General features: G+C 23.1%; 1 non-coding gene across 1 annotated transcript; it reads right to left on the bottom strand.

Annotated features, from left to right (window-relative positions):
* Nucleotides 1-27795: 27795 nt before the first annotated feature.
* Nucleotides 27796-27868, bottom strand: Trnar-ccu (transfer RNA arginine (anticodon CCU)). The gene has a single exon. It is a non-coding gene; the product is annotated as a tRNA-Arg (tRNA).
* Nucleotides 27869-72089: the final 44221 nt, after the last annotated feature.

The raw sequence follows: 72089 nt of genomic DNA on the forward strand, positions 1-72089 counted from the left end.
AAGACTCTATATTTTTTTCTACGTTAACACTTATAAATTTTTATTAAATTTTTATGATATTTAATTTGAAAACTATTGGAAGTAAATAACACAGAGTGTATTTGAAAATTTTATGTGAAAAACGATATATCTTATTATAAATAAATTAAATTGTTTTGTATGATTTATTTTAAACGACTATTGTTTACCCTTTTAATATTAATCTTAGAATAAAGTTTTACAAAAGTGTTCATTTACATATCTTATTTTTTAGAAGTTAAATACTACTTTTAAGTTAAACTTAAAACTAATGGGCATCATATCAAAATTCTACCTCCGCTTTTATTTACTTTAGTCACGTATCATATGTCTGATGTTCATTTAAATACCAAGTATAAAAAATTGTAAAATTAAGCAATTAATTAAAGCAACTATTTCCAAACTACTCAAAAAAATGTCCGCTAATAATGGAGTAAAAAAATAAGAAAATCGATGGTTAAACACACTGATTTAAGTCTAAAGACTATTATTTTTTTCCTTTGTAAGGTATTAGAATAATTAACTTACTTTATATTAATTACAATGTATGTATTAATAATTATCAAACTGGTTTTTATTTTGATATTCTAGTTTACTAAGGAGCTTAAATGCAAGCTAAGCTTTTAATAAAAAATAGTAAAAACTAATAATAAATTTAAAAAGTTAGAACTTATAAATTAACTTTACTTCAAACATTTTTTAAAGATATCTTTATGTGTATTTGTATAAAAACTATTTCTTAGTAATAAAAAATTAGTGTTTTTATACATTTGAAATATGCTATATGTCACTATTTTTTTTTGTTTTTTCATGTTCCATTCTGTAATTATTAAATAAAAAAAAAATATTCATTTGTTTAAACTATTACATGTTTAATAATTTAGTTGTTTAAAAAATAATATTATAGATTTATGCTATTTTTTTAAGCATTTGATATATAATTTCTAATTATGTTAACTAAGACTTCATGTCGATATTTACTTTAAAATTTATTCAAAAATTATTGTAGTATTTCTAGCATTTATATAGAACTCGCAAGGCATTTAAATTGAATAAAAGAAGTGTTTACTTACAAACCTTATAACTGAATTGTTTAGATCGTTTAATAATGAAAACAACATTTATATAAAAAATGTTATAAGAACCCTCCTATTATAGGTTTGATCGTAAGAGAAACAGCTAAAGTTCTCTAGTTTGTAAAAGGAAGACGAAAATAGTTTTTATTTTGCTTAAACAGCTCGTCAGTGCCAACAATAAACTAAAACTTAAAAAAGAAAAATTAATTGAAAACAAGTTACAACTTGAGCAAATATTCAAAGTATTGAGAACAAAAAAACAGAGCTATACAGTACAAATCTAATTACTTAACTAGGAACTCTATGAAAACGAAAACTGTTATTGCTGTTAAACTTGAGCTTGTCTCACGGCATATGAAAGTTCAGGGTTCGGTTCTGTAGAATTTCGTGTTTTTGTTGATGTTATTGTTTAAAGAAATTAAAATTTTGAATGTAAAGGATACTGCTATATACGTTAAACTTTGACAAAATCGAAAAAAAAAATTCAATAGTTCTATAAGTTCAACAAAATTCGTATTTTAAATAAATGAAAATTTAGGAAAATGTATATTTTTTTTATATATACAAAGCATTATTTTTTGACTAAAAAAACAGTTTTACTGTTAATAAAATTAACTTTTAAACTATTGAACAACTTTTAAACCATATTTTATTACCAAAAGAAATTACAATACAAAAAATTATAAATATCAATAAAAGTATCACAATTAAAAGAGGCAAAGTGTAAATAATGAGGTCATGTTTCTGGTAAAAATTATAATTCTTACTAAAAACTTTTTTTATTTATTTAATGTGATAAATATTATAAATCAAAAATATTAACAAAAACTTTGGCGAAAGTCTACAAAACTGAAGCCTGGACTTTCAAATGCCGTGAGGCAAGCTTAAGTTTACAGGGTTTAATCGTCAGAATACAAGCTTTCGGTAGACTGAGACCGGTTTCGTATTGACTAGGACAGGCAGTCACAACCGAAAAACTAAGAGTCTTTAATCTACAAACGGTTTATATATGCAAGTATGAAGCAACCATTTGCTGACAATGATCAGTGCAATAACATTACCTTTTGCCCTGCAACGTTCAATACATTGTCCACTAGGCAAGGTATCTGGTACGCTCGTTTTGAATACGAAAAACAAAAACATTAGCAAAAGTTTACTAAACCGAAGCTTGGACTTTCATATGCCGTGAGACAAGCTCAAGACAAACTTGAGATTGTCTTACGGCATATGAAAGTCAAGGCTTAATGATTGTAGTAGAATGTAAAGGTTTTTTTAGTTAGTGTACTGTGTAACGTTAGTTTTAGAGTTACTGAACTAACTGTAGTTGGTTTGTGGTTGTTGAACTATCTGTAGTCATTTTTTATATTGTTGTTTAACTTTATGTTGTAAACGGTTTTGTATTAGTCTCAAAATAATCGTGTGTCGTGTTATTACTTAGTGAAGTAAATCATTTGCAGTTATTTCAAGATATTCTTGTGCTGTTTTATGAATTGATGTAATTAAACTTTCAGTAGTTGTCTCAAAATAATCTTAGGCTATTTTATAAATTTGTGTAGTTAAACTTTCAGTAGTTGTCTCAAAATAATTTTGTTTTGTTCTGTGAATTGGTGCAGAAAAAATTTCAGTAGTTGTTTCAATATAATATTGTGTTGTATGATGACTTGGTACAGTAAAACGTTTTCTAGTTGTCTCAATATTATCTTCAGTCGAGTCATGATTGGTGTAGTTAAACTTTTATTAAAAAACTCAAATTAATCTTGTGTCGGTTTATGACTTGGTGTAGCAAAACTTTCAAAAGTCCTCTCATTATAATCTTGTATTCTATTTTGACTCATTAAATTAAGTATTTTGTTGATGTCTCAATATAATCTGGTGTTGTGTTATGATTTGGCGCAGTAAAACTTTTTGGAGTTGTCTCAATTTAATCTTGTGTTGTGTTATGACTTGGTGTAGTTAAACTTTCTATGGTTGTCTCAACATAATTTTGTGTTGTTTTACGACTTGGTGCAGTAAAACGTTTGGTAGTTATTCCTATGTATTCTTGTGTTTTTTAATGAGCTATTTGAGCTTTGTTGATTTTATATTTCGAAAAAAAAATTGAAAATAAAATAGTTTTCTAAAATATTATAATTTAATCTGTTTATGAAAAGTTAAATTTTATTCATTTTTATCTCTTTGAAATACTTTTGAACTTATGTTTTGTCAAAGTACTTAAACATTAGATTTTTAGACACTAGTTTTTAAAAAGCATTCTTTCAAAAATAAGTTATTAACTTATGCAATTATTTTTAATTAGAATTTGGTTTTTTGACTACAATATGTAATAGATTTTACTGTAAATTATCAACATTAACAAAAGTAATGATAATATATTTTAAGAATTATAAAAGTCTAATACTACTAAATACTTAAAACACATTTATACATTATTAAATTAAAAAAACAGGCTCATAAGTCTGAATATTTTGTGTACGTGTTAACTTTTCTCTTATCGACTCGTACAACATTTGGATACATTTTTACGTCTTGTCTAGGACTTATTTAAGTAGTATTTAAAAAGCTTTGACAATATTTTTTGTAAAACGAATAGAAGTTTTGCTTAATTATTTTATAAACTTATAACAATCTTTTAGCTCAACTTTTTATATAAATTTTTGATAACTGTCTCTCAGTATCTTGAAACAAAACATTATTACATTTACTGTTTAGAAGTTTAAATAGACTTTATTTTGAAAACGTCTTTATTACAATATGTATTGTATGAAACCGATCTTTAAAAGTATTTGCAAAAAAATGATTTACTTAGAAAAATATCTAAAAAGTCTTATCTAGTTTACGTCACAAACTAATCATAAATTTATTTAAATAAGCGCTTTCATTCCTAGTAAATTGAGCATTCTTTATTAGGTAAGGCAAATAAGTGTCTACAAACTTTATTACAATCTTTTACCTCAAATTTTCAAAAAAATGTTTAATAACCGTCTATCAGTTTCTTGAATTAAAACATAATTACATTTACTGTTTATAAATTTAATTAGACTTTAATTACAAAACCTCTTAAAAACAGTATGTAATTTATAAGACTGATCTTAAACTGTATTTGTCAAAAACAATAATTATTTATAAAAATATCTAAATAGGCCTATCTAATTTATGTCATACACTAAGTACTTCGAGTAAAATTAAATTTAATGAAATATAAACTGTCCATTAGACTCAATAGTTTGTCTATCAAAGAATTAAATTTCCTGATTTGACTTTTCATCGTTAGTTAACTAAAGTTGAGTATCTACTTTTATAATTACTAAAAGATTTTTAGTTAAGTGTTATTTTAAGAAACTGCAAAATGACAATATTTTTTATAATTTTTTGTTGATGTTAGTAAAAAGTAAAATAAATGTATATAAAAAACTAATATTACAGTGATTTGTAAAATAAATAAGTATAACTTTTGTTACACCTTATAATAAACAATCAAACTTTGTACTAAAATATAAAAGGAAAGAATAAACTAATGGTTTTTTTTATTTAAAAAAGATTTAGAAAAAGCTGTTACTTTTTATTAACAATTCTTAAAGTTATCAACAGTGGAACTATGATTAGTAAAATAGTACACTCTATAGTCTTATTATGGTTTAAAAATAAACTATATGTACTTTTATTCGTAATCTATTAGTTTTATTCTTATTATCAACATTGTTTTTAAACTTAGGTTATAGTACTTATTTTTATACTTATTGTAGTTAATGTATATATATAATTATTATTGAAATTTTTATTTTTTTTTTGTCAAAATAATGAGACTACATTATATACTTGGTAGTAGACTTTTTTTTACTCTTTCTACAGCCTGTAAGTTATTTACAATATTTAAATAACATTTAGTCAAATTCCTAATTGTATAATTATTTTATTATATTTACATTTAATTTTAAATACAATATAAAACTGCTTAAAAAACGTTTAAATTGTTTTTGACTATGGTAATCTACTAGATTTCAGTAATAACCAATAGTGACTAAGATTCTTAGTTATGATTTGAAATTATTTTTAAATTTAATCTGTCTTAAATATTACCCATTATAATATTATTTTTAAAATTTTAACAGAAAATAGATTAGTAGTTATTATACAAACATTCTCAAATGACTTAGATAGCAACAAAACAAATTACAGTTTCATTAACTTTTTGTTTAAATTGTTAATAACTTAATACCAGTTTGCTGTTTTGTACGAAAAAAACTAAATAGTCAAAAAATAAACAAAAAAATTTAATCTAAGTAAGTAATTAATATTACAATACAATTAAATATCGTTATATATATACCAGAACTTCTTTGATTTATCGAATAAGAACAGAATTGACCGTAATTAGTCTCACACCACAGTTACTTCAGTAACATTTTCAGCAAAATCAACGTCTTCAATATCAAAAGGTCTTTTCTCATAATAAGATTTCTTGAAATCCTCGTAAACTCCCATTTCCAGTCCAACTAAATTTCTATTTTCTTCTAGTTTCTTTTTTAACTCAAATCTTTGCCTTCTTTTTGATCTCATGCAAGCGAAGTAGATAAGTAAGATTATAAAGAAAAACATAATAATACCACCTCCTAAGACATATCTATTCAGAGAAGTTGCAGTCGGAATTACATTTGTAGATATATCTTTAGATGCATCTGTAGTACTACTTGTTAGTTCAGTTGTTACGGGGTCTATATTTACATTAGAGACAACTGAAGTCACAGTAGGAGTAAGAGTTGGAGCATCAGTTGTGGCTTTAGTAGTAGTCATATCTGTTACTTCTCTGATATTGGAGTCAGGATAGATAGTTACATTCTTCTTAACTAAAGATAGTTCAAATGTTTGTGTTGTTGTAGATGAATTTTTAGTAAAATTTGTATTTTCATAAACAGTCGTAGCATCATTTGTATCTGTCTCGTATCTTACATCGTTGGTAACTGAAGATAACTTGTTTTTTTCGGTTGTAGTTTGGTTTTCAGTCGAATTTGTAATAGTATTTGTGAACGCAATGGAATCAACTGCGGTAAAACTTTTAGTAGTAGAGGATCCAGAAACAGAATCAGGATCCATTGTCACATCGTTGATAAGTGAATACAGCTTTTTTGTTTGTTTTGTAGTTGGAATCGAAGTATTCTCAATGATTACAGATTCTGACTCAGATGCTACATTATTGATAGTTGAAGTCTGTCTAGATGTTTGGTTACCAGTTGTTTCATTCGTTCCTTCACCTTCAGTTGAAATACTTTGAGTTGTTTGGTCAACTTTGGCATCTAAAGTATTTTCAGCTGTTTGGTTAACTTTATCAAATGATATACTATGACCATATTCATCAATTTGTTTTGTCGTTTCTTTATTGTTTTTGGTAGCATAACCTTCGTTCGACTTTGAGTCATAATCGTAAGTAGAAAGCTTTTTTACTTCTTTTTTTCCATGAGTTGAGTCAAATAGCGAATTTGGTTTATAAGTCTTGCCAATATCTTTACTTGGTATTTTTTGACTTTCTTTTGAGTCTTGAACTTTAGTTTTGCTTTTCATGGTGTTATTTACAATATTAAATTTCTTGAAAAAAAGAGAAAGTATACTGTTAAGATGATGACAAATTAAAAAAATTAAAACGACGAAAACTAATTTAAAAAATAAACAGTGTTAAAAAAAATAGGTTAATTTTTAATCATAGTTTTATTTATTTTTTCCGTATTAGAAGCAGTACTACAATTTCGGAAAATATATTTACAAAACCAAACCTAAGACTTATCAATAGGCTTTAAATTGTATAAGAGTACATAGTACTTTAAAATTTTGCGGATAACAACAAGAAGGTTGAAAACTAATTGACACTAAAAAAAAGTGTTAGCTTCTTTTAGTGTTGGATGTGTTTACAGAAAAAAAAAATTTTCATTGAAGAGTACAGTTAATTACCAACAAGTATTAAAATAAACATGTGTAAATTTTTTTTTGTTCTACTCATACTTAAATTATAGTTGTTTAAAACAAGTTAAAGAGTTGAAAAAATGTTAATTAAGACTTTTCATATTGATAAATCGGTAAAAAATAATTAAACAGATTGATATCTTTAGTTGAAGCATTAACGAATCAAAAGATACTTAGAAGTTTTAATGTTTATATTAAGTAATTTCACAGACAGGGGTTTTTTGCTTTAGGAAAAATTTTATAACAAGTTAAAAAACATTAAAGCTTTAGTGAATTCTTAAGAAAATAATTTGAAAATACGGTAACATTTCTCATTATTAAAACAGTATAAACAAACATAAAAATTAATTTAATTTTACGTAAAAAAAAGTAAGATAAAGGTGTTTTAAAACAAAACGTATATAAACATTTTGTAATAGAAATTAATAAATTTTTCCGAAACGTACAAGTAAAATTCTGAGTGGTTTTTCAAAAGATTTTATTAAATGTTGGTTTCTCTGCTTAACTAACAATATCGTAATTTTATCATTTAAAAATATGCAAAAGTAACAGTAGATGTAAATATAATTTAAAGTTTTTTAAATAAATACAATTAATGCACTTTACGGTCTGTGTTTTACTTTTAAATAAATATAAAGTACTTTTTTTGCTACCTCAAATAATTTAATTGTACAAAGTATGTAAACAAACTACATACAGTATTTTTTTAGCATGTGTATTTAAACAGGATAAACTGTAATTGAGTAATTTAAAATTTACTTACTACATTTACTTACTACAAGTTATTCCTAATAGTTATTAGAACTTTGTAAACTAAAAACAGACTTTTAAGTAATAAGCTTTTTACAATTGCTATTTGTTACTGTCTTACCAAAATGTTATAAACTGATAGTAGTTAAGCATTATCGTTTTTTGTGGCTTCATTATAAAACTTTTAAACCTTTTAATCTCCTTAAAGCTAAATTTTAAACTATTTAAACATTTTTTAAAACATTTTAATTATTAAAATCTACTGTACCTGTAAAATGTATGATAATATATAAAAACTATTTTATTGTATGTATACTATTTAAGTTTTAAGTATTTATAAATCTGTATTATTAAATTAAAAGTTCCTAGTACACTAAACACAAACATGCGAAAATTTAGTAGTAGTTTTTAACCATATTAGTAATAGTTAAGTTGTGTACATCTTTTTATTTATAACTAAACAATATTAATTAAGTATAGTTTAATATTTATCAAAATCTTTTACATTATAATTCTACTGATCATTTTTTAGAAAGATTTTTTACAAGCTATTAAGTGATTTAGTTATGCTTTTAAGCTTTTATCGAAAAAATAATTAAAATAGCTCCATTTATACTTAAGAAATATATTCTTATGTGTACTTTAACATCAGAAGTTCTACCAATTTAACCGTAAACCAGGTTTAAACAAGGTTTATACTTTTCATATCGTATTTGTAAAAAACATTTTTCTAACACATAGTTATAAAGTTTTATAGAACTTTAATAATTTAAAGTTTTTAGTTAGTTGGTTTAATATGTCTTAATTATTTTTTTTTAACAAAAATTCAGACGTTTAATGTACTAAGTATTAATTTTGTTCTCAGTATGCTTCTGAGATTATACAATTTAATGGGTGAGTTATTACTTAACCTTCTGTAAACTCTCAAACATTCATAAAACTTTCGTTTTTTAGATTTAATATTTCAAAGTATCTAACTTAAAGTAAACGCTTTTTATAAAATGTAACAAAAAAGTAGTTTCTGACTATGAATTAATATAGTTTTTATGCTCTTTGAGTAGTTAATGAACATTGTTTTATACATTTTTTTTATTAATAAAGTAATGAGTTCTCTTTTGATCTGCTTGTACAAATAAAACATTAATTACTCAAGACGTTAAATAATAACCAAAGTGATTGATATTTTAAGCATCCTCCTAGTTATACTGTAATACATATATATTATATATGTTATAAAATTATATACTAAGATGTACTTATATAACACGCCTAGTTAAGTCGATAAATTATGGTTGTTAACGGAAACAAAACATCTAATTTAATATGTGTAGTTGAGTTTAAACATTTAACTTTCTAAGAGTAAAATTTTAAATTTCAACTATTAGGTATTAAGTAATTTGCTTTAATTTACATCACTAACAAAGTAGCTTTATAATTTTTGAAAACTCTAAAACGGATAATTACATTCTTTATTACGCAGCCCACTCAGCAGTATTTATGAAATATTCTTTTGTTAAAATTTCCCTTCTATCTCATTACCCCTTTTCCTCATTTTATTAGTTGTTACCCCTATTGGCCAATTTTTTTTTCCATTTTACAAAATTAAGTAGAAGATAAACAAATATTGATTAATAGTTGTATAGCTAACAACTTTTTTTTTTTAAATGATACTATAATCTGGTTTAGTTAAACTTGTTAACGTTAAGTATACTATAAACTGTGTTGATAACTACCGCGGTACTTAAAACTTGAAAACCAAAAAAAGCAACTTTTTTCTGAAAAACGTACTAGTTTTTACAAACTAACTTCAGAAAGGTTTGTAAACCTTTTAAAGACTTGTTAAAATTAATAGATATTAATACAAACTCATATATATATATATTTTTTGTATCACAACTAGGATTTTTGTCAAAATTACTTTGAGGATACAAGTTGTTGACAACTTCAAAGTTTAGTTTGTAATGATGACCATAATGTTAAGTTTAACTTTCGTTAAAAACAAATTATCTAATGAAACTAAAGCCAACTTAATATTTTGCAAAAAAGAAAAGTTATTTTAGAAAAAAAGGTCAATTAATTTAAGTAAATATATTGCAATTGTTGCTTAAAAACTTTGTAACTAAGCACGTTTTAAAAATTTGCTAGATATAGCTTTTATAAAAAGATTTAAGTATAGTATAAAAGTGTTTTTATTTGCAACGAACAACAACTAATGATTTGCTGACATCATAACTTCCTCCATTGTCAAAATGACATGTTTCAAATTTATTATTTCAAAACTCATCTAAAAGTTCCATTTCAAAGAAAACTAAATTTTATCTACATTTTTCTCTCGTCCAGTTTCTACGTTGAGTTTTAGCTTCCTAAAAATTGTTTAACAATAGAAAAATAATAAAATGAAAACTAAAACGACTAGTACAATTGACATGACAATATTAAATGAAGAAACTATAGTGGAAACAGTTTTTGTTTTAGAAACAATACACCAAATTCTAGTTGTAGTAGTAAGATTAGTTTCAGAACTATAAACAGTTTTTATAGTGTTCAGTATACGAGTTACTGCTGTTGTACTATTCATTTCGTATTTGCTAATTATCACAGTAGTCTTGTGTTACTATCTAGGTTTATGCCTTCTAAACTAAAAAATCTACATTAATGATTTAAAGAAGAACATTTTGTTTAAAGTTTTAGCAGTATGTTAACTTTAAAAAAAAATTCTGAGAAAAAAAAGAATTTAAGATAAGAATTATTTTTAAATTATAAATAATAGTATCGTAAAAAGTAATTTTTATTAGAAGTAACTAAAAAAATATCTAAATAAATTTAATTCAAAGAATATTATAAAAATAATAAATAAAATTTAAATCGTAAACACTAGTTTTATATTATAGTAATAAAACTACTAAAATAAATTAAAAAACTATATTACCTGAAACTATGAAAATATAAATATCAAAAAACTTTACGTTGTTACACTTAAATTTTAAATTAAATAAAATTAAGTTTAAAATATTTAGATTACATAATACATTTAAAAATTTTTTGCGCTTAACGACAAAAGTTAGCCAATCAAAGAATGTGATTTTTGTTTCAATACTTACTAGTTATCGTTACAGTTTATTTAGTTATTAAAGTATATTTTTTACATAAATATTTGTTCTTTTATAAAATGTTACTTTAAATTTTTAATAGGTTTTACTTTATCTATACTAGAAGTGAGAAAAAGTTTTTAGTTTTTATTTTGATTTACAAGTTTCTTAACTATGTAAAAATAAATTTTAGGTCTTTCAATTTTTTTTTGTTTTGTTTTTAAAATAATTTTGCAAACTCTTTGACTACTTATGTTGTATATTTAAGAAAAATTAATCGAATTATAGCTAGTTAGTAACTAAGCTATTTAGATACAAAAAACTGTTATAACAGCATGTAGAACTCATTTTTGTTAAAGAGAAACAAAAAAAAAGATTTTTTTTTAATTTTGTTAATGTAAGTTGTTTTAATAAACAATCTATAAACCTTTTTATTGGTGTTTGATTTATTATTTTAACTATTAGTTTAATTTATATTTATACTTTATATTAATTTTTAGTTGTACACTAAGTTATTATATTAATTCAGATAGAGTTAAATAACTTTTAGATGGTATCAAAGACTTTGTCTAATAAGTTTTTAAACAAATTTGTTTGTATTTAAACTTAATCGGGCAGTCAAAAAATGTATTTTTTTAATTTATTTGACTTATAAGGTTTAACGTAGAAATAACTTATATTATTTCATTGAATACTAAATTCTTTTAAATGCTGAAACTTATATACACTTTACAAATACACAAGTCTGTAAAGATTTTATAGCTTAATGTTAAAAATGTAAGGTGGTCAAAAATGTTGATTATAAAATTATTATAAATTTATTTTTTTAGTGCTATGTTTTTGAAAGCTGAAAACTTTAAATTCATTTGGTTAAAAAGCTTATGCTACTTTTTCATTAAAAATTTAATCAGTTAGTTTTTTTAAACTGAAGTCTAAAGTTTTATAATTAAAATCAAATTTTTAATTTAGATTGTTATATCTTGTCGCATTCTTAAACTGTGTTTTAATTAAAAAGACATAAACATATATGTATAAACCACTAAAAAAGTATTTTTAATTTCATGTTTAGGTTTTAGTTTGTGAGAAGACAAACTTTTTAAAAATTTTCTTTTGTAAATCTTATTAAACAATATGTATTCCTCTAGTGTTAAATTATCTACAAAATAGTTACATACATAATCTACTATACAATTATAGGTAATCTTATTTAAAAAGTTGCGACAAAGATTTAATAATTTCATCGGTTCTTTTTTTCAGTTCTGATTGAGAACGACCTGTATTTAGTCTTAATTTGGAAAAACTACTCAGGCATTAAAATTTTTAAACCTTTTTTAAGAAACGGTTATAGTTTATTTGTTAAGTAAGAATTTTCCAACTATTTAACAAAAACTACATTTTTTAGTAAAATTTTTTCAAGTAAAACTAATTATAAATTGACTATAGTATTTTTACTTGTTCTTAATATTTAAATAAAAAAGTCCGCATGAAACCAAACTGATAATAACTTATATTTAAAAATAAAAAAATACATTTTGAGACAACTTTATCAATATAATATTAAAGACTAGGCATTTTTATGATAACTATTTAATTTTTTAAGTATATCCAGTTTTTTTTATGCCATAAGATTTTTATATTGTTGCCATATTCGTTTTTAAATATTTTTAAGAATAGTTAAAATCTATTTAACTATTTGCTTCAGTATTTCAAGTTTCTTAATACATTATTATTAACCAGACATATGATACGTGACTTAAATAAAAAAAGCGTAGGTTAAAATTTAAGAAATGCTCGTTATTTTTGTATTGAATTTAGAAACTATTATAAAATAATTATTTATACTACGCTACTGTAAGTTTTGTGAAATTTTATTTTTTAGATCAATTTAAAAAATAAACCGTTTTCGTTTAAACCATAACTTTTATAAACTGTTAAAGTTTGTATGGTTCAAATAAAATTGAAAATATTTAACAGCAAATGAAAAAGAAATAAAACAAACAACTTAAACTAATAAACAAGTATACTTGTTAAAGTTTATTAAACTACAATGTCTCATTGAAATTATTACAACTCGATGCTGATTTAATAATTTTTTTCGTATATTTTTAATATTATGCTAATATCACTTACTTAAAATGTATAGTAAATTTTGACTGCTTGAGTTGTAAAAAATACCAATGTAGCATTTGTTACTAGTTGTGTTGATTAAAAGTCAAAATAGATTTTAAACTTTTAAATACTTAAAAGTAATTATAAAACAGTGTTTAAATATTCGGTGTTAACGCTAAAATTAAGTTTTGCACCTCATTATTTCGATAGTTTTATATAATTATGAAATAAAATGTAGAAATGCTAGTATAAACTTAATTTTAAAAAGCTTCATTTAGAATGTATTTAAAAAAATATGCCTATCTTTCTAGTAAAATTATCCTTACAATATTATGTCATAAATTATTATATATTACATATAACTTTAAAGATACATAATTGAAAAACAAAAGTAAGTTAACTATTTATTTTTACAGATATTGTTTACTACAATCAATTTTTTTAACACTAATTTTATTGAACTAGCACTAACTTTTTTCATTTTAATTTTTACAAATTTAAGCCAAAGTACCTTAACTTGCAATGAGTTTACTAAGATAACGTAATATAGTACAAACATGTAAAATCATTAAAAAGCACAAGTTTTCATCTTATATACTTATCTAGATTTTCTTTAAAAACATAATAACCATATAAGTAATGATTTTGTTCTAAATTTTAGGTTAAAACCTTAAAATAAAAACGGTTTATCTCGTATCTCGTCTAAATTTATCACGTTATTGTGTTGAACTTACTTTTAGTTTATAATAAAGTAAATTTTAAATAAGTTACGTATTTCTTAAATAAAACACTTATTTTTTATAACTACCAAAAGTACGGGATAAAAATAATTAATTCTTTTTAACGATATCACAACTGTAGATTGTTCTTTTACTGTGTTTATAAAAAAATTGTTTGTTAACTTTGGATTATTAAAGTTGTTAAATACTTTTTTTTTACAGTGAAAACACTGAAAAAGACTCATTTTAATATAAATTTAGTTTCATTTAAATATACTATTTCATGTGTTCTAAATCATGAACTAATTATCTTCAACGCTAGTGGAAATTTAACTTAAAGAGTGAAAAACTGGACAACTTCTAGTTTATTTTTTAATTCTGCGTTCGACTTAAATAATTGAGTCTAACTTAATATTATATTAATATTAATGTACAATTATTTTAACAGCTAATGTTAAATAATAGTGAATGATAAGCATTATTTTTTTACTATTATAAAAAAGCTGTATACTTGTAATTATTTGATAAACATAAGTTTCTATTTAAACGTAAGCTTTTTAATATTTATTTTTAAATTATTAATGATCATAATGTATGACAACCCTTTAATAAGCAACAAATAATTTCATTTTGTTAAATAATAAGCAAAACAGCTTGCAACTTTGTAAAACATCAACTTAGTAAGCACTTTTTGTTTACAAATTTATTTAATTCCATTGTATTTCAGGTAGAATTATAAATCGAGAGTGGCATACACAAAAACGTCAAACGACTTTAAAATTTTTTACAATCTTAACCTTTTATTTGTTACAGCTCAGAACCAGGATTAGGCAGTATTAGCATGGTAAGTTATTTTAACTGGAAATATTATACTTTTAGTTGTAACTAGTCAGTGTAAATAGTTCCTCAATAAAAAAAAATAAATCTACAAAGTTAATCAATTTATAAGCAACTGTTGCTGTTTTCATAATTATTTTGTTAGAAGTGTTTGTAGTTACAATTTACTTTTTATAATATTTTTTTAATACATAAAGTTCTGAAAAAAAGTCCCTAGAATGAATCGTCGAAAACAGAAGTTTCCTACCCCTGGTTTTATTTAATCTTGAATCTAAATTAATTTAAATCAAATTAAAAACTTGACTCAGTGTCAATATAAATATTTACTTATTTTTTAATTTACCAATTAGGTTTACCTTACCTGTTGCTGATTTCTTTATCGAAATAACACTTACATACGAAACACAGACAATTGTAAAACAGTAAAAATGCCAAGATAATATTAAAAAAAATTTATACTAAGAAGCTATTATATGAATGAAACTTATAGAAAATAACGACATTTTACATCAGCTAGTTCTAAATTATATATGGTACTTAAATTTGTCTCTAGACCATTTTACTTTTTAAAATCTAAATAAAATCTATTTTATGTTATAAACTATGTAGCTATTGTATTTTATCATAAGGTTTGCTCTTATTAACGATTATATGAAAATAGATAATATTTAATATGCACAGATTAAATTAGGTCCCTAACACATTTTGTTACAATTTACGTATAAATTTTATCACCATATTATAGTGTTTTAAATAACATTTTCAATAAAATCAACATTTTCAATTTCGACAGGTTTTTTCTCATTTCCTTAGTTAAAAATATTGTAACTTTAATAATTATTAATAACCGAGTTTTTTTGCAATTATGTTTTAAACAACAATTTTTGTTTAACGTGTGTTATTTATCGGTTGATTAAGAGTTTATTTAAATTTTAATCAAATTATTTACTTTGCTTTTAAAAATGTTTATATAACTAAAATAAAATTTTTGAATACATTTTTAGGTTTTAGTTTGTGAGAAGACAAAACTTTTTGATAAATCTATTTTATGAAACGGATCTTAAAAAAATCGATCAAAAACTTTTTTAGCAATTCTAGTTAAAAATGTAATTGTTCAAGTGGTAAACGATCAAAATTGTATTTACATAGCTTACTAACTTTACACTGAAGTAATTAAAATTAAAACGTCGCTAAAAAGAATTAGTATTTTAATTTTTTTTTGTTTAGTTTTTACTAAGAATGTCCTACAATTAGTTTTAGGTTCAAAATAAATCAAGCGTTTTCTTTTTAATTTGTTAATTAACCTTTTGAAAAACGATTATATTTCTAAATATTTCAAATATTTTAACTTTTCCAAAAATTAAATTCAAAAAATATAATAATCTATAAGTACACTGTGTTTCTAGGACAAAATGAAAAAAGATAGTTTCAAGTTAAATATACGAAAAGTATAATAAAGTATAATTTAAATTACTAAGTAAACATAAATTACATCAACAAATATGAAATTAAGTTTTCAATATTCAACCCACGCTTTTTTTTACAATCACGTAATTTTAGTCTGGATTGTTTGTATGATTTATTTCGTGCTTAAGTTCATAATTAACTTAATAAGAAGTAATAAAAAAAATATATAAAATTTTTTAATATTACATAATCGGATTATATTTAGACTGAAAATATTAAATGCATTAAGTTTTTATTTATTACAGATAATTTTTAAATGATGTATATTTTTATTTGTTAAAACAATTTTTATACTCTACTGTGATAAGACATTTAATAAGAATTTTCAAGTGTACAACTGTAAAAGCAAATCGAATAAAACAATGATTTATGTTCTTTAACTCAAAAGTTTAGTTACATAATATGGTTTTTAGTTCCGAGATGGATATTTGAATGCATCGCAACTATCTTTTTAAAAAATTATTGAATATAATTAAACTAATGACATTTTTTTTTAGGTTTCAATATTTATTAATTACAGCAACATGAAGTTAAATTTTAAATAGTCGTCTTTACTTTTTTTTAAGCCTTATGAAATAATTTATTTTGATTTTTGCACGTTAAAATGTATTGTTTTATGCTTTAATATTAATTAACTGAATTAAAAAAAAAATAATAATTTATCTAAACGTATCTAAGTATTATACTGTGTAACTGTGAACATTAGTTAAATAATTTATGCTTAAACTGTTTTAAATAATTTTATTTTTCTATAGATACATCAGATTTTTAAATGGTAAAGAACTTTTAACTTATTCTATATTTGTTGCAGCAGTAACTTTTTTTTCAATGTTTAATATTTAAAGGTCAAAATAGTCCTTATATTCTACCCTTATAAGCTATTTAATGTATTTCAAAAGTGTATCAGCAGAACAAACAAAACCATAACCTAGCAATGTTCTAAAACTATAATTTTGTAGTTACATAAACTAGTTGTTGGTTTAAAAAAATATAACAATAAGTTTTCGTTTTTATAGCGTGCATTAAATATCTAAAATATTTTATGTATGGCTTACTGAAATACAATTTTTAAAAACTCTATTTGTTTACTAGTTCCAGTGTTAAAAATTTGTGATGAAAAATTTAAACTGATATGTAGTATGTGATTTATAATAAAGAAATCATTGTCAACTTTTTTTTTATACTTTAGTTACAAGAATATTTAAATCTATGTAGGAGTAATTTGAATACAAGAAAACTAAAAAACTGTTTTTTTTTTGTTACGAAGACCATAATTTATATAAATTATTTTTTAGGCTTCGTTTAGAATTTAAGAAAAAAAAAACTTTGTTATCGAGTCGCACACCATAAACACCTTTTAACGTCTTGCCTAGGACAAAAATTACACCAACCAAAAAGAAAATAATTTATAACATAAAAACTTTACCTGCAAAAATAAAATTCTAGTTATAATTTTACAAAATCTTCAATAAAAAATTTAAACGTAAGCGGTATAAGAAATAGTACTAATTATGAAAACCTTTAAAGTAAGCTATAACATTATTGAAAACTTTAAAATTAAAACCAAATACTACCCATGATACTTGAGTACTTACAATAAATAATAGATTGTACAATCTAATAAGTTTATGATAGTTCTAATAATAGAACTTATAAAACTATCCAGGTAAAACTAATTGAAAAAATTTTATGGACCTTAAAACTATAAAGTACATAAAGACAAAAGAAATTATTTAAAATTAGCATGCATACCATTTCTAGGCACTAGGTGTCTCATCTAAAAACAATAATTTGATGGATTATAACTAAATTATCGTGTGTAAATTTGTTTTGATTTTAAATAAAATTTAACCTTTTAATGTGTGGTATCATAGCTATAAGATTACAGTTTCAAATAAAAAATCAATCTTTAAATATCTTTTGTTTAAAAAATTTTTGAATCAAAAAATATTTTATAATAATAACTTGAAAAAATTAAGCTTGATTTACAAGTAAAATTAACTTGATTATAAGTACTTGTAAAAGCAATTATAGCATACTAAGTTACAGTTACTGACATACTTAAAAATAAAGCTTCGAAATAAATTAATAAAACTACATAATTATAGTGAAAATAGTTTTTTGCTAAAGTTAGTTGTAAAAAAGTTTAATTAAATAAAAACGTATAAACTATTTAATTGAAAATATTGTAAACTGACATTTTAGTTTATTTGCATTGATACTCGAATAAGATATGTAAAGTAAAATATGTTAGTAACTAAAATATTAGATTTAGTGCTACAAAAATAAAACTAAACATTTTACTTTATAAGTTTTTACAATTGCAATTATGTTTAAAATAACAAATGCATGTTTTTTTTACTTGTTGTTAAATTCATTAGGTTTAAAAATTAATATTTTGTTAAAAATTATTAAAAAAGCAGCTTGACTTTATAAGTCTGTATATTTAGAATTTAACTAAAACTAAAGCTAAAAACCTCATTGTTGTCAAGATATTTGTAAAAAAATAATGTTTACTTAGCTTTAACTTTTAATTTTAGTTACTGTAACAATAGATTCAGTGAATATAATGACATCAATTAGATAAAAAGCTAAAACATTGTATCAAAAAAGTTGAAACGCAGTTTTTGTAAGTTTTATAACAATCACTTTTATTGCTAACCACTGTTAGAATTACAGAGGCGGTTTTAAAGAAAACTCGAGACACGCAAGTAGCTCGGAGAGCATCACTGTAACAGAGTTAAGATTAATATTATCTTTTTATAATAAAATCATTTAATTAAAATAAAACAGATAGTTATTAGTTTTAACCAAATGATTATAAAATAAAAGTTCCGTCGAAAGTTATAGTTAGTTTTTATTTTACCTCCTCATTATCTGAAAAATATAAAACTTTAAAAGCAAATTTAACATTTAGTTGAACAACATGACTTGATTTAAAATTATTTAAATTTATAAATTGTTAGCTTCGAGTTACTTACAGTTATAAAATATTTATTTTTACTATTAAAGGTTAATGTAAAGCTAAATATATAAACAGTTAGTTTATAACTTTGACTATACTAATTTTAAACACTTTTTATTCAAGAATCGAGTTTAAGTAAGTACTTATAGTAAATTATTACTTAGTGGTATTAGAAACCAAATTATGATAATCTTTTGTCAACTATATTTATTGTTATTTAATAGTAACACGACTATTTTTATTCAACTTAAGTAAAAAATACTAGTAACTGAGTTATAAACTCTTTTGTTACTTTTAAATTATATTTAAAGAAGTTTTTAAAGCTCAAACTAGTTCAATTTTATGCTTTAAAACCACAACTAATTTAACCTGGAATATAAATGTTTAACAAATATTGATAATAGTTTTTAAGAGGCTTAATTACTGCTAACAACTACTTAAATACTTATTTTGATACTTTAAATAGCTTAGCAGTACATAAACTGATTATTTTATCGAATACATTTAAACCTATTTTTGCTAATATACCAAATACTATTAAAACGTCATAAATAGTTATGTAATTGTATGATAAGTAAAATAAGCTAGTTATCACCAGTACTATTGTATCGAAAAAGATCATCTTTATTAAAAATTTTAGTATAATAATATAAAATTCATATAATATTATAATAATATGTTTAAAATTTCAATTAAAATATATCTCTTTGCTTTAGTAGGACGTACATAGCTAACAGAACTTAATATCACAAATCAATAAGTTAATTGACTACAGGCATAATTAAAAATCTCAGCTTGATAAACATCGTGAGGATCGCTAAGTATTCTATGTTACTAGAAGTCTAACTTGTGAATTAAAGAAATTTTTTTTCAATTTTTGAGGTTTTGTTAAAAATTTTTAATTAATTCTGATTGTGATTGTAATATTTTTTTTAATTATAACGAATAGAAGTTATAGTAAATTAAAAATATACTTAGTGTTACTAAAAATAAAAAAATCGATGTTAACACATATTTTTTCGAGTTATACTTTTGGTAACACTAAAGTATTAATCTATTAAATTAAAACTTGACAAAAGTATTGAAAAATAAATTAAGCCAAGGTTTATGTAGTTTTAACAGGTGAGTATATATGAATTTAAGCACATGTTCTTTAGAACATTAGTAAATTATCGTTAAAATGAAAAGTCACACTTACAAAGCTAACCTAGCTCATGAAAAAATATGAGATTGTGTTGATGAAATTGCAGATCAAGAATACGTTGATGAACCATTATAAGAAATAACAAAATATGCTGTTGATGAAATTGCAAATCAAGAATACTTTGATGAACCAATAGAAGTAACAACAAAATATGCTGTTGAGACAATTGCAGATCAAGAATAAGTTGATGAACCAATAACTGCAGAAAATCAAGAGTCTGTTCGAAGAAATTGCAGAAACTATTGCTGTACCTAAAGATGAGTCAATTAAAAATTAAACTTTTTTTTTATGTTTCTAATCAAAACATAAGTTTTTGTAGTACAACTTTAACATCAAATGTCATAAACGAAACAATGTTTAGTACGTACAGTAATACTACAACTAGTAATTCAACACCAACAGAAATATTAACTACAAGTTCAAAAAGTGTAGAAGATTCAACTATTAATCAAAAAACTATACACAGTTCTAATAAAGGTACAATAAAAAGTTCAACTACTAATCCAAGCCAAACATATCATCTAACAACTAAACAAAGCACTAAAAAAAGTACGACTACTTTTCCAATTACTTCTAGAAGTAAACCTTCTGACCAAACCACAAGTAGAACAATAATTAGTGTTCCTAATACGAAAACAATTTCTACTGATTTTTCAACTACAGGTTATTCAAAAACAACTACCTATATCAATCCAAGTATCTCCACAACAATTGCTATCAACAACGATCATAACAACAATCATTTGTATCCTTTTGTAGGAGGTGGTGTTGTTGCAGGTCTCATCCTCATCCTCATCATAATAATTTTCTTTATTTGTAGAAAGATAAAAAGAAAGAGCAAACAAGATAAAAAAAACAATAAGGAAGTTAATTTGGAAATGGGGAGTTATGACAAGGTTATGGAAGAGTTCAAAGTGTCTTACTTTGATAAGAAAGAGTTCAAACGTACTCGCGTTTGATTAATAAACTTAGCTAACATACTTGATAATTTTATTGCTAATAATAATATAAGTTAAATATTTTCGCCAAGTTTTGTTAACTTTAGGTTGTAGTCAGCGTACATTGAGTTTTATTATTAACTTAATTAAAAAACTCATTTCATTTTAGGCCATATTAATTTAAAATGTATATAATCTTAATATTCTATTTATTCAAAATACCAAATATTAATAAAACTATTGTATTTAAAAGCTAAATTTCTACCAGAAAATAAAATATGTAAATATATTAAACATGATCGCAGTATAAAAGAAGATAATTAAAATTATATACCAACGTTATAAAACTAACGTTAAAGATAATTAAAATTATTAAAAAATAGTTGATGCAATCTATAAATTGAAAAAAAGTCTTGTATGTAGTAATTTGAGTTTTCAGAAATTTCATCAGAATTTAAACTTTTTAGGTAAAAACTTAATTGTAGGTTAGTATGTTTTTTAATAAAGTAATTTCTTAAAAACATTTATTTTATTAAATGAAAATCATTTAACTGCTTTGGTTACTTTTACTTCAACAACAGATTTATATACTTAACTCAAAATACAATTTTTAAGTACATTTTAGGTTAAAGTTTGTTGAAAATATTTTTTTTATAACTTCATTGTTAAATACTGATTTATTTAAAATAAACGGTTAATAAATAGTTTTGTAGTACTATTAAATACACTTTCAGTTTGTAACAAATTTAACACATTTTTTACATTTTTTGTTGTATAAAAGCGGTCTCGCATAATTCTTTTTGTTAAACATTTATTATGTCTCAAATGTTGAAGATCGACAAAGGAATTACATAACAAACTAACTATACACTTATAACTAAAACAATTTAATAATTGTAAAGAAGCTATTGCTATTTTCATTTAATTTATTTTCAGTTCTTAATGTAGAACATTTTACTGTTAGTTTAGAAAAATAAAATCTTAGCGTTATATATTTTGTTAAGCTTTTTAAATAAATTCTATAAAAAAATTTAACTAAAAGTTTTTTAACAATTTTATATACAAACACTTTTTTTTTGAAGTTTTTTCTATGGAAACTAACTATATATTGATTTTTAAAACTTTTTTTTTCATACTAAAACCTCGTTTGATATTTAAAATGCTGGATTGCTTATAACTTAGGTTATCAAGCAATTATGTTATACTTTTTAATTATTATTATACTAATAATTCAAAATATTAATAATTACGAAGAAAATAAATTAATAGTTTTTAGAATCTGATCAGTGTTTTTTATCCCTTAAAATTTTTATATTATTTTCTTGTTTTCTTTTTTTCATCGTACAGATATACACTTTTTATTTAACTACTGCATTTTTAAATTTTTTGATACTAGATTTATTAAATTTTACCAAAAATATGAAAAGTGATTTAAAAAAAGCGTTGATAGGTTTTTTGATAAAGTTATCACTACTTTTGTTCTTAACTTTTTTAAATTGTAAAGTAATGAAAAAAATTTAAAATGTTAAAAAGTTGTTTTGATAATATTTATCTGAGTATAAACAATAAAAATATGTAAATTATTTTGTTTAATTGGCTGTGAAATAAGTTTTCACATCGTAGTAAATAAAACTTCTAATATTAATACTAGAGTAATCAGTAGTTTTAAACTATCAGAAATACTCATTTTAAAACATTTTATTTCAATTTCTACCTTATAAATTCATAGACCAATGCATTTTTAAATTTTTTACTTAAAAATTTAACAAATAGCTAATGGTACGTGACTTAAATAACAAAGCGTAGGTAGACTGTTTATTAAATGCTCAGTAACTGTGTGTTTCGTTAAGAAACTATTGTAAAACAGTAAATTATAAGCTTTTATAATTTTTTACTTTAGTGTTACCTTATAAAAATATGCCGTTGTTATTTGAACCATAACTTTGATAAATTCTTAATATTTTATAGATAATTAAACAAACATTTAATAGGGTTTATAAGCATTAGCGAAGTTGTATACAAAACAATTTAAATCAAGAAAAGTTTGTACGTTTCATCGTTCTTAAATTTTGATGTTCATATTTACAATACTGCTACACAATGATGTTGTAAATTTACTAAATTATTCTAATATCACTTACTTATATTTTATATTACATTTCGACTACTAGAGGAGTTTAAAAATTGAGAACATAAAATTTACTATTAGTACTAATACTTTAAACTCGAAAAAAAAAATTTATGAAACAGTTGACTCTTTAAAAACTGATATAAAACATTTTTAAGAGGCTAGGTGTAAACAAAACAATAAACTTTCATTGTATATCGTTTTACTTTGTTTATATACTTATGCAGTATAATACTTTGACGTTCAATTAAAAAATTCAATCAACTATTTTACAAAAGATATTTAAAAATCATGTGCTTCAGTTTAAATTAATAGTTATTAATACTTAAAACAATAGTTATAGTTAATATAACATAAAAGAAATTCAATATACGAAGTTAAATTTGATATATATACATCAGGGGTCGGCAGGCAGTTGGTGCTCGCGGGCCAAATTTCAAGTTTTCAAAATCTTTGCGGGCCACAGTTTTAGTCTTAGTGATATTTGAATAACCCTTTGGCTTTAGTTTTGGTCACACAAGAGATAGTTTTACTTTTATTTACTTTTTTACTTTAAATAACTTTTAGCTACACATGGAATGCCTATTTAATATGTAAATATCTATCTGAGTAGAATTTACATTGTTTAATACACTTAAGTTTTAATAAAATATGTACTTTCTTAAACACTAAATAAGTTAAACTCGATAAAATATTTTTTTTTACAACCTAACTCTCTATAAAAACGAGCGTTAAAACATTTATGGGTAACTTTTATACATTTTTTATATAGTGAACCACTTTTTCATATTTGAAAAATATGTTAACTTTTGAAAATAGTTTTTACGTCTTAAATAGTTTGCATTCTTAAAAAATTCAGTGATTAGTAATTTAAATAAAATTAATAAGTATATGTACTCTAAATAGGCTAAATCAAATTTTTTAACTTATGTAGTGTTGGAATACTTTAATAAAATACTTTATAAGCAATTAAGTAGTCTTTTACATGGTTGCCACTTTAATAGCAAAAATGTCTGGATTATATCAAAAATTTACTAAAAGATAAAATAGCTAAAAACTTTCTGTTAATCAAGCTTAAATACATAACTAATATATCATTTTATAAAAAATTACAGTATGTAAGTAGACAGTAAAAATTACAATTGGTAAACTACACTACATTCATAAAAAAAATCTGAGAGTTCGAAGATTTATTCAAAGTCTTTGAAACAAATTTTCAGATACCCTAAGTTTTATAAAAACTTCTTAAACAACTTTAACCTAGTCTGAATTTTGTAATTTTTTAATCTAGCCTGTTCGTTTGGCAACCCTGTTTAAAATCAAGTTCGCAAAATAAAGAAATACCGAAGTTTATTAACAGTTAATTAATTATATAACTAAAAAAATATATTAATTCAGCTGGAATGGATAATGAAGTTTTTAAACATTTTTAACAAATGTATTAAAAATTATAAAGCTATTAATGAATTTGAAAAACCTATTTTTATTGAGCATTAAAGCAATTCTTTATCTGCATTAAAATTTTGTATTTAAAAAGAGCAAATGTAAGTTATAAGACGAGCTACAAGAACTATAATACGTTAGTTTCGAGTTATTATGAAAAACGAAAAAAAAAATCGCTTATGTCAGTTTCAACAACGCAAATGATTATTTTCAGTAACTACAGACTGATCAGAAAAAACTATTAAGGCAAGTTATAATGTAGCAAAATTAATTATTAAAAAAGACACTGTTTAGAGTTGAAAACTTATTTAAATAATTTGTATTGGAGTTAGTAAAATATTTTTGTTTTTTTCTTCAATATCAACAAGAAGTCGTGTTTAGGAAATTTCTAAAGACTTTAAAGCCGCATAAACCAAATAAGGACTTTAATCAATCTGTTAAGATGTTAGAACTGATAAAACAGATATTGTTCATTTTAGAATTTTTACTACAGGTGTTTTACTAATTTTGACATTTAAGAAGAATTTCTAGGTTTATTTTCAATACAAAGCTCAACAATAGGTAAAGACATTTTTAAAGCGAAAGTGCAATGCACCAATATAAAATTTTTAAAAGTACAACATTTTGCTTCTACTTTTAGTATATAATTAAGTTAAAGTTAAACAAAAACGCCTAAAATAAGATAGACAAATTTTAAAAATACTGTTAAGCTACTTAAAATGTGTTCTTTAATAAAAAACATTTCTATGGTAGATTTTTGTGTCAAATCGAAATTTCATTACTTTACATGTAAAATTTGTTTAAAATTCCAGGTTTTTTTTTTCGATAATTCTCAAATTCAAGGCTTCTACAGATTTTTTTAAGTATAAATTGTCAAATTCCAAGCTTTTCCGGGATTTTTTGGCGACACTAATTGTTCAGACTTATATATATACAATTAGTATAAATAATAATTCAAACTATATCAGCTGCAAGACTTAAAATTTAAAACATATTTAAATTTAAACAAACACTGTGCATTGAACAAAACATATATCATGAATTTAATTTACCACTCTTTAAAGCAAAAAAAAGTCAGTCCAAATGACCAAAACTAGCTTGATATATTAGCATACAAAAAGTAATTGAAGCCAAAAACTGAAAAATGACTAAACTGGCCTGAGATTTGAAATCTTGAAGTAGTCATAGTCTGAGTGTGTGACAATTTTTATTTATTTATTTGATCGAATTTGAACTATTTTGATTAAAAATGTACAAACTTAATATATTACAATTTCTCAATTTAGTTTGTATTTAATAGGTAGTCACAAAAAACAGCCAGCAACTGTTTATATTAGTATGCAACGCACAAAAATTAACTTATTTTGTCAAAAAACATTCTTTAAAAAATCAAAAAGTATACCTAACAAAAACTATTTTAATTTATTTCATATATATTAATTTAAATGTGTCTGTACACACTTAGATATTACTAAAGAAACAATAATGTTAGAAAATAATGCTTAAACTAAATTTTATCTCCTAAATATTAAATAAAAAGTAGTCTATAATATAAGCATCTTTGTTCATTGGTGTGCATAGGTTTTACATTAAAATGCAGAGAAATATTCTAAAAAATTAAATGTGTCAAAACCAAAATAAAGTTAACCTTATTTCTTGTTATTGTTATTATGTTATTTTTAATGTTTTTTTGCACACTAAAATATAAAATTTAGTAACAAAACATTTGTAATAGAAACTTATGTACAAAAAACGTGTTAAAAAACTAAACTGGAAAAAAATAAAATTCTAGCTAATTACTGTGCTCACTTTTGTACAAAACGGAAAACATTTGCATTTAGTTTTTATAAATAGGTATTGTATAACTATCTTACTAATTCAACGCAATTTTTAAACTCTTTTTTTTAGAAAATAATTTTCTGTTGTAAGAAGAAATTTATTAAAAAATTTAGAAAAAAACCTGGTGCAATGCTAACCTGTTTTTTTTACATTTCAAGCTAAATCAGTGAAGTCTTTTAACTATTTTAAAGTTTTATACAGGAACTCAAAACTAAATCAATCCAACAAATTTAACTTAAAATATATTTTTGCTCAGCGGGCCACATTTACGTGGTTGCGGGCCGCAAAATTTTGTTTCGCGGGCCGCATTCCATTCAAAATAATAACGTGCTCGCGGGCCGCAGATTTATCCTTCGCGGGCCGCATTTGGCCCGCGGGCCGCAGTTTGCCGACCCCTGATCTAAAACATAGTCGGCACGCTACTTCGAACCCGTGAACCCTTAATCACAAAATTAAAATTATGTGCACCCCAATTATTTAGCGCTGCTAGTGTTTAAGAATATGCAAACACTTTTAATCGTGTTTTTTTAATAATAATTCGGTAACACCTAGCTAATTTTTACACGCTAACTTTAAATTTATCGGTTTATCCTATCCATTTCTAGTCTAAGAGTAGAAGAATTTTTACATAATGTAACATAGTAGAACTCGGAGAGTACAAAATGGTCGTTTTATTAACAACAAAATGGTCAATTAGATATCAAGGTTGATTATGTCTTAAAGATAGAAAGATAAAAAAAAAATTAGTTTCTGCGCAAAAAAAAAATTAATATACCCTAAAATAAGTTTCATGCCCCCCAAAAGTCTCGTGTACCCTAAAAGAAATTTCATGTACACTAGTGTGAACCAGTGTACACTGTGCCGACCCCTGATCTAAAACATTTTATCATTGTTTTGTTTAGTCGTGGTATTGTCATAAACGTTATAAACATTTTCGTATATCAATTTATAATTTGTTGCTATTGTTTATTATAGTGATGTAAACCAATTGTTTTCAACTTTGCTCAGAAGAGTGCAAAGAAACTATTTAAATTATTATACTTGTATTCTAACTTTAAAGTTATAATAAGTAAGTATAAGAAGTAAGTATAGTAAGTTAAAATATATGCTACCAAACTGTATTTTTACGTTCAAAATTACAAGCACGGTGAATTTACAAGTAAAAGTATCTAAAATATATATTTCTTGATTACTTTCTAACTTCAAAATTTATAACAAATAATTATTCTATAGAAAAATATTGGTTTTTAAAATCATAAATAGACCACGCCGGGACTCGAACCCAGAATCTTTTGATTAGGAGTCAGACGCCTTATCCATTGGGCCACGCGGTCATCTGAGAGAATTGAGTTTGCAGCAAATTTAAACTAAGCTAATTTTAAGCTTGCTAAGATTTTGTGATTAGTCGAGCGTTGCAGAATTAAATGGTTCAGTTTTACGTTATTTTTGTTGTAAAGCAACTAAATATATTTTTTTTAATACTATAGTCTTAAACATTAAAGTTAGTGTTTACTTTAGTCAAAAGTAGTATTGTCATTAATTTTGTAAGCATTTTCGTATATTAAGAGGTTTTTTATTATTGCTGTAAACCATGTTAAGTAAACCAGGGTTTCCTAAAGTGGACAATAATAGATAATCAGCGGGCCATAATTTGAAACTTACACTAGATATTCTCGAGTTGTTGATCAAGAGCAAAAATAGGTCTTAAGTGTTTTTAAAGGTAGTTAAACTTACACTAGATATTCAGCAAAAAACAATGTGTCTTAGTTGTTTTTAATGGTAGTTTTTTTGAGTAATCTTGTTGAAAGGAGCCATAGGTTTTTCAATTTCTTTAAAAGGGGCCATTTGAAAAACAATTTGGGTAACCCTAATATAAACCAATGGTTTTCAACTCTGTACAGTAATTTATAGAGAGATTATTTTGGTTTTTAAATAATTGTTTATATTATTAAAGCTGTATTTCAATTAAGTATGTTAATATTTATAGCAAACTGTGTTTTTACCTTAAAAGTTATAAGCATAGTGATTTTATTATGAAAAGATTGTATAGAAAGTAATGCAAAATTATGATGTAAAATTATAAAACAACTTTTTTTTCCATTTTTTTATAGAACTAACGGAAGCAAAATCCAACATAATACTAATTTCTAACACGACTTTTAAGCTACTTTTTTAAATTACCATTACAAAACATTTTATTTTCGTCTACAACATTTTAGATTAGATTATAACAACCTATGATGGTTTTTCGTAAATCTTTTAAGACTTTGTATCATGAAATCAAAGTACAATTGATAACTGTTCGAACTTAATGAAAAGTTATGAGTTAAAGTTTCTTGTTCATCCAAGTGTTTAAGAGAAAGCTCGCAAGGTCATGTGTTTTACTTTTAAAGTTATTTTTAAACATGTTATTTCTTATAAGCAGTCTTTTGATTTAAATTCCAAGTTGTTATTTATATGTAAGTTTATACATTCCTACATATCTTTCTCTGAGAATTAAAAGTGTTTTAAAGTTTTGATAATATTTAAAGTAGTTTCTAAAGCTTACCTTATTTTATGTTTTACATTGTTTTTAATATATGTTAGTGTTTGAAATGGTTCTTTTATACCATACAGTATGCTTACTCATGTCATTCCTGGTTTTATATAAAGCAGCTCTAAGTATTACTTAAAATCAGTAATAGTTAGGTTATATTTTATTATTTACTATTGGTTATAGTGTAGGATCAAAGTTCATAATAACAATACCTACAATTCTTAATGGGTTACAATTTGCGTCCTTGGTAGGGCTTATTTGTCACAAAATTCTGTGACTTAAGGAATTATATTGTTTAAATACTCTTTTTAGTTTACATTGACTTAAATTTTGTCACCTACTTTCTTTGAATTAAAAACTTAAATTGTGTCACTACTCTTTGTCTTAATTTTGTCTGTTCATCCAAGAGTTTTTCATTTGTTGGTTTTAATTTATGTAAAACCTGAAAGCTCAGTATACTATTTACTTAAATGAAATTTCAAAACAAAGAAAAATATTTTGGAAACTCTGATTTCGTTTTGAGTCTCATGGTATAGTATTTTTGTTAAAGGTTGTCATTATTTACAATAACTTCATCGCGTTATTGAATTATATTTTATACACTCACAAGTTCTTAATTTTTCATTAAAACATAGGAAATTGTTTGTAACAACTTTTACAAAAAAAATATTTTTTACACCTAATAAAAGTTAAAACAGGATTTAGGTTTATTTATAGAAATTACCGACAACTCCTTTTAGATGTTCCATTCTAATATGTTTTTGTTCTAAATCACCGTTTAATGATGCTTACTCAACTAATAAAAAACTAAAAAGAATTTATAAAAATTTCTAATTGAAAATTAATAAATCTATACAATTTTCTATATACATTTAACACCTAAATACAATTTAAAACCTAACTCAGCTTAAACTTCGTAAATCATTCAAACTAGCTAACTATATTTAATATCTAATTAGTTGTTATATGTACGAGTAATTTCTGCAAAGTTTAAATCTTCAAAATCTATCTGATATATATATGATACAAGTAGTTCATATATCTAAATTATTACTTATAATTTAAAATTTTCATATTATTTAAAAAGCATTAATAATAAACAATGAACTTCAATGAACACCGCAAGATCAAGAACAACAGCAAGAAATACGTAGCTCTACGTTCAAATGGTTAAAACATTAATAAAACAAGCTAAGTATAAGGCTGAAAACGACAAGTCAGCAATACAGTATAGCTTACATTTAAACTTTACAAATTGGTTAACTTTGATGAGTTTAAGTTCAAAAAAGACAGAACAAATAGAAAGCAAAATCAGACTTGTTTGATGTTTAGGTGTAATTTTTTGATTATTTTAAACTATTTAAATGTTAAACAATTAAAAGCTTTAAAAAATTATTTCATAAAACTTTAAAGTTAAACTTAAATGTAGTTTTGTAATTGGCTTGACTTTTCAATTTTGTAATTGACTAGGCTTATAAAAACTGCTAATAAATAACCAATAACAAAAATAAACTGAACCTTCATGCTTTATGTTTTGCGTGGTATATTATAAAAATAAAAAACAAAACAAAAATGTTTTAGGTAAAATAAAAAGATTCTTTGAAAAAATAATTTTTGAAGTTTTTAGTAAATTTATTTGAAAAATTTTTGTTTCTCAATTTGTCGTAAAACTTATTTGATTCTAAAATGAAATACAGCATTAAAGTAATCGACACTAATGGTAGTTAAATTTTATGAGTGAGTACTTATTTTTCTGCAGATACAACCTTTTATCTCAACTGAAATAAAATAAGAACATAAGGAATAAGTTAAACCACTTTTTTGTGCTTAGTCTGTGGTTTGATGCTTAGCATAAGTTTTACGTGGTGAACATTTTATTTTTGTGTTAATATCAAATAATTGATTAAAATGTTTATGTTTTCCGATGTTCAGTAGCATGGATTTTTTGTTTTATCTTTTTTGTTTCTACTTTATTGGTCTTTTAGTTTTAGCTCAGGTCTTGATGCCTGGGTCAACCATAGGACAAAAGTGTTCTACAAATTTAGTATTTTAATTTTGTGGCAGTGCAGCGAATTTTTTGCATGATATAAACGGCAAATAGTTATCATCTACGTATCATCACAAGAACGTAGATTCGTTTCAAAAATACTTGATCAAAACAGACTACATTTTCTCTTAATCCCTATTTTAGTCCGATTTCGGAAATTTAAATCAAATTTTCACATTTTTTAAATATAATTTATAATTGAAATGTTGCTTTGGATTATCTGTTTGCAAAATAACATTTTTATGAAGTAAAACATTAAAAATAGAGTTTATCAGATTTTTATTAATGTCTTTTCAAATAGGGAAGCTTAACATAAAATATTTAAGACTTGAGTAATTTAATTTTGACTTTGTTTAATTTTCAAAACAAGTTAAATGTCAATTTAATAAGTTAAACATACATGGAATAGCTTTTTCACGGTTATAACATAATAGCAATAGTTGTGAAAAGTTTGTTAAAAAAAAAGAAATAGTCTACATTTCTAAATTTAAAATATTCAAAAAAAATACTAATTGAAATATTTAAACAAAACAAAATAGTACAAATGCAATAGCTTTAAAAGAGTTAGTCAAATAAGTTTAGGTATAAACTATAATTTATATAAGTTTGAAATTGTTTAGTTAATTATACGTGATAATTGGTTTACGAAAAGAAATAATTCTTGCATAAGTAAGAATAAAAGAATTTTTAAACATTTTGATAATAATTGCCAATGGTCGTTTAGAAAAGACATCATTTTTGAAATTTTGTTTATACTACTTTTTGTACAAACAAATTTTAATTTAGCATTAATTGAAGAAAAAGTAATTTTATTGAATAAAAAATACTTCAATTGATAAATAAATTAAAAAAATAGTTTAAAAAAGTTCATGTAAAGTTTGATACTAATTAGTATATAAATAAATTAATTAACGTCAAAACATCAACGTTTAGAAAATTTCAGTAAGCAAAAAAACCTTGAGTTTAACTAAACATATCAAAACAAATAAATGTAAATTTAAACTTTACCACCATTTCGAAATGTAAGTTGAAAGTTTTGGCGACGCAATCTAAAATTTTAAAAAGCTACTTAAGTTCAAAAGGTTACTCTAGTTCAAAAGTCCACTTGAGATCCAACGGACAAGAATTCAATTGTTAAGAAAAAAAGACAATAAACGAGAAACTAAGATAACCATTCAGAGGAGTATAAAATACTTTGAACTTTCAAACTAACGCTGAAAAGGTCATTTTTAACATCGAATTGAGATGAGAAAGCTCAAATAACGCTTAAACACCCTATCAAAAAAGAAATTTTTTTATTAGTTTCTGTATTTACAACCTATGGTAAAAACAAAATAGCATAAGGTAGACAGTTGTAGTGCTAATTATTTCAAAACTGTTTTAAACTTTATCTATGTAACTAAATATATTACTCAAAGTATTGAGAAAAGAGATAATTCTATTTTTTTTTTTAATTATAAACAAATAAAAAAGTTTTGTTAAATATAACCTTTTTTTAACTTTTTATTAAGGTTTGATCGTTATGATTCAAATTTTTATAGATTGTAAATAAATAATTCAAAAATTTGGGTAAATTTTACTAATTTTTACATAAGTTTAATACTAAAAGTATACTTTACAAGTTTTAAAAAACAGTTATAAGTTCAGTAATTAAGTGTCATGCTTTTTTGTTGCCTTCTTGAATTATTTTAAACCACTAAGTTTTAACTAAAGTTTTAACAAAAAAAATTCTTCTATAACAAGCTATATTTAAAAATTTATTTAGTTTATTTATTATAAGTATATATAATCAAGTCAAAATGTTTCTTAAAAATATGCTAAATGTATGACTGTTTGTAAAAATTTTATTTTTAAACATCATAGTTGTTAAGGCAAAATAGATACTTAATTTTGTTAATACTTTGACTAAGTCATCTTATAAATTGCTATTTAAGGATTTAACTATAAGTTTTTTACTTAACCGTTTTTTATTTCATAAGATGATTCGTGTATGGTTTAACTTATGGTAATAAGTTTCATAACTTTAAAAAACGTTTAATACAATGATAATGTTGTTTAATTTGCCTTTGCACAAGCTTTAGCATTATTTAGAAACATTTAGTCGACTTATATTAAAAACTATGAATCTTAAGTAGTATTTAAAAGCTGAATTAGAATTAATTTATTTCGTAGTACTTTTGCTTTTTTAGAATATCTTCCAACATTATTAAAACTGTGTATAATGTTTTATTTTTGTTCATAATTATCTAGTGTTTACACAACTATATACAAAAAATTTTTTAAGAGTATTTAAAACTAATTTCAAGTTGGTTAAAATGTACTAAACGTTTACGAAACCGTTATTTTAACAAATTCAAACCGATAAAAAAAAATTGTGGTAAATCTAAACTTGAGTTTGGTAGTAAAAACCAATAAACCAACAAACCCATAAAAAGACCTACCCATTTAAGTACAAAAAAACACCCACGTCATACAAACCTTTATGACGTAAACTTTAAATATGTTGTGGTTCTTTGACATTTTTTCAAGTTTTAACTATTTTTTGTAGTATTAACAACGAGCTGCTTTGAAAAATAATCACATTTTCTTAAACTAAATTATTTCGTCAAGTTAAGAAAAACAAACTTTTTTATCGAACTTTACTTTGAGTTCAAGTACAAAAAGTTCTAAGGTGCCTATAAATTACATTTCAGTTTTTCGATTTTAATTTAAATAAACTAATTGAGAGTAGAAGTGATTAAAACTATATTCTTAGTTATGATTTTTTTATATTCATTTTTAATATTTTAATTTCTCAAACTAATGTTTCTAAATATGTTTGCTATAAGTTTTTAATGTTTAGTATAAATAAAGATAGTCACGTTTTTATGAAAAGAAAATACTTATAAGAGGTTTCAAAGCTATTTCTCTAACGATTAAAACCTTTTTTTTACATTTAGTTTAAAAGTTACATACTTTAAATAGGTGTATCATGTAGATATTGACTGTATATTTTAAAAAAACAAAACGCAAGCAAATTATAAACGTTTTTTGTAAGTTATATCAAGTTTTAAGACATTTAGTTTTTTTATTTAAGCTAGTAATGTCATGAAATTTACATTAAAAACAAATAAAATTCATACTATTTTTATGTTTTTCCCTTTCTGTAAGACTAAAAGCATTTACGTAAATAAACAATAAAGTTTAATTACATAATGTAGAAAAATCTTTGTTTTAAGTAAATTTTCATAGTGAATTGTTTCAAAAACCATGACAACTAGTTTGAGTAATAGTGAGCAATTTAAGCTTTTTTCACTTAAATAAATGTAATTAAATGGACATTTTTATAACCTTTTAAACTATAATTTTAAATAATAAGCTTAATTAAAAGAAACTACTTTTAAAATTTAAAGCTTTAATTTTTTTTTCTATAAAAATTTTATGATAACAACATTTTTAGAATAGTTTTTGTAAGCAACAAGCATGCAAAAACAAGCTTTACCTTAATTGAAATATAACTAATTAATTCTACTTTAAGGTTGAACGTAACTGTTGAATATGTAGTTAGAGATTTTTGGCGTGACATTAAAAAAAATATTGTTAATATATTTTAGTAATGCTTAACTTGATCACGTTTTTAAATAGTTAAAATTGATAGATTTGTATTTCTCTTTATGTTGCTACTTAATAAAAGTTATTTAATTTAAAAAAAAAAAACAACATTATTTTACACTAATACTATAACTAAATAAAGTTTATAAATTCATATTGTATTTAACACTGAAAAAAAACATGTAGGTGTCAAAAATGCATAAAAGGACATTTTTGCACATAGAAACTGTAAAAGAAGGGTCATTTTTCCACAAAAGGTCACTTTTGTGCAAAGAGTCACTTTTCTCTAATAATTACACAAAAACTATTCTTTTTTTTTAAATTTATACTCTTCTCAACCAAATTAACATTATTTAAACAGTGTTTCAATAAATTTGTTTTTTAATTAATAAGCCATTACAAAAAACGTAAAAAAAATTGTTATTTTTATGAAACCAATAGTATAAGTTTAAAAAAAATTATTTAATCAAATTATAAACAGAATTTATTAAAAATGAACTTAAAAGCATAGAAAAAGTACTACATCATTTAGCTGGTAAAAATTCTTTAAAATGTGTTTTGTTAATATGGCGTTTCACTGCTCTCAAATAAATTTAAGAAAAAATCTAAGTTATGCGTTTGAACTAGTTTTTGTAAAAAATTGGTTATAAAGTTACAACTTTTTTTTTTCACTTAAGTTTCAAAAAGTACTTGCGATTTTAATCAAATGAAATGTCTTTAAAGTTTTTTAAATGGTTTTACAACAAATACAATTTTACTTAAGCGTGAAACTATTAACTAGCTTTGGTTTAAAAATGAAATTTGAAAAATTTTCAGTTACTTATTGACTAGTTTAAGACTTTATTTATTAAATAAAAAAAGCATGTTTTTTTTGTATTAACAAAACGTTGTAAACTTATTTCGGTATTAGAATAGTACTTATAGCAAAAATGACAAAATTTAATAATGGTTTTTTAGAAAAAAATGCGTTAATCTTGTAGTATTAAAAACTTTATATAATTTTTAAAGCGCAGCAACTTCTAGAGAACGCCTCTAGTGACATAAAATTGTACTTTTTAAAATCAAACACAAAACAAAAGCTAATAATAATAAAGAAAATAAGTTTTATATCAAGTCTTTTTAATGTCTTTTAAACAAATCGGTTTAAAGTTTGAAAGTCGATGTAAAATCGACTAATGAAATCCTTTTAAATTTTCATAAGAACTATTTGAAATTTTATTAAAAACAGACTAATTGTATAGTACTAAAACAAAATGCCTAAAGCTTTATTTATCTAAATAACTGTTGTTTTTATAATTATGATTACGAAAATCAACTTAAAACGCCTATTTAGTTTAAATGGTAACCAGAAGTAAACGACCAATATTGTAAGTTGATGGTAAATTAGGTTGTTAATTAAACCGACTTAGTAAGTTTAATAAAAAAAAAATTCAACCATATTTGCATCCTTAAGTTGTTAATACGATTTGTATTTTAGTTTCTATCTGGTTTTAATGTCATACTTGTTGTTTAAAATTAATTTAAGAAAGCCCTGTTAAAATCTATTTGTTTTTTTAATTTGCAGAACTGTAATTAGTAACTGTAGTTTAGAATGCTAAAATTAATTTTACTTTATTTTTAAATTAATTGATATTTATTGAGTTATTGATTTAAAATTTAAATCCAAAAGTTTTTTTTTAAAAACTTAATTAGTTGTAAATTGGGATAAAGTCGAATGCTCTAGTTTACATTAATAAATTATATTTGAAATCGAAATGAGTTTTTATATTGTTCAACTTAGTATTAAAAAAAGGTTTTTTTTTAAATGTTTTATTTTCTAAAAAGTCTACCAAGCTTTATCAATATATAAAATTTTTAACTTAACTTAAGTTTTATTTTTCAAACTAACATAAATTTTTTAAGCGAGAAGTTTTTGTAAAAAAGTAGAGATTTTTCTGATAGAACTTTTTTTAAATAGCTTTTGTAGCTAATATTTTAATATAAATTTAAGTTTTTTAATAATTTTGTAATTAATTTTTTTAGTTTATATAACACTATTATAGCTTATCACTTTTAAAATAACTGTTTAAAATAGATAATATTTTGAGTTTTTTAGAAAAGAAAACTTTTTGCTTGTCTTGCTTTAACTATTATTTTTTTAATTGAATTTCTTATTGGTTGCTGCAATATACTAAAAGCCTTTTATACTCTAAAAGGTATTTCTCTCATTAAACTATTTAAAATTTGTTTTAAATTTTACTAATAATCAGTTTTAACCTACAAAACCTTTTACAAGTTATTGTAATAAAAAAAATAACTAAAAATCAGTTTTTTTAGTAATCTTCTACTATTCACTACTTTGAAATAGTTTTCAGTATATTTGTAACTAAAGGTTAGAAACTTATTGATTTTAAACATCTTTCTACCATATATTAGATAATACTTTTTTATTTAGAATATGTATAATTACTATTTTCCCGATAAAATTATTAAAAACTATTAGTTTAATTAATTAAAAAAACGTATCATATTCTTGTACAATAGAAAATTTAGTTTTATCGACAATTGACCTGAAAACAACTATATGTAGTTATAAATTCACAAGTTAGGAGCATTGCTTAGTTATGGTTTGGTTTGTTCTACTAAGATATTATACTTAAAATTATTAGAGAAGAGTATAACGGATTTTATTAACATTTAAATATGTTATAATAACGCTATAAAAGTTTTTAAAAAAGTGAAAAATATTTCATCACTCAAAAATAGAACTTTAAAAAACATAATGATTTTTTTAATTCATAATCTAGTTAAGTGATGCTTAACATTTTACAGTCTAACTATTTTTTGTTTTTAATAACTTTTATACTTGTAAAAATTTTAAGCACTTAATAAAACATTTTAATCAAGCAGGCATTAACACGATATTAAAAAATATGTTAGTTGACGATAAAAATTTTACTTTTATACTTTATGAAGAAAGTTACTCATTCAATTTTTAAAAGTAATAACATTATCTTCTTTTTTCATCTTATATTTCAGTTTTATGTTTTACCAATCAAGCTGGTATTTATATTATGAAACTAAATCTATAATGAGTTACAACTTTTTAAAAAAGAACTTAGATAGAAACGTATATAAATAGTTTGGATGAAAAGTATTTCAAAAACAATACTAACTATTAGTCCGATTACAATATAAAAAATGGCAAACAAATGCTGCAAATATTATAATATTTTTGTTTATTACTAATACAACATGTTGAAAGTTTTTTATCTAATTAATTTTTATTTCTAATACTTTTTCTGTATTAAAAAAAAAAAATTTAAACTATATGATTTTATTGATTAATTTCTCTAACATGTAACTATCTTTTTGCTTGTCCTGCTTACCTAAAATTTAAAAAAAAAATCATTTGCTGATTCAATTTTGTTATAGTTAAAGTATTTTAAACAATAAAAGTTATTATTTAGAGAACATATTTAATAATTCTTTTTTACTTAGCTAACAGTTAGTTTTTAACCTAAGAATTATAAACTATTAAATTGAAAACAATGAAAAAGTCAGATTTTATTATTTACTTTTTTTGTTAATTACTCTTATATATTTTTCATTTTACTTATAATTAGTTTAAATTGATTTTTTTCTATCACAATTCAGATAATACCAACTTATATAGAATTTTTACAACGATTATTTTCTTTATAAAATTAACAAAAACTCATATTTTTTAAAATGTGTTGCACTAAACTATACTTGAAAAATAATTTACTTCTGTGCACCGTATAAAGATTTATTTTATTCCACTTTTGACCTAAAACCAATTTTTTTAACTATAAGTTTACAATTTAACAGCATTGCTAAATTATGGTTTGGTTTATTTTGCTAGTATAGTACATTTAAACTATTTAAATTATCTTATTAGAGTTGAATATAATAGCTTTTTAACTATCGTATATAATATAATAACGCTATTAAAATTAAGTTAAAAAGTAAAAACTACCTAATCATTTAAATATTGAACGTAAAAATAAACATAATACATTTTATTTTATATACTTAATATAATCTAGTTAATTGGTGTTAGAAAATTTTACAGCCTAAGCATTTTTTTGTGTTATAATTTGTTATTAATTATTATAAATTGTTAATCATTTTGTCCAGGAAAAGACGGTAAAAGGTCACCAAGTGGTGAGCGACCCGATAACCGAAAGGTTTTTCGTGCATCAGGTCCTAAGACCAAACATTTTGAGCGTTTTCTTTTTTAGCCTTTTTTATTTCATTTTTAATATTATATTAAATAAACTATCATAGTTTTTATAACTGTTTTTGCTTATAGAAATTTTGAAGCATTAAATAACATATACTAACCAAACAGAAAAAAACGGTAATTTTAAAAAATGTTTTAAGACTGTTTTATAACACTGTTTTAAGCATTTTTTAAAATCTACATAACAGTTATAAAAACTATATAAATTTCAATGAAGTACTTTTTGCTGAAACTTATTTAAACAAACTTAATAAGTTATACATTCTCATACAATCTTTTTATTAGATTAACAGTGTTATATTAGCACTGTTTGACTTATCTGGCTAAGATTAATATATTTGAAATAATGCACTATATAAATGATAAGGTATAATTTAAAAAGAACTTAAAAAAACATATATTTTTAATCCGAACGAGAACGTTTTTAAACATTGTACTAAATACCAGTCACATTAAAATAAAGATGGTAAATCACTACTGCAAGTATTTATATATTTAGTGTGTTAATAAAATATCATGATTCAATGTTTAATTATGTAAATAAATGTTGTACTTTAAGACTAATACTACTAAATAAACTCAAAAAACCCCTTTAATTCAAAAAGTAACCCGAAGGAATAAGTTATTCTTCTGTATTTAATAAATTAGGTTGTAAATTAAACCGACTTATATACTTATTATCTATAAACTAAGGACAATGTTTTTTTCACATATTCGCTTACTGAACTTTTTATTACGATTAAAAGTTTAGTTTTTACTTTAACTTTGATACTTGTCATTTTAACTTAAGTTAAGAAGCCCTGTTAAAGTTTAATTACTTCTTCAAATATCGACATTTAATCTATAAATAGTATATGATATTCTAAAAATATTTTAGAATATTGCTAAATTATGGCTTTCTTTGTTTTGCTAGTACACTTTAAAAAAATTATAAAAATATTGTCAAGCTTGAATTTAATAATTAGTTTAAATTTTGTTAATTAAACGTTAAGAATAAATATGTTGTTAAAATACATAAATTTAGATAAAACTATTCGATCTTTTAAAAATCGCACGTTTTTAAAAAAAACTGAACATACTAATTTTTTTAAATTTAATATAACTAAGTAAGTTTTAAAGTATAGTTTTAATATTGTTGTTCAGTGTTATTAAAATAATAGAATTCTAATGCATCAAGTATTACATAACAACAACCGTAAGCAAAAATAAAACGTAGGTTTTGTAAAGAAAAGAAAACAAGTATGTTGACTTTGTTCCGTATTTTATTTGTTGTAAAAACTTTGTTCCGTATTTTCTGGTGAAACTTATTGTAAAAAGTAAGAAAGAATATTTTCTTTTAAACACAATTTAACTATAGTAATTTAAAACTAACTCCAATCATCATAAGCAAGAATAGCAATGTTTTTAATTTTAAAGTTGTTTAAAAACTAATAGTATTTTAAAAATCTTTTTAAACATAATCGTTTCTTAATTAATATTTAAAGCAAAATAAAATGCAATGCCTAATTTTTTACTTGAATCTAAGAGTAATTGTAGGATGTTATTTAAGGATGACTAAAAATAAAGTATCTAAAAACTTTTTATACTTTTAAACCACGTTTTAAACCTTAAATTTTTAAATGTATAGTAAGTCAGTTATGTAAATTTATTGTAAATTCTTTAACACTTGAGGCATACTGAATGTTTCTTAATTATAGTTTAACAAAATTAAGTTATTTTCTTATTTTTCTTAGGTTTAAACCTTATTTTGCAAGATCAGATTTACACAAAAAAAATATAAAAAAAGATATCACATTAACTAAGTATTTGAAAACTGTATTTTAAATGAAGTACGTATGTATACTTTTTTTTAGAAGTAAAATAGTGAAAAGAATTAGTTTGTTTTTTTATAAATAAACATGCTACTTTTAGAAATGATTCTATTTAAAAAGCTATTAGACTATTTTGAAATACCTTTCTAACAAACATATATTACGATAAAGTATAAAAATTTGAAACCACTTCTTACAGACTTGAATAAGTTTCTTTAGGCAGCACCAATTTTTTTTTTTACTAAAAATAAATTTAAGTAATGTTTATACATAACTTAATTTTTCTTCTTTCATACTGATTGCATTTTATTTATTCGGAAAAATTATTTATATGTTTTAGATTTAATTATTAAAATATTATAACTATAAAAACACTAGTTTAACAAAAGTTTATATTGACTTGAAACGTTGTAAGATTTTTTTTGATTTAAAGTATAAGAATAAAAAAAAAATATTAAAATATTAAAACTCAACAAAACCAGGTTAAGTCTAAGTTTAATTAAAAGAAATGACGTCATCAAGTACTCAGTTATACACGAGTACATCGAAATTCTTATTTTTTCAAAGTAAGATTCCTTAAACTCGTCCAAAACCTTGTCAAAATTTTCCATCTCCAAATTAAGTACCTCATTGTTTACTTCTTCCTTTTTGCGTCTTTTCTTAATTTTTCTACATATAAAGAAGATCACAATGATAAGGATGAAACCTGCAATAATTCCACCTCCTACTTGAAGGTATAAATCTTTATTACCGTTTTCGTTTTTGTTTTTAGCTGTTGTGGATATGCTTGGATTATTGTTTGTAATTGTTACCCAATCAGTCCCGGTTGAAAGTTCCGTAGAAGTTGTCTTCGTTGTAGACTCATTAGTTTCTGTTAAACTTGTAATTTGGTTAGAATATTTAGGTTCTGAGATGGTACCACTACTTTCTTGAGAATTATCAACAGAGTCTTGTATTATTTCATAAGCCGGTATACCATTGTTTTCTTGGGATTTCTCAACAGAATCTTGTATTATTTCATGAGCTGGTATAGCACTGTTTTCTTTGGATTTCTCAACAGAATCTTGAATTATTTCATAAGTTGGAATATCACTACTTTCTTCAGTGTCATAGACGTAACTTTCCATGTTTTAATGATTGTTTTGAATTTTCTAAATAAGTCATATTTCAATTTGTGCGCATAGATTTTTTTAAACACTTTTAAATTTGTTATTTAATTCTATATATCAGACATTATTTTTTTTTAAACATTAAATAAAAAAATATTAATTACAAAAGCATATAGAAGTTTTTTTCTTTGTAAAAGCACCGATACCCTATTGGTATATAAAATTTATTAGAGTATTTATGATATATTTTAAATTTTAGTTACTTTGATTATAATATCTAAATAGAAAAAAGTTACTAACGGAACAAATAAAAATTTGAAAAACATATAACTTACTAATAATAAATTATCAAATAAATGTTTTATAGTTATATTACACTGCATGTGTCTTACAACGTTTTTTTTAACGACAATGTTAATATATATACTAACTAAAATAATTAACTTATTTTTTTAAACGATTTTCAAACTTAAGTTTTGTCGCTTTTTGTTTAGATAAATACTTAGTATTAATAAAAGATACATCTTAATTAAAATATTAAACATATATTCATACAGGTATATACTTATTTTAAAGTATTAAATACCAGACAAAATTTTAATACTCCAACGAACCTGATTTACTTATAGTAAAACTTTTAAATTACTTATAACTTTGTAACAATATTAAGTTTATGCATAAAAAGTTTTGAAATTAAAGTTTATCTAAGTTTTAAACTCCATTTAGAAATTAAAAGAGATAGCTTATTAACCAATGAAAAACTATAAGAAATCTTACAACTATTTTAGTTTAAGAACTCGATAAGTTTTATTAATTTTAATCTCAATTCACTTTAAGTTATAAAAATTAAGCCTAAAGTTGAAGAACGTTTTATAAACTGATGATGTAACAAAAGCTAAAGCTTTCTTATCTAATTAATTGGAATAGTAAAGATTTTTAAAATATGCTGATTATAAATTAAGCTAGTTTTTTTTACAAACATTGAAAAAACTTAAGCTTTTTAGTTAATACTTGTAATTAATCTTAAAGTACTTGTGTTATTATAAGGTTTTATAAAGTTTTAAGTTCTTTACAGATTTTGTTAAATAAAGTAAAACACTTCACAGATATTTGTACCTTAAACCTTATTAGGTTAAATAGCAAAAAAAGTTTGACTGCTAGATGATGCTTTAAATAAATCATTAAAAACTTATTATGCAAAGTCTTTAATACCACCTCTGACTTAGTAGAAATACACAAGTTTATAACTCAAAAGACTATCAAGTATAAAACATACAATACTACTAGCAAAAAGAAAAAAACTCATAAACAAAACAGGTATACAAGTATGTAATATAATACAGTACTAACGATATTAGAGTGCTTGACTATTCAAAAAAAAAACAACATTTTTTTTTAGTTTTCTTCATATTAAAAATAATTGTACAGCATTGCATGTGCTTAAAATATTTTTTTTGGTTTTTCTTATTAGTTTAATTAAAAATGGCAGTTAGTGGTCCGTGAAAGTTTTTAAAAGTACAAAAGTAAACAAAGAACAGAAAAACAAAAAACTTTTTTGATACTTAATTATCTTAAAAAGTATTTAACAAAACTAGCAATAAATTTATTTTGTAGATATTATTAATCTAGTTAAAACATAAATATATCTTAGACGCGTTATTTTATACAAAGAAGATATTGGCAATTTAATAACTTAATTTTTTTATATATCATCTATATCTAAGCCAAATTTTTGTAAAATTTAAACGCAATTTTAAATTTTTGCTTATAATATATCTATCTAGTTAGTTAGTTTATATTAGTATTTGTTTATTATACTAATTTTATTACAAAAAAGAAAAATTGATAGATTATGTATACTTTAGCAAATTACTATATAAATGTTTGTGTCTTTTTTTAGTAAAATGAATCATATTAGAAGATTATCACACAAAAGTTATGTGGACCTTGTATATTTTTAAACTTTTATATTCATAAAAAGCATGCAAAAATGTTTTATAAAGAAATTAGTTTTTATATAAATTTATTCATAAATATTAACTATTTTTAATTTAGTCTATGTTTTTTTTATGCTTTTTTAATCGATATAATGATTAATATTTATATTAAGTTCAATATTTTTACTAACAGAAGTCTTCTTTTCAAGTTTAAACTATAAATAATTTTGTTCAACTTTGAATAATAAATGCAGATTGTTAGTTTAGAAAGCATAAGAATGGAAAATAGCACAGAAAATACTAAAATAATTAGAAAATATGATATAAATAGTACAACAGCAGTACCTCATCCACTGAACACTACAAAACCTACAAATAATTCTACAACTAATCCTAATACTACAACTAGAATTTGGAGTACTATTTCCACAACAAAAACTGTACCTACCGTAACTTCGTCATTTAACATTGTTATGTTAATTGTATTAATTATTTTGTTTTTTATAGCAATATTTTTCACTTGTCGAAGAATTTATAGGAATCTCGAACTTAATAGAGAAACTGATCAAGAGGAACAGGAAAATGAAAACAGTGAAGTTTTTCTGAAAAAGGGAAGCTTTGAAGATTTTAAAAATGATTATTTTGAAGCACGTCATTTTGACAATGGAGGAAGTTATGATGTCACTGAATCAAAAATTGTTGTTCGTTGCAAATGAAATTCTTTTCAATTTTATTTTAAGTTTATCTTTTCTTACGTTGTTTTCAAAGATTAACATTTTAAAGTTATGCAAGACTAGAAACAACTGTGTAACACTTATGTAAAATAATGTCGCAGACGCAAATTTTTAAATTTGTGTATAGTTGTTAAGAATATCAGCTTCACATTTATAAAAACTGTTGATAGACACAAAACACAAACAGTCCTAAGCGAACTAAAAAAACAAAGTCAAAATACATTAAACTATCTTAAAATGCTTTTTGTTTTTTTAATATACGTAGTATTAAGCTAAGTCTATTTATAAAATAGTCATAAGCTTTTACCTATAAGATCTACTGAACTTTCTATAAATTAAAACAATAGTTATTAAACCAATAAGATCTGACGTAAAACGTTTTAACGAAACTAAGAGTTATAAAATTTGGTTTTAAATAAAAGTTGCAAAACTCCGCCTTTGAAATAAAATACTTATTTTAGCTTAGACACCATATAAAGATTAAAGTTAAGTTTTAACATTGAGTAAAGTATTAAGTTTATTCCAAATCTTATGACCGTGGTTTGAATTTTTTTTTTAATTTATGTTATTTGATAAAAACTTTTTATTTTTTTATAACTTTTTTGACATTAATGAGATCATAAGGATCTATTTAATCATCATTACAAAATAAACTACGAAGTTTACCCGGCCTATGTCAATCACTTTTGACCAGTGTTTAACAATTTACAGAAAATTGAAACTAATTTTTATCAAAGTAAAAAAAAATTATATACTTAAACAAATTTAACAGGTCTTAGAAAGTTTATGAAAACGTATTAGTTATTTTTTAAGTTAAAACGAGCATTTAATTTTTAATCTTTCACATCAAATACTATGTTTATAAGTACGCTATATTTATTATTTAAAATATTTTATATAACTATTTTTTATTTAATAAATTAGTTTTACTTTATGTACTAATTAAGTTTATTAAGAAGCTTTTTTTAGTGACTTAGAGTTTAAAAAGAGGAAACTACTTTGTTTGTAATTTATACATTATATTTTTATATCATTAACAATATATAAAACTATATATTTATTAAAGCTAGAAACTTAAATAGAGTTAAGCAGATTTTATTATATTATTCTAAGTAAACTGTTACTATGTATTTAAGTAGACTTTACATTATCGACCACTATTGTAATAAGTTTTGTTATCGTATAAAACGAAAGTTAGTTTGTATTGTACGACAGTTTAAACAATGGTTACATGTTATGAAAATCAAGGTTTTGAGCAAGTTTGGTTTTTAAAGTTTTACAGATTAAAGTAGAACTAATAAAATAGTAAAACAATAAATTAAATAAAAAAATTGAAAAAATAACACATGTTTAAATCTTATTATAAACACTAATAACCAAAGTTAAAAAAATACTTAAAGGTGGTTTTATGAGGTGAAGTTTTTTAAAGTGTTAATTAATAAGAGTCAAGCGCAATAAAAAATCACACACTAGGTTAATTTCTTATCTGGTAAACATTAAATTTTTTACAATATTTAAATTTGTATACAGTTTTAAATGCTAAAAAGTGAGTTTGTTAAATGACATAAAAAAAAAACATTAGTTCTAGGACTAATGTTCGAAATCATAAACCCATATGCTTAATATGTTGCCCACTACATAAAACATAAATTGTTTGTTACATTATATAACACAAGATGTGTAGTAAAAATATCAGTTTTAACAGTTGTTAATTAAAATAGGCAAAATATAAAGAAGTAAAAATGTTTAAAACAAGTTTATATATCTAACTAACAATACCAAGTTATTTAAAATGTGTAGATTTTTCAAATAATAATTTAGAATAAGTAGTGTACTTCAAATACTGTGAAAAATCAAAAACTTTCAATCTAATTTTGTTTTAATTTTGGATGTCTAAGCTCAATTTTTAAAAGTATAAAAGGAGTTATTATGAGTTCATTTATAAAAGTTTTTGTACTTCATCTTAATTACTTAGTTATTCTTATTTTCAACTTAATTTTAGCTACTTTTAATCTAAAAGGTCTTACTGCATTTCTAATTTCGTATACTAGTCACTTTTTAGCGTTATTTTTTTTTAATCCCAGTAGATACTTAAGTGTGATTACTAGAATGCTTAAAAACGTTACTTTAAAACTGTCGCAAGTATTATATATTTATTTTCTTCGCACGAGCTATTTTTTAGAATATATAATATAACAGAAAAAAACTTCTGATGTGACACTAAAATTGTTATTTTTTATTAAGGACATAATGTATTTTATACATTTATAGTAAACTTTAGACATGAAAATTCTCAGTAGTATACGACTCATTGTTCTAAATTTACTATATATTAGATGAAAAGGTACAATGAATGTTTTTAAAATATCAAGAAAGAAAAATTTCTTAGTTTTTATTAACTAATTTTGATAAGTACTTTAAAATATCAACATAAATAAAGTATAGTTTCTATTATTAACAACTTTAAAGAGCCTGTTAACTGAAAGGTTAATAAATTTAATTAATAAAGTTATAAAACTAATTATCTAAGTTATTGAATTAACTTCATTGTATATTACTTAATTAAAATTTATTTATTACAAAAATGTCACAAGTTACAAAAAAACATGTTGGTACTTAAAATACTTGTTATAAATGGCTGAAACTGATTATAATAGCTAAAAAATTTTAAAACTTATTAATATGTTTATCTTAAACTAAAATATAATAGGTAAACAGCATATAGTCAGTAAACTTTATTTAATAACATGTTTTTATGACGCTTTTAGTGCTTTAAGTAAATGTAGTCATTAAGATACTTTGTGTTTAACAATTTGTGTACAAACAAGTTTAGATTTTTGTTCAACTTTGAACATACTAGGTTTACGATATAAGTTTATCACTAAAATATTTTTTACTTTACTCTTATCTGTACTTATTGATGACTAACTGTTCTATTAAGAGAAAATTTTCAAACTTGCTTTTATCACACTTAACATTAAAGTGTTTAAAATTTATTAACGTACAATTTATTCCTTTACAGTTATGCTACACAAATTTAACTATATACTAATAGTTGATACCGAATTGAGTCTTGTGAAAATATTTTTAAGAAAGTTGTAATATCATTTATACTCTAAAACAATTTAAATAAAGCCATGGTTAACTTTTGAAAATATTAAATACTTTTTCTTTTTGTTTGTTTTTTATCAAGATTAAGTTTCTTATTTTGTTTCTGCTGTTTTAATATTTAAGTTAGTTAATATACTAAACATTTGCAATCTCTCTTTGTAGGTCTTATATATAGTTTATTTTTTTTAGGAAATTAAAACTAAATTATACAACATCATGAGAAGCAAAACTAAGGTTCAACACTTAAAGTGAAAGTCTAAAAATCCTAAGTAAAGATAATCGTTAAACTTAAAAGCTACGTTCATATTTTGACTCAGTTCGCAAAAAAGACTGCACTACAAAGATACTCGACTAACGATTATGACTTAAAAACGAATTGAGGTTTTACATCTAAAAAAATTCAAAAAACGGCAAAACAAATTAAACAAAAAAATCGAAGTATTTTATCTGATAAAGTTGATTAAACCACTGATAATACTTTAGATGCTAAAGTTGACCAAGCGACTCAAAGTATTTCATCTGATAAAGGTAAAGGAAAAGCTGTAGCTGTGACACATAAAACAACTGGTACTCAAACAACTGAAATGGTTTCACATATCAAGACTGTCTCATCTGAATGGGAATCTGTAACCATTAAGAATACTTCGATTCAAACTACAATCAAAATAACAGATATGTAACTACTTATCAACAAAGTAAAAATAGATCCTGATTCTGTAGCTACCTCTTCTTCTAAAAGTAATGCCACACTTGATTCCATTGATTCTACAAACACAATAACATTTACCCAACTATAAAAATCAAGTTATTTTCAGGTACAAATAATGAAATATACGAGTCAGAATATGTTACAAATGATACTACTGTTGTCGACAAAAATAATACTTCGATTACAAATGCAATTAAAACAACCCAAAGAACTGAGTTAACTCTAATAAACAATGTTACTAGTTTTCCCGACACTTTATCAACTGACATTGCTAATAAGCTTCATCACATGCAATTTCAATAAAATACTCTATCGTCGGTGGAGTATTCATTTCCTCGTTCTTTGTACTCTTAATAATATAGTTAAGAAAGAAACAAAAGAAAAACGAAAATGTTATAGGGATGGAAATAGGCGTTTACGAGGATTTCAAGAAAGTGTTTTTATCATAAAAAAACATTTTGACATTGAAGCTGTTGATTTTGTTGAAAATGTGACTGAAATAACTGTACTGTGAGACCAATCAAAGAATAACCAGTATTTTACTAAATAAATTTTGTAATATATTTACATACAAAAACTATCTAACAATTGATATGATTAACTAAAAGTTAACACTAATCTAAATTTGCTTGCTTAGCTGTGGTCTCTAAATATACGTTTTGACTATTTTGATTATTTAAACCAGACAGCAAACCGGTCGTGTCAAAAATTTAAATATATTTTTACTTAAGATTTAAGTTAATATTTGGTTATACAAACTTGGTATTCTAAAGTTTGTCAACAGTTTAAAATGAATTATTCCTTGGTTATTAATTTTCTTAAATTTGAATATTGTCTGAAAATGTTAGTTTCGAAAAAAGCTCAATGTAAAATAATAAAGTTTAGCTTATAATACTATGAAGCTTTTACCATTAGTATACGTTACTTTTTCAATAGTTATTATCATTAAAAAATTATAAGTATCATATAAAATTTAACAGTTTGTGACCATTGATTAAAAATTTCCATAAATTGAAGAACATTGATTATAAATCAATTACAAAAAAAAAGTTAATGCGCAAACGTATTAATATACTTAAATGTAACTAATATTGTTGTTTTAGTTTTAAAACATTATAACAACTGCTTATTTTTCATCGCACTTAATAAGACTTAATATTACTTAAACTTAATAAATATTAAGAAATCATTAAGAAGAACCTAAATCACTGTTGATCACTACAAAAGTCTAGTAGCTTAAACGGTCTTTAATAACTTATTAGTTTATTAAGGTTTTTTATTGTTGTAGATATTTTAGCTTATTTTTAGATGATATGGTTTTAAATAAGAATAAATTTAATAAAAAAATTGTTGATATATTACAAGTTGTACAATTAGTAAAGTAAAAACTTTGATATAAGGAGTATTTTGTTGCAGTCTTTGTGTATTGTATAGTTAAGTCTAAAATTTTATTCTACGTACATCCTTTAAGCAGATAGACTTAAGCATATATAAATGCTTACATGACTTAAGTTTGAAAATATGTTGATTATAAGGATAAAAAATTTGAATTATAAAATAAGTATATATACTCTGTCTTTTCAATTTATAATAAGACCTTAGTGTGTTGTATGCTAATAACGATAGTTATTTGGTTACTATTACATTATTAATAAAAATGTTTTGAGTTTTTGCACGTTTCCTAAACTTAAATAACTGTATTAATTTTAATTTTAGATCATAAAGTATACCGATTTAGTAATTTACAAATGTAATAAACATCGTAGGGTTTTCCGTGCTACTTAAAACAAAAAAAAATCTACAACAAATGATTTTGTTTAACCAATTTAAAACATAATCTTAAACGTGTTCTTTACTTATAAAAAAAAGAATAAATATAAGTTTGTTTTCATTTTGTTTTTATTAAGCTCAAGTATAATTAACTATAATTTTTTTAATCAGAAACTGTTTTTTATTTTACTTGTAATTGAGCTCCATTATAAAAGCTTATTAACGCAATTTTTTTGACATAACATACTATTGAGTTTAGTTTTTTTGTTAATCGTTTAATTTTCATTTAAATCACCAAGTTTCCTATTTAATTTAGTTAAACTTTTTTCTGAATTTAGTTTTATAGTTTTATTGTTTAAGATTGCTGTCATAAATAACGCATTATTTCTTGGAGATATTTTAAGACTAAGACCTGAATAAATTTATAAACAGTAAGTAATGAAAAAAAAACTTTTCGGTTTAAAATAATAATAGATAACTATTAACAAACAATTTAAAAGTTTCAGCTAAAATATTATAACAAGAACTGTTAAGTATAATTGCTTCCTTTATTAAAGAGCGTAAAACATTAATTTTGTAGTATTAAAAAATGACAGCAACCTTTCCTTTCAAAGTTTTAATAATGTTTTAAATTTATATATAATTTTCAAAAGTTTTGTTGATTTTATAACTTTTATTATTAAAACTTAGATGATTTTGTAGTCAAATTTAAGTTCAAACTTAATCCAAAATTTTATTTTAAAAGATCTTTTTAAAGTAAGTTTTTTACAAGCTGTTGTTTTTTTTGTACTATCTTAATGTAGTATAAGTATATGTATTATATTATATTTTTAGAATTAAAAGTGTATAGATAATTTTTACTTTTATTAAACCATATTTTTTAGAAAGTTTGTTAAATTATTAACAATGAGAAATTTCACCAACACGGCTGATTTAGCTAATACAACATCACAAGTAAGAACAAGTACGGAAGCTTTTACTTCACCAATTCATATAACAACACAAACTTATGTTGAGAGAACTACAAATGCTTTTACTACACCAACTAATAAAACTACACAAAATCATGTTGAAACAAATACAAACGCTTATACTACATTAAGTCATAAAACGACACAAGCTTATGTTGAGACAACTACAAATGATTATAGTACTCCGAGTCATAAAACTACACAATATTGTGTTGAAACAGCTACAAATAGTTATACGACTCCAATTCATTCAACGAAACATGATTATAATGAGACAACTACAAAAGGTTTCAATACTCCAAGTCATAAAACAAAACAAGATTATAATAAAACAACTACAAAAGGTTTCTCTACTCAAAGTCATATAACAACACAAGATTATGTTGAGACAACTACAAAAGATTTCAATACTCCAAGTCATGAAACAACAAAAAAGTATGTTGATATAACTACAGACGCTTACACTACTCCAAGTCATAAGACAACTCAAGATCATTTTGAGACAACTACAATTGTTTATACTACTCCGAGTCATTCAACAACACAAGACTATGTTGAGGAAACTGCAAATGCTTATACTACACCTATTTATACAACAAAAAAAGATTATATTGACACAACTACAGAATCTTTTACTACACCAATTCATACAACAACACAACAATCAACTACAGACATCACAAAAAATAAACAAAAGACTACAGACAGTACTACATCTCAACAATCAACTACAAACCATACGACAACTCAACAAATGACTACAAACTATACAACTACACAACAATCAGCTACAGACAGAGCAACAACTCAACAAAATACTACAGATAGTACAACATATCAACAATCAACTACAATTTATTCAACTACTGAACAAAAATCTGCGAAAACGACAAAAAATGATTCTAGTATAACTAATAGTGAAGCTACTAACTCAGTTGTAAATATAACTGAGTTTTTTGAGTCTACTACACAAAAAATTTCTACTGATTTTCTTACCACTACTGATTGTAAAACAACGAAAAGCAACATTCCAAGTGTCTCCACAACAATTGCTAATAACAACGGAGACAATGTAAATGATAATAATTTATATCTTGTTATAGGAGGTGGTATTCTTGCAGGATTTATCATTATATTTGTGATCTTTTTTATTCGTAGAAAAGTTAAAGGAAAACGCAAAATGGAAGAAGATAACAAAAATTTGGTCGATATTGAAAAGGGAAATTTAAACAACTTGGTAAATGTAGAAATGAAATTATTTAACAATGAGGATTTAGCCAAGTTCAAGGAGTCTTATTTCGAAAAGAAAAATTTCAAATGCACTCGTGTTTAACTGAATTATTTTTTACGTCACTTCTTAAATTATACATCACATTATCAGTTACATTACATTTCTCTAAGATTTAATAGTAATTACACAAATTTATTTTTTATTTTTGAACATACTTAAGTACTTTGAATACTAAACCTATTTTTACTAAAATTTATAAAATAAAATCTTTTGTGTTTTATTCTCATAAAAAAATGTTTAATATGCCAATTTTTCTATTTTAAAACTATCTAAAATTAATTTAATATAGTTTGCTGAAAAAATTATAAAAGATAAGTATTAAAGTTTAAACTTTTAACATTAAAAAATAAACTTTATTTCCAAATATAACAAAAGTATAACATAAGATAGTTGTTAATATTTTTGTTTTACTAAGTTTTTAGACAGTTCATAAAAGTTATTTTGCAGTATTTTTAACTTAAGCATAATTTAAAAATATCTTCAATAAAATTTCATTATTTCTTATTTATAAACATACATTAAAGGTTTAAAAGATTATTACCAGTTTTGTTGACTTAAAACAATTTTAATAAAATTCTACGCGTTGCTACATCAAACTTATTTATCAATTTAAAGTAAAAATAACTAAGTTTTTTTTTATAGTTAATATTTGCTCAAATACATATTAATTAGTATATTATATATACAAATAACTAACTTATATGTTATAACTGTTTTTTCATTCATAAAATACTCACGATTAAACTTTCGGAAAAGCAAAATACGAATAATTCTAAAAATTTAGTGTGTTTTATCCTATAAAGTTTTCAATATTATTTCTTTATTTGAACCTACTTTAAAAACTTTTATATTGTTTTGTTTTTCAAATTGAGTATAATAACTAATACCAGACAACTAAAACGTGACTAAGATAGAAAAGCGTGTGTGGAATTTTGATAAAGTGCTCAGTGGTTTTGATTTTAACTTAAAAATTAATTCAATTTTTAAAAATTAGTTGTGTAATGTGAGTTTTAATAACTTTTACAATGACAAGTTCTTACATAACCAAAACATAAGTTTTAAAAAGCTAGTTAAACAAATCTTTTTTGAAATAATTTTTCACAAATATTTTTATTTTTAACAAATTATTTTTGCAAGTTTTTAAAAATAAAAAAATTGTACATTATTTTTGTGTGTTAGTCTTCTAATATCAATCCAAATATTAAAAAAGATAGTAGCACTCATAAAAGTAGCTTTTAAAACTTACTTAACTTAAATAAGCATATAATTTAATACAAGTAATAGCTTTTACATTACAAACAGCATTATGTATGGAAGAAAAATCTTAATGAAAAACAGTTACATAAATATCTAATTTAAAAACATTTTTCACATTAAATAAATTTGCTAAGAATTTTTTTAAACGTTTTATAGAAAACTAAAATTCAAAAATTGAAATGTGCACAGTTTTTGTGATAGTAATCAAACTATAAGTACAAGTATATTCAGGGCAGGTTTATTTAAAAATATTTTTCGCAAAAGTATGCGTAAGCTTTTAAACAATAACTAATTTTGTTGTAAACTTAAAATGTTTTTGAATCGTTTCATAGTTAATTTTTAACCAAAATATTAAATGGTAAAGCACCATGTAGAATTCTTTTAGTTTAAAAAAGGAGGGCTGGAATTAAAATTAAGATTTCTGACTAGATAAAAAACTTGAGTAAAGTTTTTTTAAAATACTTTCGAACCTAATATTCAAAGCATTTACAAAATAAAACTTTTTGAAAAAATTAGCTAAAAGTTATATGATATCAAAAATAGTTTTCAAAATTAATGCATAAAAATTCTAAGAGAAAACTTCTTTTTATAAAAAATCCTTTTCTTAGCACTTTTAGTTTAGTCTTATCAAAATTAACTTAGGTGTTGATCATTCCAATTCGATCATCAGACCACAAGCCTTCAGCAGACTGAGACTGGTTTAGTTTTGGACAAAATAATATATAACAATCAACCAGACTAGCATTTCTTAAACTTTAAGAAAAATTGATTATCGAAACTTAATGCATACTTCTTGCTTCAATTCAATTTTTTAGTGTATTTAGTTTGGAACTATTTTCAATAACTTTCAAAAAGATTTACAACGTTATTTTTAATAATTTTTTTAGAAAATTTATAGTGTTTATAAATAATATTCTTAAAAATGGTTATTAAAATTAAGTTAAAAGGCAAATGGAGAAGTTATGACTTAATCTTTCTATTATATAACAACCTGTCGCATGCTCTAAGTTTAGAACTTTAAATATAACAATATATAAATGTCAATAACTTTAACAAAGTTTAAAATCATGTTATATGTAAATGTATACCTTGGTTAATTATGTAACTAAGTTGGTGATATTTTTAACGCTTGAGGTATAATTAATGTTTAAACAGAATTAATAAATTAAATGTAGCGCTAGATTTATATAATGCAGAATTAAAAATAACAGACTAAGACTAAATAGAGTACAATTTTTAAAATAACCAAAATAATACAACAAGTCATTATGTTTGATTACATGAAAAAAAATTCCTACTACAACCTTCTAAACTAATAAACACTTTTATAGGAAACTATTTATTTAATAACAGACAAATTTAAATGAGACCAAGCCAGAAATCAAACCCGGAATCTTAATAATCGGAGTCAGACTAATTATACATTGAGGTAAGTATGTGAATTTACTTTGTAGTTTTTACTAAAATTTACACAAATTTTAAAAATGTAACCAAGCCTGGACTTGACCCCGGAAAATTCTAGACTCGACACCTTATCGAAGGGGCCAAGCGGCCGTTCGGAAAATGGAATCATTTATATAATAATAAGCGTAAAAATAAGAGAATCTCCTTAATGGAAAATTCTTTATTTAGTTTTAAAATTAGCATATATTTTTCAAACTATACAATCGTACGGATTTGAAGTTTTAGAAAGTTTTTAAGACTGCTTCATATACTTGCAGTTTTTTTGCCGATATAAATGAGTGGTTTCTCTTTAAACTAGTAACTACTAGAATTCGTGTTAAACCAAAATAAACTTTTTCGGGTTAGGGTCGAAAAATAAAGTAGATGAGAAATAAGTACGTAAGACTTAACAATAAACAAACAAACTCACTCAAGCGTTACGGTAATAAAATTTCATGTGTATAAAGTAGTTTTACAAGTTCGTTCTAACTTTAAAGCCATCCACACTTTTAAAACTCCATTTTAAATAACCGACTGACCATGACTTAACTTTAATAATTTATAGAAAATAAGTAATGTTATCTTTACATCTACTATAAAAGCATATTGGATTAATATTCTAAAGTCGTTGTAAACTTGACTAAGAAAATACAGATTTAATTTATCAATAAAAAACTTATTATTAACTTATAAAAATTTTAAGAAAAATACTTTAAGTTTTTTACATATATTTAACATACTAAAAGCATTAATTTTACTACAAGTTAAAGTTTTAAACACATTTGAGTTATAGTTAATAACTATAAGTAGTGTTTACAACTAACAATAAGTAGTTAAAAAAGTAGTAATAAAACAGTACCTAAAACAGTAGCTTTAAACAATTAGCTAATTAGAGCTTAATAATTATTAATAGTTAAGTAAACAAAAATGCTTTTCACAAAAAAAAGCTTTTGAAACTTTAGGCACTGTAAAATTATTGAGAAACATTTGACTTTAAGTTTTATATATCGTCATGACTTTTTTAAGGTGTAATAATATTTTATTTCGATGTTATGATACGGTAATTTCTACTCACGTTTTACTTTTATTTCACGTTTACGTTTGTTCTTATAATTTTTCATAGTTGTAAACTATCTAAATTAAAAGTTTAACTATTAGTTTGCAAAGTATAATATGTACTTATTTCATAATAAGAATAAAAATAAAACTTACCTTTGTTAAATTAAAACTCTTGTTGTAACATTGAAACATCAACAACTAACCCAATAAACTTATTGTTACAATGAAAAATGGTATATCTTTTTACTTATTGTTTATACTTAAAAATATAAGTTTATAAGAGAAACCATTAAAAAAACACAATATTTTATATTGCATAAACTAAAAAAGTTAAAAAGTACTTTACTAACTTACTGTTTCACTTGTTTTTATCATTTTATTCAAATCTATTCTAGTATGCATTTAAGATTTTTTTTTATCTTTTGAAGTTTATTATAATTGAAACTAAAACTAAAGTACAGTTTATAACGATTTTATAACTGAAAGTTGCTTAAATTTTTTTTTGTTTTAGTTTTGTCTTATTATAATTTAGCTATCTAAGTTCTTTTTTTTTTTTCGGAAAAATAGTTAGAAAAACGACAGTGAAAGGTGACTGCCACCTGTAAGACTTTTTAAAAAAGTCAAAAAACTAAAATAATGCCTTACTTTAACATAATGTTGAAATTTACTTATAAAAAGTAAAATAAACCAATTTTTTAGTCTATCAAACGCCTCTAGCAGCTAAAAGTTTAAATAAAAATAACAAGTAAATAATTTAAAAAATATTTAGTATGGTAATATATTAAAAATAAAAACTTTCTCTTCTTCTTTGAGACCTAGAATTACCATTTGAAAGTCGTTGTAAACTCGACTAACTATAACACAATAATTCATAAGGCGTATCTTATTTTTTAGCAAAGTGTATAGTTATAAATAAAATTCGTGCTGTTTATTTATGTTGTGAGTTACTTTGTAGTTAAGCATTGAATAATTGATTATTTAAATTCAAGTTTTAGTAATTTGAGTAGCTAAAAACAAACTTATTTTTAAGTATTTGCTACTTTATAGATTTAATATTATTGTTATTTTTATAATTACACTATTTGATATAGTTGTTGTATTTATATATCGAATTTGTTTAATTTCCCTTAAACAAATTTTGTTATCGAAATACTATTTTTGTTTTTTAGACTTATACCTGAATTAAACAACAGTTTTAATCTAAAAAAATTCTAAAAGACCACTGTTAAAACGATTTTAAACATATAAATAGAACAAATACATAATTATAAAGTTTACATACTCACTAAAGTATTTTTTCCATCATAAATGAATGACACACTTTTAATAAAACTGTTTATAAATTTCACAACTTGGGTAGATTTGCTTTTTTGTGTTAGTTTTCTTTATTTTTTTCATCTAGAAAAAATTTAACATTACAAATAAATAATATAACTATTTCAAATTTTTTAAATAACATTATTTTTTTTTTTTCGTTAAACGAAGATTAAACAAATCACAATGGTTTAATTTCTAAAATACTTTTTGAGTTTGGTACGTCTTTGCTTTAATTTTTAATTACTTGTAAATTGTCATGAAGCGTGACATCATTTCTTGAAAAAGTTATAAAATTTCTGGATTATTTACCAATTCGTTAGGCAGCGACTAGATTGACTGCGGTCTAGGATATTAAAAAAACAGTATAAAATTACTTCAAACAAAGTAAACTCGATAAACCTCGCTTCTCATTATATTTACAATTAACTCTTTTTTTTTCTAATGTTTAAGGCTTTTTTATTTATTTGATGATTTAGAGTATCAGCGACATTATGTTTCAGTGATTGACTAGTATAATCATCAAAAAAACTCAAAAAAACTGGTTCTTTAACAAAAGATCAAAGATGATGGTTCATTAAACGTAACTCAGAGGTTGCACATAACTCATTAGTCAATTTGTAATTTCGAAGGTTATTTAAGTATCAGTTTCTTTAAATAAATGTTTCTTACTTCGGAGTTTTTGATTTTTTTACGCTAAAAACAAAAAACTTTATTTAGTAGCAGCTCTAGAATATAATGCTTAGGGCATCTGTTGCCCCGATCCGTGACTTTAGCGTAGTGCAACTTTTTATGCGTAAGTTGTCATATTAAGGAACAAAATAAAAGGTTCCTTGTTTATAGGTTTATCGTTTATTAAAGGGTTTAACCTTAAATTTCGAATCTTAATCCTAATCTAAATCTTAATCTTAATTGAAGTTTAATAATAAATTTTAATCTAAATCTTAATCGTAATCTAAATCTTAATCTTAATCTTAATCTTAATCTAAATCTTAATCTAAATCTTAATCTTAATCTAAATCTTAATCTAAATCTAAATTTAATCTATATCTTAATCTAAATCTTAATCTAAATATCTAAATCTAAATGTTTATCTAAATCTTAATCTAAATCTTAATTTAAATCTTAATCTAAATCTTAATATAAACCTTGATCTACAAATTAATCTAAATCTTAATCTAAATCTGAATCTAAAACTTTTATAATAAAATTAAAATTAAAACGTTCCATTTATTTTTTTATTTTGTTATTTAGTATTATTAAGTTCATAGAAGTTTAGAAAACAAGCTGCATATCACGTGATTGTAAAGAAAAATCGTAGTTTTACTACAAAAAAAAAGTTAATTTAAAAATTATTGCTTAAATTTATCGTAGCAAACATGATTAGCAAAAACACTCTTTTTAACTATCATATTAGTTTAATAAATTTAAATTAGTTTTAACTATTAAAACAAAGAATAAAATCTTTATTTAAAGAATAAAATAATATATTTATGAAATATAAAATCATAAATCGTGTGTATATGTACAAACTTTCGAAAAATTTATAACATTTAAAATATTCAAAAGTTTAAAACCGTTTCTTCAAAAACTATTTTGAACAAAATAAAAAGTGTAAAGCCTGACTTATTTTTAATTTAATACTAAATCTAGAAGGTTCTAAGTTAAGAACTTAAAATAAAACTAGATGCGATATTTGTTATGCATACACTTTATAAACTTTAAAATTAGATAAATTATAAGTGTATAGTTAGTTAGCTATGTAACTTTATTGGAGATATTTTAACACTGGAGAAATATTAACTTTTTAAGAAGAATAAGTAAAAAAAAAATTAATTCTTATTTTGCTAGAACACTTTTATACAATAAAATTATAAAAGAATGTTTTGTTTTGTCACAAAAAAAATTATTAAAGTTTGTACTTTGAGTAAATTATGTACATTGTACGTATATATTTATATATATATATGTATATATATATATCTGTAATAATAAAATAATCAAACAAATTAAATTTTTATTATATCTGTAACACATTAATTTTTAGAAATTAATTGTATCGAAAAAACATGTAAAGTGTTTAAGATATTTTCTGGCAAATACAAATTCTGATTAGAGTTTTAAAACCTTAAGTTACTTCTCACAAGACTTTTATACCCTTTTTAATGATTTCAATTTTTTTTTATTTTTATATATTTATAATAAAACTGTAATAATAGTAAAAACTAAGAATTCAAAATAACCAGGTTAATTTACGTTTGAATTGAATAATTTCATCGTCAAGTAACTTAATTTTCCACAAGTACAAAAAAAATAAACTAAAACACTTTGAACTTGTCCATAAGCAGTTGATTGTTTTATTTTATGTCTTAAAAAGAACTATTTAAAACATAAAATGTCAAAAAAAAGCTTAACATATTTTATTTACTTATATAAACAACAAAATAATACACAACATTATATGTATAATGTTTTATGAAAAGTTTAAAATTAAACAGATGGAATTACTTTTTTGTATATTTTTATTCAACTAATCTTGTTTAAATTTTAAAACGAAATTTTAAACAAAAATACTAAAAGTTTATACAAAAAAGAGCTAATTGTAGGCTATTTGAAGTGTTTAAAACTACATTTTAATCTTTTGTAAGTTTTTAACTGTTGTATAAGCTTTTGTAATAAGTTTAAATTTATAGTTTCAATATTAAGTACTAATTACGCGATTTTTTAAACACCTTCAGTAGTCAAAATAAAGTTTGATTGATAAGCTCAGATTATTAGAATTAAAAACTTTTTTATATTGAATCGCTTGGTAAAAATGGCAAGAAGACCTTATATTTTTTTGTACGTTAACACTTATAAATTTTTGTTCAATTTTTCTGATATTTAATTTGAAAACTATTGGAAGTTAATAACACAGAGTATATTTAAAAATTTTATGTGACAAACGATATATCTTGTTATAAATAAATTAAATTGTTTTGTATGATTTATTTTAAACGACTATTGTTTACCCTTTTGATATTAATCTTAGAATAAAGTTTTACAAAAGTGTTCATTTAATATCTTATTTTTTAGAAGTTAAATACTACTTTTAAGTTAAACTTAAAACTAAAGGACATCATATCAAAATTCTACCCCCGCTTTTATTTACTTTAGTCACGTATCATATGTCTGGTGTTCATTTAAATACCAAGTATAAAAAAATGTAAAATTATGCAACTAATTAAAGCAACTATTTCCAGACTACTCAAAAAAAATGTCTGCTAATAATGGAGTAAAAATATGAGAAAATCGATGGTTAAACACACTGATTTAACTTTAAGACTATTATTTTTTCCTTTGTAAGGTATTAGAATAACTAACTTACTTTATATTAATTACAATGTATGTATTAATAATTATCAAACTGGTTTTTATATTGATATTTTAGTTTACTAAGGAGTTTAAATGCAAGCTAAGCTTTTAATAAAAAATAGTAAAAACTAATAATAAATTTAAAAAGTTAGAACTTATAAATCAACTTTACTTCAAAACCTTTATTTAAGATATCTTTATGTGTATTTGTATAAAAACTTTTTCTTAGTAATAAAAAGTTAGCGTTTTTATCCATTTGAAATATGCTATATGTCACCAATTTTTTTTTCGTTTTTACCTGTTCCATTCTGTAATTGTTAAAAAAAATATTCATTTGTTTTAACTATTACATGTGTAATAATTTAGTTGTTTAAAAAATAATATTATAGATATATGCTATTTTTTTAAGCATTTGATATATAATTTCTAATTATGTTAACTAAGACTTCATGTCGATATTTACTTTAATATTTATTAAAATATTATTGTAGTATTTCTAGCATTTATATAGAACTCGCAAGACATTTAAATTGATAGAAGAAGTGTTTACTTACAAACCTTATAACTGAATTGTTTAGATCGTTTAATAATGAAAACAACATTTATATAAAAAATGTTATAAGAACACTCCTATTTTAGGTTTGATCGTAAGAGAAACAGCTAAAGTTCTATAGTTTGTAACAGGAAGGAGAAAATAGTTTTTATTTTGCTCAAACAGCTCGTCAGTGCCAACAATAAACTAAAACTTTAAAAAGAAAAATAAACTGAAAACAAGTTACAATTTGAGCAAATATTCAAAGTATTGAGAACAAAAAAACAGAGATATACAGTACAAATCTAATTACTTAACTAGGAACTCTATGAAAACGAAAACTGTTATTGCTGTTAAACTTGAGCTTGTCTCACGGCATAAGAAAGTTCAGGGTTCGGTTCTGTAGACTTTCGTGTTTTTGTTGATGTTATTGTTTAAAGTAATTAAAATTTTAAATATAAAGGATACTGCTATATACGTTAAACTTTGACAAAATCAAAATAAAAAATTCGAAAGTTCTCTAAGTTCAACAAAATTCGTATTTTAAATAAATGAAAATTTAGGAAAATGTATATTTTTTTTTTAATAAATACAAAACATTACTTTTTCAACTAAAAACCAGTTTTGCTGTTAATAAAATTAACTTTTAAACTATTGAACAACTTTTAAACTATATTTTATTACCAAAAGAAATTACAATACAAAAAATTATAAATATTAATAAAAGTATCACAATTAAAAGAGGCAAAGTGTAAATAATGCGGTCATGTTTCTGGTAAAAATTATACTTCTTACTAAAAACTTTTTTTTATTTATTTAACGTGATACATATTATAAATCAAAAATATTAACAAAAACATTGGCGAAAGTCTACAAAACTGAAGCCTGGACTTTTAAATGCCGTGAGGCAAACTTAAGTTTACAGGGTTTAATCGTCAGAATACAAGCATTCGGTAGACTGAGACCGGTTTCGTCTTGACTAGGACAGTCAGTCACAACCGAAAAACTAAAAGTCTTTAATCTACTAACGGTTTATATATGCAAGTATGAAGCAACCATTTTCTGACATTTAACAGTGCAATAACATTACCTTTTGCCCTGCAACGTTCAATACATTGTCCGCTAGGCAAGACATCTGGTACGCTCGTTTTGAATACGAAAAACAAAAACATTAGCAAAAGTTTACTAAACCGAAGCTTGTACTTTGATATGCCGTGAGACAAGCTGAAGACAAACGTGAGATTGTCTTACGGCATATGAAAGTCAAGGCTTAATGATTGTAGTAGAATGTAAATGTTTTTTTAGTTAGTGTACTGTGTAACGTTAGTTATAGAGTTACTGAACTAACTGTAGTTGGTTTGTGGTTGTTGAACTATCTGTAGTCATTTTTTATATTGTTGTTTAACTTTATGTTGTAAACGTTTTTGTATTAGTCTCAAAATAACCGTGTGTCGTGTTATTACTTAGTGAAGTAAATATTTTGCAGTTATTTCAACATATTCTTGTGCTGTTTTATGAATTGATGTATTTAAACTTTCAATAATTGTTCCCAAAATAATCCTGGGCTATTTTATAAATTTGTGTAGTTAAACTTTCAGTAGTTGTCTCAAAATAATTTTGTGTTGTTCTATGAATTGCTACAGAAAAAGTTTCAGTAGTTGTTTCAATATAATATTGTGTTGTATGATGACTTGGTACAGCAAAACGTTTTCTAGTTGTCTCAATATTATCTTCAGTTGTGTCATGATTGGTGTAGTTAAACTTTTATTAAAAACTCAAATTAATCTTGTGTCGGTTTATGACTTGGTGTAGCAAAACTTTCAAAAGTTCTCTCATTATAATCTTGTATTTTATTTTGACTCATCAAATTAAGCATTTTGTTGATGTCTCAATATAATCTGGTGTTGTGTTATGATTTGGCGCAGTAAAACTTTTTGTAGTTATTTCTATGTATTCTTGTGTTTTTTAATGAGCTTATTGAGCTTTATTGATTTTATTTTTCGAAAAAAAATTGAAAATAAAATAATTTTCTAAAATATTATAATGTAATCTGTTAATAAAAAGTAAAATTTTATTCATTTTTATCTCTTTGAAATACTTTTGAACTTATGTTTTATCAAAGTACTTAAACATTAGGTTTTTAGACACTAGTTTTTAAAAAGCATTCTTTCAAAAATAAGTTATTAACTTATGCAATTATTTTAAATTAGAATTTGGTTTTTTGACTACAATATGTAATAGATTTCACTGTAAATTAGGTAATGATAAAATGTATTTAAGTATTATAAAAGTCTAATACCACTAAATACTTAAAACACATTTATACATTATTAAATGAAAAAAACAGGCTCATAAGTCTGAATATTTTGTGTACGTGTTAACTTTTCTCTTATCGACTCGTACAACATTTGGATACATTTTTACGTCTAGTCTAGGACTTATTTAAGTAGTATTTAAAAAGCTTTGACAATATTTTTTGTAAAACGAATAGAAGTTTTGCTTAATAATTTTATAAACCTTGTATAATCTTTTAGCTCAAATTTTTATATAAATTTTTGATAAATGTCTCTCAGTATCTTAAAACAAAACATTATTACATTTACTGTTTAGAAGTTTAAATAGACCTTATTTTTAAAACGTCTTTATTACAATATGTATTGTATGAAACCGATCTTAAAAAGTATTTGCAAAAAAATGATTTACTTAGAAAAATATCTAAAAAGGCTTATCTAGTTTATATCACAAACTAATCATAAATCTATTTAAATAAGCGCTTTCATTCCTAGTAAATTGAGCATTCTTTATTAGGTAAGGCAAATAAGTATCTACAAACTTTATTACAATCTTTTAGCTCAAGTTTTCAAAAAAAAGTTGAATAACCGTCTATCAGTTTCTTGAAACAAAACATTATTACATTTACTGTTTATAAATTTAATTAGATTTTAATTACAAAACGTCTTAAAAAAAGAATGTAATTTATAAGACTGATCTTAAACTGTATGTGTCAAAAACAATAATTACTTATAAAAATATCTAAAAAGGTCTATCTAATTTATGTCATACACTAAGTACTTCGAGTAAAATTAAATTTAATAAAGTATAAACTGTCTATTAGACTCAATAGTGTGTCTATCAAAGAATTAAATTTCCTGATTTGACTTTTCATCGTTAGTTAACTAAAGTTGAGTATCTACTTTTATAATTACTAAAAGATTTTTAGTTAAGTGTTAGTTTAAGAAATTGCAAAATGACAATATTTTTTATAATTTTTTGTTGATGTTAGTAAAAAGTAAAATAAATGTATATAAAAAACTAATATTACAGTGATTTGTAAAATAAATAAGTATAACTTTTGTTACGACCTATATTAAACAATCAAACTTTGTACTAAAATATAAAAGAAAAGAATAGACTAATGGTTTTTTTTATTTAAAAAAGATTTAGTAAAAGCTATTACTTTTTTTAACAATTCTTAAAATTATTAACAATGGAACTATGATTAGTAGAATAGTACACTCTATAGTTTAATATGGTTAAAAAATAAACTATATGTACTTTTATTCGTAATCTATTAGTTTTATTCTTATTATCAGCATGGTTTTTAAACTTAGGTTATAGTATTTATTTTTATACTTATTGTAGTTAATGTATATATATAATTATTATTGAAATTTTTATTATTTTTGTCAAAATAATGAGACTACATTATATACTTGGTAGTAGACTTTTTTTACTCTTTCTACAGCCTGTAGGTTATTTACAATATTTAAATAAAATTTAGTCAAATTCCTAATTATATAATTATTTTATTATATTTACGTTTAATTTTAAATACAATACAAAACTGCTTAAAAAACGTTTAAATTGTTTTTGACTATGGTAATCTACTAGATTTCATTAATAACCAATAGTGACTAAGATTTATAGTTATAGATTCAAATTATTTTTAAAGTTTAATCTGTCTTAAATATTACCCATTATAATATTATTTTTAAAATTTTAACAGAAAATAGATTAGTAGTTAGTATACAAACATTCTCAAATGACTTAGATAGCAACTAAACAAATTACAGCTTTATAAACTTTTTGTTTAAATTGTTAATAACTTAATACCAGTTTGCTGTTTTGTACGAAAAATACTAAATAGTCAAAAAAAAAAACAAAAAAATTTAATCTAAGTAAGTAATTAATATTACAATACATTTAAATATCGTTATATATATACCAGAATTTCTTTGATTTATCGAATAAGAACAAAATTGACCGTAAATAGTCTCACACCACAGTTACTTCAGTAACATTTTCAGCAAAATCAACGTCTTCAATGTCGAAAGGTCTTTTCTCATAATAAGATTTCTTGAAATCCTCGTAAACTCCCATTTCCAGTCCAACTAAATTTCTATTTTCTTCTAGTTTCTTTTTTAACTCAAATTTTTGCCTTCTCTTTGATCTCATGCAAGCGAAGTAGATCAGTATAATTGAAAAGAATAAGATAATAACACCACCTCCTAAGACATATCTATTTAAAGTAGTTGCAGTCGGAATTACATTTGTAGATGTATCTTTAAAAGCATCTGTAGTACTACTTGTTAGTTCAGTTGTTCTGGGGTCTATATTTACGTTAGAGACAACTGAAGTCACGGTAGGAGTAAGAGTTGGAGCATCAGTTGTGGCTTTAGTGGTAGTCATATCTATTACTTCTGTGATATTGGAGTCAGTATAGCCAGTTGCATTCTTGTCAACTAAAGATAGTTCAGTTGCTTGTGTTGATGTAGATGAATTTGTAGTAAAATTTGTATTTTCATAAACAGTCGTAGCATCATTTGTATCTGTCTCGTATGTTGCATTGTTGGTAACTGAAGATAACTTGTTTTTTTCGGTTGTAGTTTGGTTTTCAGACGAAGTAGTAATAGTAACTGTAGAAGCATCGTAATCAACTGTGGTATTACTTTTAGAGGTAGAGGTAGCAACAGAACCAGGGTATACTGTTTCATCGTTGATCAGTAAGGAAAGTTTTGTTGATTGGTTTGTAGTTGGAATTGAAATATTCTCAATGGGTACAGATTCTGACTCAGATGCTAGAGTATTGATAGTTGAAGTCTGTCTAGATGTTTGGTTACCATTTGTTTCATTCGTTCCTTCACCTTCAGTTGAAATACTTTGAGTTGTTTGGTCAACTTTGGCATCTAAAGTATTTTCATTTGTTTGGTTAACTTTATCAAATGATATACTATGACTATATTTATCAATTTGTTTTGTCTTTTCTTGATTGTTTTTGGTAGCATAACCTTCGTTCGACTTTGAGTCATAATCGTAAGTAGAGTACTTTTTTACTTCTTTTTTGCCATGAGTTGAGTCAAGTAGCGAATTTAGTTTATAAGTCTTGCCAATATCTTTACTTGGTATTTTTTGACTTTCATTTGAGTCTTGAACTTTTGTTTTGTTTTTCATGATGTTGTATACAACTTTTTAATTTCTTTAAATAAAAGAGAAAGTATACTATTAAGATAATAACAAAATTTTAAAAATAAACAGGATTAAAATTAAAATTAGGCTTTTTTTTAATTATAGTTTTATTTACTTTGTTTATTAATAGAAGCAGTACTACAACTTTTCGAAAGTATAATTACAAAACCAAACTTAAGACTCATCAGTAGACTTTAAATTGTGTATGAGTACATAGTACTTAAAAACTTTGCAGATAAAACATGGAAGGTTGAAAAGTAATTGACGCTAAAAGAAAGTGTTAGCTGCTTAAATGTTGATGTTTTTAAATAAAATTAGTCATTTTCTTTTAATGATTACAGTTAATTACCAACAAGTATCAAAATATATATGTGTAAAAATTCTTTTTATTCTACTCATATTTAAATCATAGTTGTTTAGGACAAGTTAAAATGTAGGAAAAAAATTAATTAAGACTTTTCATATAGATAAATGTGTAGAACATAATAAAACAGAATGATATCTTTAGCTAAAGCATTAAGTAGTCAAAAAATACTTAGAAGTTTTAATTTTTATATTAAAAATTTCACAGACAGTGGTTATTTGCTGTGGCAAAATTTTATAAAAAGTTATAAAACATTACAGCTTTAGTGAGGTCTTAAGAAAATAATTTGAAAATACGGTAACATTTCTCATTATTAAAACAGTATAAACAAACTTAAAAATTGGTTTAATTTTAAGTTAAAAAAATGTTAGATAAAGGTGTTTTAAGACAGAACGTATATAGACGTTTTATGTAAAAGAAACTAATAAATTTTTCTGAGTGATATTCAAAGGAGTTTTTAAAATGTTGACTTCTCTGCTAAAACTAAAAACATCGTAACTTTATCAATAAGAAATACGCAAAACAATATATATGAAAATTGTGTACTTATGAGTAGTACATGTAAAAAAAAATACAAGTGTTTAAATAAACAAACTTACCGCACTTTACGGGCTATATTTTACTTTTAAAATAAATATAAAGTACATTTTATGTTAACTCAAGTAATTTGATTGCATAAAGTGTGTATACAAACTACAGAAAGTATTTTTTGTACGACGTGTATATAAACATGATAAACTGTAATTGAGTAATTTAAAATTTACTTATTACATTAATTTATTCCTAATAGTTATAAGAGCTTTTTTAAGTAACAAAAGACTTTTAAGTAATAAGTTTTTTTACATTTGCTACTTGTTACTGTTTTACCATAATGTAATAAATTGATAGTAGTTAAGCATTTTCGTTTTTTCTGGTTTTATTATAAAACCTTTAAACCTTTTAACCTTTTTAAGCTGAATCTAAAACTTTTTTTAAACACTGTTTAAAACATATAAATTATTAAAATACACTGTACTTTTAAAACGTATGAAAATATATATTATTATTTTATTGTATGTTTACTTTTTACGTTTTTAATATTTATAAATCTGTATAATTGAATTAAAAGTTCCGAGTACACTAAACACAAACATGCGACAATTTAATAGAAGTTTTTAACCATATTAGTAATAATTAAGTTGTGTACATCTTTTTATTCAAAACTATACAATATTAATTAATTAAGTTTACTTTAATATTTATCAAAATCTTTTAGATTATAATTTAACTGAACATTTTTTAGAATGATTTTTTAAAAGCTATTAAGTGGTTTAGTTCTGCTATTAATCTATATTCGAAAAAAAAATACACTAGCTTTTTTTATACTTAAAAAATAAATTCTAATGTGTACTTAAATACCAGAAGTTCTATCAATTTTACCGTAAACCAGGTTTAAACAAGGTTTACACTTTTGATACCGTATTTGTAAAAAACCTTTTTCTAACATATAGTTATAAACTTTTAAAAAACTTTAACAATTTAAAGTTTTTAGTTAGTTGGTTTAATCTGTCTCAATTTTTTACTACTAATGTAATAAGTATTAATTTTGTTTTCAGTATGCATTGAGATTATACGGTTGAATGATAATAGTAACTTGTTTACTTAACTTTCTGTAAACTCTTATACATTCATAAAACCTTCGTTTTTTAGTTTTAATATATATAAAGTATCTAACTTAAAGTAAATATTTCAACTAGAATATAACAAAAAGTAACTTCTGTCTATGAATTAGTATAGTATTTTTGCTCTTTGAGGAGTTTATGGACATTATTTTAAACTTTTTTTTTATTAACTAAACAATGAGTTCTCTTTTGATCTGCTTATATAAACAAAACATTTATTACTCAAGACGTTGAGTAGTTGTGTAGTTGAGTTTAAAGGTTTAGCTTACTAAGAATCAAATTTTAAATTTAAACTTTTAGGTTTTAAGTAATTTTCTTTAATTTACATCACCAACAAAGTAGCTTTCTAATTTTTGAAATCTCTAGAACGGATAATTACATTCTTTTTCACTTAGCAGTATTTATGAAATATTATTTTGTTGAAAATTCTTCTTCTTTCTTATTACCCCTTTTCCTTATTTATTTAGTTGTTACCCCTGATGGCCAAAAGCACCCCACTAGGGGCGCTTTTTTTCCATTGTACAAAACTAAATAGAAGATAAACTAATATTAATTAATTAGTCTATAGTTAACAACTTTTTTTTTCAGATGATACTGTAATTTAGTTTTGTTAAACTTGTTAACATTAAGTATACTAGGAACTGTGTTGATAACTATCGCGGTGCTTAAAACTTGAAAACCAAAATAAGGAACTTGTTGCTGGAAAACGTATTAATTTTTTAAAATAAACCTCAGGAATTTTTGTAAACCTTTAAAAGTCTTGTTAAAATTAATAGTGATTATTACAAAATCATATAAATATATTTTTTGTATCACTACTATACTTTTTTGTCAAAATTATTTTGAGGATACTAGTTGTTGACAACTTCAAAGTTTAGTTGTAATGATGACCGAAAAGGTTAAGTTTAACTTTCTTTATAAACAAATTATCTAATGAAACTAAAGCCAACTTAACATTTTGCAAAATAAAAAAGTTGTTTTCGAAAAAAAAAGTAGATTGAATTTAAAAAAATATATTGCAATTTTTGCTTTAAAACGTTGTAACTAAACACGTTTTAAAAGTTTGCTAGATATGGCTTTTGTAAAAAGACTTAAGTAGAGTATAAAAATGTTTTTATTTTCAACGAACAACAACTAATGATTCGCTTGCATCATAACTTCCTCCAATGTCAAAATGACGTGTTTCAAAATAGTTATTTCAAAACTCATCTAAAACTTCCATTTCCAAGAAAACTACATTTTATCTACATTTTTCTCTCGACCAGTTTCTACGTTGAGTTTTAGGTTTCTAAAAATTAGTTAACAGTAGAAATTAGTAAAATGAAAACTAAAACGACTTATACAATTGACATAGCAATATTAAATAAAGTAACTACAGTGGAAACAGTTTTTGTTTTAGAAATAATACTCCAAATTCTAGTTGTAGTAGTAGGATTAGTTTCAGAACTATAAACAGTTTTTGCAGTGTTCAGTTTACGAGGTACTGCTGTTATACTAATCATATCATTTTTGCTAATTATTACAGTAGTATTGTGTTACTATCTATGTTTATGCCTTCTAAAATAAAAACTCTATACTAATGATTTAATGAAGAACATTTTGTTTAAAGTATTAGCAGTATGTTAACTTTAAAAAAAAATCTAAAAAAAAAAGAAATTAAAATAAGAATTATTTTCACATTATAAAAAATGGTATCGTAAAAAGTAATTTTTATTAGAAGTAAGTAAAAAAATATCTAAATAAATTAATTTCAAAGAATATTCAAAAAATAATAATTAAAACTTAAATCGTAAACACTAGTTTTCTATTATAGTAATAAAACTACTAAAATAAATCAAAAAACTATATTACCCGAAACTATAATAATATTCATATCAAAAAACTTTACGTTGTTACACTTAAACTTTAAATTAAATAAAATTATGTTTAAAATATTAGTTTACATAAAAACATTTAAAAATTTTTTGCGCTTAACGACAAAAGTTAGCCAAACCAAAAATGTGTTTTTTTTTTGTATTACTATTTATCGTTACAGTTTGTTTTAGTTATTAAAGTATTATTTTTACATAAGTTTTTGTTCTTTTATAAAATGTTAACTTAGATTTTTAATTGGTTTTACTTTATCTGTAATAGAAGGCAGAAACAATTTTTAGTTTTTAGGTTGATTTACAAGTTTCTTAACTATATAAAAATAAATTTTAGGTCTTTCAAATTATTTTTTGTTTTGTTTTTAAAATAATTTTGCAAACACTTTGACTACTTATGTTGTATATTTTAGAAAAATTAATCGATTTATAGCTTGTTAGTAACTAAGCTATTAAGATACAAAAAACTGTTATAATAGCATGTAGAACTCATTTTTGTTAAAGAGAAACAAAAAATTTTTTTTATTTTATTTAGTTAATGTAAGTTGTTTTAATAAACAATCTACAAACCTTTTTATTGGTGTTTAATTTATTATTTTAACTATTAGTTTATTCTATATTTATACTTTATATTAATTTTTAATTGTACACTAAGTTATTATATTAAGTCAGATAGAGTTAAATAACTTTTAGATGGTATCAAAGACTTAGTATAATAAGTTTTTAAACAAATTTGTTTGTATTTAAACTTAATCAGGCAGTCAAAAAAAATGTATTTTTTTAATTTATTTGACTTATAAGGTTTAATGTAAAAATAACTTATATTGTTTTATTAGGTTACTAAATTCTTTCAAATGCTGAAAATTATATAAACTTTACAAATACACAAGACTGTTAAGATTTTATAGCTTAATATTAAAATAGTAAGGTGGTCAAAAATATTGATAATAAAATTATATAAATTTATTTTTTTAGTACTATGTTTTTGAAACCTGAAAACTTTAAATTCATTTTATTTAAAAGCTTATGCTACTTTTCCATCAAAAATTTAATAAGTAAGTTTTTTTAAACTGAAGTCTAAAATTTTATTATTAAAAACAAATTTTTAATTTAGATTGTTATATCTTATCGCATTCTTAAACTGTGTTGTAACTAAAAAGACATAAACATATATGTATAAAACACTGAAAAAGTATTTTAATTCATGTTTAGGTTTTAGTTTGTGAGAAGACAAACTTTAAATTTTTTTTTTTGTAATTCTTTATAAACAATATGTAATCCTCTAGAGTTAAATTATCTACAACATAGTTACATACCCAACCTACTATACACTTATAGGTAATCTTATTCAAAAAGTTGCAACAAAGATTTAATAAT

The sequence above is a fragment of the Thalia democratica genome, chromosome 3, assembly GCF_965202585.1.
Source record: "Thalia democratica chromosome 3, ktThaDemo2.hap1.1, whole genome shotgun sequence".
NCBI classification, from domain to species: Eukaryota; Metazoa; Chordata; class Thaliacea; order Salpida; family Salpidae; genus Thalia; species Thalia democratica.